Genomic DNA, 71,471 nt, shown 5'->3' on the forward strand with positions numbered 1-71,471 from the left:
CACTACCCCATACTTGGACTAATACATACTTGTGATTATACCTCTTGCAAGCATCCACAACTACAAGAAAGTAATTAAGATAAATCTAACCACAACCTTAAACTTTGAGATTCTACACTCCCTCGTGCACCGGTTTCCTAATGGGGGTTTGGGTTTCTGTCGATCCCGCAACCCCACAATTAGTAGCCAAATACACAATGCATTCCCCTAGGCCCATAAAGGTGAAGTATCATGTAGTCGACGTTCACATGATACCTTTAGAAGAATAGCACCACAACTTAAATATCAAATTATTGCATATTACTCAACACAGTTCCACTACTAACAGCATGACTTCTCCCATGTCCTCAAGAACTAAACGAACTACTCACGAGACATCATATGGATCTTGATCAGAGGTGATATGATGATGAATAACAATCTGGACATAAACTTAATTCAATGGTTTCACTCAATAGCATCAACTACAAAGAGTAATCAACACCAGGAAAGTTTCCCCTATGAACTAGACAAGTATCAAACCCAAGATGTTACAGCGGGACGGCGTGGAGGCGGTGGTGATGATGGTACTGGTGGTGGAGATGATGGTGATGATGATCCCGATGAAGTCTAGCTAGATGGCAGTGATGATAGCGACGATCTCCCCTCTTCGGGAAGGAATTTCCCCGGCAGATTTCAGCCTGCCGGAGAGCTTCTCTCCCTCTCTGGTTCTCCGCCCCGTAGCAGCGGTGGAATATTTCTCTCGTCGTACCCCCGATCTTAGGTTTCCCGAGGGATTGATATACGCGAGGGGGCGTTGTCAGAGGTGGGCCAGGGCGGTCGCACCATGCCTAGGTGCGCCCTGAGGTGGGCCTGCGCCTAGGGGTGGTTTGGAGCCCCCTAGCCCATCTCGGCCTCCCCTTCTAGCTTCCTCCGTCATCTGGAAAATATGATTTTCTGTATCTTTGTTGGAATTATTGGTCTTCAGAAATATGGTGCCTTGACGGTCCTTTTTTCTAGCAGATTCCTAGCTCCGGTGGTTAATTCTCCAATAATCACCAAACATGCAAAAAATAGATGGAATGACATAAGTATCACCTCTAAATATGAAATATATCAATGAATAACAATAAATTATGATATAAAATAGTGATGCAAATTGAACGTATCAAGGATCCCTCTCTAAAATCATCCAAAAACATTATGTGATGATTCTCAATATTTTGTTGGAGTTCTATTCGTTGTTATCTTTGCAACAAAATTAATTTCATGAGAAGAGTTTTTAGTTCTCAAAGAAAAATGGTCATTTGAGCCAAGTCGAGCAACCCGGCATAGTGCTTGTCGGGACCAACCCAGACGCTAGGCAGATCGGCACCCAGCCCGGCCTGCCTGCTGCCACGTAGGCCAGCCTCTGGCCCGGCCCACCGGGTGCTGCTGCTGGGTGGCCCGACCCGGCCCTGCCGAGATGGCTGCCGGGTTGCCCGACTCTACCCTCAAACGACTAGTTTTTCCTTGGACTATTTTTATCCCTTCTTCCTCCTTGAGGAAGTAAGGTCAACCATTCTATTTTCTCTCTCTCCTACTCCATTGTTGAACCTCAAAAGCTTGCTACCTCTCCATCCCTCCCATGATTCTTGCATATTCGTGAGAGATTTGAAAGACGAGATCTAGATCTACAACTCCACCAATCAATTCCTCCTTTTTGTCAGGGAAACTCTCGGGATCTAGATCTTGGAGTCATATATATGTTGATTTCCTTATTTGTTCTTCCTCTCTAATTCCTCCCTAGCACTTGTTGCTTGGGTGGGATTTGACTGTGGGGGATTCGAACACCTTTGGTGTTCTTGCTTTTACATTGTTGCATAAGTGTTGAGCTCTCCATTACGATTAGTTCAAGTGAGAGACTGTGAGATTGTTACTCTTGGAGGGGTTACTTCATAGTTGGCTTGGAGGTTGGTGCTCCGGTGACCTCTTCGTGGAAGATTTTGAAGAGGCCCGGGTTTCTCCTTCGTGGAGATTTCCATCTTCGGAGTGGAGAAAAATCTAGCCATAAGGAAAGGCCTATGTCTTTCGTGATATTGACTTGGAGAAGAAGGTTCAGGAGACCTTCGCAGTAGCCCGCATCTCTCCAACGTGACGTACCTCACCTTGTGTGGGGGAACACGGGATTGCATCTTCGTCTCTGTGTATCTCGGTTATCTCTATACTCGAGTTTACTTTCCTTGTTATAGCCATCTTTCTTAAAGTACTTATATCTTGCTATCACTTGTGTCCTGTATATCTTGTGCCTATCTTGCTTATCTAAGTTGTTGTTGTTGCACTTAATTGAGCCTAGCATATTTAGATTTTGTGCTTGCAAAATAAACGTTAGTTTAATTTCGCATTCTTACAACCCAAATCCATAATAGTTTTTAATACGCATATTCACCCCCCTCTAGGTGACATCTCGTCCTTTCACGAGGCTAAGACGCTCGTGATAACATCACGCAAAAAAGGTCGATAGGGCTCATGTAGAGCGTGCGACCCTTGAATCGAGCGATTTTGGCGACGACTAGGAGGTGTGTGGTGCGAGATGTTTTAACCGCCGTATTCGTTGAAAATCGATGCCCAGAGGATTCAAGCTACCTTCCGACCATCGCAAATATTATGGATATGAAGATCCAAAGTCCTGGTTGAAGGATCATCTGACGTTAGTTCGGTGTAGTGGAGGCACGAAGACTACTACCATGTAGTCCTTGCAGCTACACCTTGGGGGTTCCGCACATGCTTGGCTCGAAAGCCTTCTTGCGGGATCAATCCACGATTGGGACAAGCTAAAACACATCTTCATTCGCAACTTTCAGGTGACGTACAAACGCCGATCATCCAACGAGGAGCCAAAGGCATAACAAGCCTATACGATCATACATCCAACGATGGTCCAACCTGAAGAACTTCGCAGAGGATATCTTGGAGGAGAGCAATCGACGCCTTCAACAACGAGGTGCGTGGGAAATAACTCAGGGAAGAACTAGGTCGCAAAAAACCTAAATCCATTGCTCAGTTGATGGGCCTCTCAAACCAATGGGATTATGGCTAATATGTCGTGCACAACCGAGGATGCTCAGACGATGACATGGGCGGAAGAAGGTTCGACCGCAATGGCGACCACATGAGGAAACACAAGATTCGCAACTACAACATAATCGATGACCCCGAGTTGGTCGCGCCGGGTTTTGCCAAAAGACGAGATGATGATAACCGAGCTAGTATTACTCGAAGAGTACGAGGAACCATAAATCTTAATGCTTTGATCAGGTCTCACGACCTTAATTGTTGCGTTGACCATGGCTTGTGGTAACAGATGACAATATTGATAGAGTTAGATGAAATCCACAGGAGGAGTCAGTCTCAACTAACAATGGGTTACTCTTAATACAAAGAACTATAATCAGTTATTCACTTTTATTTCATTTTGCACATTCACTATCACTATGAATTAAATCTTTCCGCACGTAAATTTTCATTGATAGAAACTCCAAGCAACCTTTGTATTATTTTCTTTTATGTTATTTACTTTAAAGTATTGTTCAAACTCCCGCTAGTGCAAACTAGCTAGTTAGAAAGTGCCAATCAACCCGGTTTACCGTGAAAATGAAATAAAACGACTTTGCCCAAAAACCTGAGACGACCATGTACAAAAGCATGCATGCGCCTGCTTAGCGTTTCATGGCCGGCTACAAGTGAGCGGTAGTTCCTTATTTTCCGTGCTACAGCCGCGTGCTTAGTTTGTCTCCCGTTTTCTATTCTCTTTTTCTTTCGGCTAACAATTTGGTGACGTGGATATGCTTATAGTCTCATGAGTAGGATTTATTGTAGTACTCCCTCCGATTCATATTAATTGACTTCAATATGGATGTATCTAGAACTAAAATGTGTCTAGATACATCCATATTAGAATCAATTAATATGAACCGAAGGGAGTACTTGTTTTTATTCTAATTCATTTGTTGGCTAAAGTTGATCGAATTCGACTTCCCAATGCTCAAGATCTCTATTCCCCATGAAAACCCTACCACGCCTATCGCCATCCGCACATGCTTTATCGAACGGCTCATATATTTGCCACCATTAAATCCAAAGAAGCCTCGGGAACAGGCGCGCACCCATTATCCACATTCCCCACTGACGCCCGGCCCCATCGACGACTATACCCAAAGCCGTCTCGCCGTCGACAGCCGAAACCGAGCCGTCTCCCAACCACCCGCTAGATATAGCGCCTCTTTCCATCTGCGCTCGTGCCTCTGCATCAGTTGCTCGCTTCCCCCGGTTGGACTCCTCCTCCCCGTTGCGGCGTCGACCCCTCCGCCCCCCAGATCCGGTCCCCATGGCGAGGAACCCGGGCTGCGCCGTCTACATAGGTCAGATCCCCGCCCGCTCCCCACCGCTTCCACGTCCGAATCGCGCGGCACGGCTGGTCCGTTCATGCGGATTGGATTTCCCCCCATTTTTCCTGGGGTTGGGGTCCGGATTGAGGGGAAATTCGTGATCATTTGCTCTGTTTAGTTCCTATAGTTGTCTCGCTTGTGTTTCCCCTTTGATTTATTGGTGGCCTGTGTTGCTACCCCGGCCAGGGGATTGGGATTTTTCCTGCCTGCTGTACTGTTGTTGGCGTTGCCCCGCATGAAGGTTCAACCTAATTGAGCGCCTTAGATGTTTTGAAACAGGATTTTATCCTCCTTTTCGAATTGGTTGGCGTAGATTTACTAATTACCCTAGTTTAACTAGTAGGTTAATTGCTCAAGCTTGGTACGGTCGGTGATTGACTCATGCGCTGTTGCATTTCCTAGCTCCTAAATTTGTAGTAGGAATTCTTCGTTGCACTAGGTTTACTTGTATATTAGCTGATTAATCCACCTCAATCATGCCAATTTACTTGTACAAAAAAAAACGTTTCTTGGTCTTCTGCGATTTGTTTGTTGTTTGCAATTGGAAAGCTGCAGGTGTGCAAGTAGTGAAAAATCAACATAAGCATGTGTTTACAAAGCCCAAAACATTAAACAAATTGAAAGTGAGAAATACCAGAGTTGTGAGAGCCCCCTTTTTAGTAGCTGTCAACTTTGTGGCTTCAGATTCACTAACAATGTTAAATAAGCATGCTCTCGGGTCAGGACATTCAGGGTTTTTATTGACGTTCAAGTGCATGGAACAACATATTGATGATATTAAGCTTAGCTAAGCAAACTAATACGGCTCGGCAGCTAAGGTACTGAAGGGCTTATGGGGTTATAAGGACGCTTTTCATCCTCGCATAGTTTTGAACTTACGATTCCATGAAAGGTGTTAGACGACAACTGGCAAGCAAATTACATTTCACTGTTATATTATTTGTTGAATAGTAATGTTCTAAGCTTGCCAGTTGCATAATTTGATGCTCTACCTTAAGTATGTGAAATTTGACACATGCTGTCGGCTCCTGTTTTGAAAGGCCGACTCGGTAAGTGGATGTTTGCATTGTCAGAATTTGATCTCCGGTATCAGCCTGCGAAAGTAGTCAAGGGACAAGCGTTGACCGATCTTATTGCTGAACGAATCAACACTGACATAACAGCATTATTTGTACGTGCATGGGCCATGTTCTTTGATGGATCGGCTTGCGATGATGGTTGCGGCATCGGCATTCTACTCGTGTCGCCTCGGGGGGCAACATATTCCTTTTCCATCAGGCTATCTACCCCTTGCACCAACAATGTCGCTGAGTATGAAGCAATACGTAAGGGAGTGGAGTTGCTTATAGAAGCCGGTGCAGAAGCAGTGGAGCTTTTTGCAGACTCTAGATTGGTGATTTCCCAACTCACGAAGGACTACAAGTGTGAGAGCGAGTCGCTCTTCCCATTATGGATGCAATGCCGTGAGTTGATGACACAATTTAGGTACATAAACTTTAACTGGATTCCAAGGTCACAAAATACCGAGGCCAACGATCTCGCACAGATGGCATCAGGCTACAAGGACGTAACAGATGGAGCCGATGTTCAGGTGCAGTTCCTGGAACAGGATGACTGGAGAGCCGATATCTTCAATCACTTGAATGATTCGGCTCGGGGGGCACCTAAACGGATAAGGTACAAGGCCATGAAATATGTCCTTATAGGAGATGACATGTTCTACAAGACTTTGGAGGGATTGCTTCTCAAGTGCCTGGGACCAGCCGAGTCGAATCGGCTCTTACATGAGGTACACGAAGGCGCCTGTGGGACTCACCAATCGGCTCATAAGATGAAATGGCTGATCAGGCGATCGGGGTTTTACTGGCCCACCATGCTTGAGGATTGCTTTAGGTACTATAAAGGATGTCAAGCGTGTCAGATGTTTGGGAAAATTCAGACGGTACCCGCATCAGCAATGAACCCCATCATCAAGCCTTGGCCATTTCGAGGTTGGGGCATGAATATGATCGGCAAAATCCATCCTGCATCGAGCAAAGGCCACGAGTGGATTTTGGCCATTACAGATTATTTCACTAAATGGGTGGAAGCCGTCCCTATGAAGTCAGTAAAATCAGAAGATGTTATCAATTTTGTGAAAGAACATGTCATTCATAGATTCGGGATTCCCCAGACTATCACGACCGATGGAGGTTCGGTCTTCATTTCTAAAGAGTTTAGAAAGTTCTGCGACGACATGGGAATTAAGCTGATCCGTCCCCATACTATGCTCAAGCAAATGGGCAAGCTGAAGCGTCTAACCAGAGCCTCATCAAGCTAATTAAGAGAAAAGTTGACGAACACCCTAGACGTTGGCATGAGGTATTGTCAGAAGCTTTGTGGGCTTATCGCATGTCATGTCATGGGGCTATAAAAACCTCGCCATACCAGCTGGTCTATGGACAAGAAGCCGTACTGCCTTGGGAAATTATGGCTGGATCGAGACGTGTTACGTTTCAGAATGATCTAACAACTGAAGAATATGCAGCCCTGATGAGTGATAGTATTGAGGATCTAACGGAACTCAGACTTTGGTCGTTGGAGAAGATTAAGGAGAACAAAGTCAAGGTAGCTCGTACATACAATAAGAAGGTGAGACCAAAGGAGTTTCAGGTTGGTGATCTAGTATGGGAAACTGTGTTGCCATTAGGAACAAAGGATAAAGCATATGGTAAATGGTCTCCTAATTGGCACGGACCGTACAAAGTCGACCAGGTTCTGAAGGGTAATGCATACATGCTCGAGCAGCTGGACGGGGTTAAATTCCCAGTAGCTGTCAATGGTCAACATCTCAAGAAATATTTCCCAAGCATGTGGGATGACGGACAGTGAAATATGGGGGCCGATGCATAAAATCGGCCAGTAAATTTTTTTTTACATACAAGTCACAGCCGATGCACGGACATCGACTTTAGAAAAATATGAAAAACAACAAGGTACAAGTACAGCCGATGCACAGACATCGACTTTAGACTAAAAGCCGATGCACAGCCATCGACTCTAGAGGTACAAGCTCAATTGAGCAGTTATCATATTACATATAGAAGCTCTACAGTGGCGCGAGGTGATTCTGCCATTGGATTCACTGTGGAGTTAAATCTGCGTGATTGAGATCTAAGATTCGCGTGGCCGTGAGTTGGATTTGTTCGAGCGGCGATTTGGGGATTTGAGTTTATTCTTTCAGACAAGGGTTGCAGGTTACCTTTTGAGTAGGCAACTGATTGGGCCTTATTCGCATTTTATGGCAAAGGCCGATGCGCTGCCATCGGCTCTTTTAAGCGTTGACTTATTTTGACTATCGGCAAAATCGACATGGAAACATTTTCTTCATTGATAAAAGGGGATTTTTTACAGTGAAGAGCCGATTGCTCGAGAAAGGAAGAACAAAAGAGAGGTCTATTGACCAATCTACTACTACTACTAGCCCTATACTAGTAGATGCTACTCTATGGGCCGTCGCTGCCCTCATCGTCGCCGTTGTAGCTGCCGTCGGCGCTGCTGCCGGCGACGTCCTCGTCACTACTCCCGTAGCCCTCGGCAGGGGCCTCTTCCTCGTCGTCGTCGTCATCCGACCCGGCGCGGAAGCGCTTAGCCGGCGGGTATTCCTCAGAGGAATCGTCGTCCTCCTCTTCCTCCTCCTCGTCGGAGGAGGTGAAGTCGTCCCAGGAGAAGAGGTCATCTTCGCTCTCCTCCTCCAGCTCCCCATCGGCGAGGAACTGGAAGTCGTCGTCTCCGTTGGTCAAGGACTTGTCATCCTCGGACCAGACGAAGGAATCATGATCCTCCTTGTCCCACTTCTCTGGGGCGCGGAGGTCGTACGCCGCCAGCGAGTCCCACTCCGGCGTGGGCTCACGGGAGGAAGAAGATGAAGAGGAGAAGCCCGATGAGGCAGAGGAGGAAGAAGAAGACATGGCTGCAGAGGAGAGGGTTTTTTGCCGATGGCTAGTACGGATCAAGAGGATGAAGAGGCGAATTGCTCGGCGCGGTTAAATAAAAGGGGATATAGTGGAGATTTAATGCTACAGCGGTTTCCGAGGAAGTGGTGCCAAAAAACTATCAAATCGCGCAGAGAAGTTGAGAAGGCAAGGCATCATGATGAAGGATACTGTGACGGTTCTGCTCTGCCACGACATGACCCGACGAAGAAAAAACAGAGTGGTTTTGGAATTATCATTGCCAAAACCAGGGGGGCATGTGTTATCACCAGATTTTAACCAAGTCAGAGGTGGGCCGTGATTGAGATGGGCTTAAGAGAATATGCACGGAAAATATTTCTGAACCGGCCTTGTATAAGAGTTTGGGCTAGATTGCCCGTGTATCTGTAAATTATAGTAAGATACGTGTCGGTTAGAATTAAGAGATAGAGTTTAGCTCGTACACGGTTAGGATTATTCCCAAGTTAGAAAGTCTACGGACTATAAATATGTATCCAGGGTTATTGAGAAAAGGAGGACGATCACGTTCACAACAAACCAATCTAGGCGCATCGCCACCCCTTGTTTCGAGGGTTTCTTCCGGGTAAGCGCCATGCTGCCTAGATCGCATCTTGTGATCTAGGCAGTATCAAGTTTATTCGTTGTCCATGCGTTGCTCGTACTGAAGCCTTGTTGATGGCGAGCAACGTAGTTATCATAAGATATGTTAGGGTTAGCATCGATATTATCTTGATGTATTCGCTTAGCTATGCTATCCCTAGATATCTAGCTGCCTTTACACCTATTTTAGGTGTAAGGGCAGCACCTTGCTTAGTCTTTATTTAGTAGATTCGATCTGTTATGGTTGCTCCTTGTTCTTCAAGGATTAGTTTAATATCCATATGGTTAGGCCTTGCAAACGGGTTGAATGATCCAGTAGTACGTAAGGTGTAGTTTGCTGATCCTAGAGGGGATGTTCCGGGAATCAACTCTAAGTTGGTTTTTAGGCCTTGTCTAGGGCTGGTTTTCTATTATCTTTCGCATCTGCCAGGCTCAACTACGTGTAGGACGTTCCGGTTATGTGGTGAAAACCCTAAATCGTCGTAGATCGTTTTAACTTAGTATTGATCAAGCAGGACCACCATGCTATCGTAGATCCAATACGAATCATGGGTGGATCGGCTCCTTGAGCCGATTCACGGGATAACCTGAGAGCCGATCGATGCTCGTATTTAATGTTTACGTGTATGCCATGCAGGAAACTAGTCGAAGCAATCCATCACCTTCCTGACCAGGTATAGGTCAGGTGGCACGCCCTTGCACCAGCTTGGACGTGTGCCGGAGCATTGCGGGCCGTCGCCCGAGGGACCAGGACCCACCAGCAGTCCTGGGAGCCTCCCGGCTCTACGTGTTGCCCGTCGCTGCTCGCCGGTGGGTTTTGGTGGTCAACAGAAGGTTCGACCGCAATGGCGACCACAGGAGGAAACACAAGATTCACAACTACAACCGAATCGATGACCCCGAGGTGGTCATGGCGGGTTTTGCCAAAAGATGAGATGATGATAACCGAGCTAGTATTACTTGAAGAGTACGAGGAACCATAAATCTTAATGCTCTGATCAGGTCTCACGACCTTAATTGTTGCGTTGACCATGGCTTGTGGTAACAGATGACAATATCGATAGAGTTAGATGAAATCCACCAGGAGGAGTCTCAACTAACAATGGGTTATTCTTAATACAAAGAACTATAATCAGTTATTCACTTTTATTTCATTTTGCACATTCACTATCGCTATGAATTAAATCTTTCCGCACGTAAATTTTCATCTATAGGAACTCCAAGCAAACTTTGTGTTATTTTCTTTTATGTTATTTACTTTAAAGTTTTGTTCAAACTCCCGCTAGTGCAAACTAGCTACTTAGAAAGTGCCAATCAAGCCGGTTTACCGTGAAAATGAAATAAAACGACTCTGCCCAAAAACCTGAGACAACCATGTACAAAAGCATGCATGCGCCTGCTTAGCGTTTCATGGCCAGCTACAAGTGAGCGGTAGTTCCTTATTTTCCGTGCTACAGCCGCGTGCTTAGTTTGTCGCCCGTTTTCTATTCTCTTTTTCTTTCGGCTAACAATTTGGTGACGTGGATATGCTTATAGTCTCATGAGTAGGATTTATTGTAGTACTCCATTCATATTAATTGACTTCAATATGGATGTATCTAGAACTAAAATGTGTCTAGATACATCCATATTAGAATCAATTAATATGAACCGAAGGGAGTACTTGTTTTTATTCTAATTCATTTGTTGGCTAAAGTTGATCGAATTCGACTTCCCAATGCTCAAGATCCCTATTCCCCATAAAAACCCTACCACGCCTATCACCATCCGCATATGCTTTATCGAACGGCTCATATATACGCCACCATTAAATCCAAAGAAGCATCGGGAACAGGGCGCCCACCCATCATCCCCACTGACGCCCGGGCCCATCGACGACTATACCCAAAGCCGTCTCGCCGTCGGCTGCCGAAACCGAGCCGTCTCCCAACCACCCGCTAGATATAGCGCCTCTTTCCATCTGCGCTCGTGCCTCTGCATCAGTTGCTCGCTTCCCCCGGTTGGACTCCTCCTCCCCGTTGCGGCGTCGACCCCTCCGCCCCCCAGATCCCGTCCCCATGGCCAGGAACCCGGGCTGCGCCGTCTACATAGGTCAGATCCCAACCCGCTCGAGGTCCGAATCGCGCGGTACGGCTGGTCCGTTCGTGCGGATTGGATTTCCCCCCATTTTTCCCGGGGTTCGGCTCCGGATTGAGGGGAAATTCGTGGTGATTTGCTCTGTTTAGTTCCTAAAGTTGTCTCCCTTGTGTTTCCCCTTCGATTGATTGGTGGTCTGTGTTGTTACTACCCCGGCCCCAAAATTGGGGGATTTTCCTGCCTGCTGTACTGTTGTTGCCCCGCATGAAGGTTCAACCTAATTGAGCGCCTTAGATGTTTTGAAACAGGATTTTATCCTCCTTTTCGAATTGGTTGGCGTAGATTTACTAATTACCCTAGTTTAACTAGTAGGTTAATTGCTCAAGCTTGTACAGTCAGGCGATTGACTCATCTGCTGTTGCATTTCTCAGCTCCTAAATCTGCGTGTGGCTCGCAGTTGGAAAGTTGTAGGTGTGCAAGTAGTGAAAAATCAACATACGCACATATTTGCAAAGCCCAAACCATTAACAAATTGAACGTGCTTAATACCAGAGTTGTGAGAGCCCCCTTTTTAGTAGCTGTCAACTTTGTGCTATCGAGGGTGATTCTCTTCAGATTCGCTAACTACACTAATATAAACATGCTCTCCAGACAGGGTATTCAGGGATTTTATCTACGTTCAAGTGCATGGAACAACATATTGATAATTTAAGCCTAGCTAAGCAAATTAATGCAGCTCGGGTGCTTAAGGATTTTATCCTCCTTTTTTGAATTGGTTGGCGCAGATTCACTAATTGCCCTAGTTTATCTAGTAGGTTAGCTGCTCAAGCTTGTACAGTCAGGTGATTGACTCATGTGCTCTTGCATCTCCTAGCTCCTCAATTTGTAATAGGAATTGTTCGTTGCTCTAGGTTTTACTTCATTACTTGTATGCTAGCTGACTAGCTCACCTCAATCATGCTAATTTCCTTGTGGTAGTAACACTTCTTGTCGTTCTGTGATATGTGCTTTGCTTGCAATTGGGAAATTGTAGGTGTGCAAGTAGTGAAAAATCAACATGACCATATGTATACAAAGCCAAAAACGATAAACAAATTGAACGTGCTTTGTTTCATCGAGAGTAATTCGCTTCGGATTCACTAACTATGTTAAATAAACATGCTCTCGGGTAGACGTGGTGACTGGTGAGCAACTAAACAATTGTTATACAAACATGCTCTCGGGTCTGGGTATTCAGGGATTTTATCTACGTTCAAGTGCACGGAACAGCATATTGATGATATTAAGCTTAGCTAAGCAAATTAATAGGGCTTGACAGCTCGGCTGCTGAAGGGCTTATAATGACGCATTTGATCCTCGCATGGTTTTTAACTTACTATTCCATGAAAGACTTTAGACGACAACTTGTACGCAAGTTAGGTTTCACTGTTATATTATTTGTTGCCTAGTAATGTTCTCACCTTGTCAGTTGCGTAATTTGGTGCTCTACCTTAAGTATGTGAAATTTGACAGGACCAATAATCAGCTGGAGTAAAAACCAGAGAGTATTTTTGTAGTGCGTTAGAAACTTAGAATGCGTTTGATCCCTAGGACAGTTCTCACGGCCTCACACAAATCCTAGCGAATATGAGACTGTTAGAGCCATTGTTTTGGGGTGAATGTCAGTGCCAACCACCACCATTTTGTAATTTTACGTTTAATAATATGCGGAGCCACTAGTGAACTGGTTGTAGAATACCGATGTTGCAACCGGTTTTGAAAACCACAAGCCTAGCTCTTTCTGGACTTCCTTATCATTACCGATACGCTTCAAATCCATGCTCTTTCCATGGTTGACTGTTGCAGTGTGCTAATTATGGTATTCTTTAATGTCTGTTCTTGTCTCACTTTGCCTCTTGCTTTTGGATGCCTAAGTAGAACAAAGTAATCACATGTACTGTATTAATTCTTCAACTGTATCTTTCTTAAATAGGTAACTTGGATGAAAAGGTCTCGGAGAGGGTTTTGTATGATATTCTTATTCAGGTAGGTCGTGTAGTAGACTTGCACATACCTCGTGACAAGGAAACTAGTCGACCCAAAGGTTTTGCTTTTGCTGAGTACGAATCAGAGGAGATTGCCCAGTATGCTGTTAGGCTGTTTTCTGGCCTTGTTCGGCTTCACAATAGAACACTTAAATTTGCGGTGCGTTTCTTTTTGCTCCCTAGTTATCCAATTTGTTTTAGTTTAGATTTAAGTATTTTTTCTTATGGTGTCATCAGTTACATTTTGTGTGAGTAGTTCATTCTGGGGCCAACCCAATGTAGTTGACTACCTGAGGTTCTTGTCAACACTTAGATCTGTATTATTTTTGTTGAAGCAGCAGCGAAAGACTGAACACTAAAATTATGCCCTTCTTTGACAGATCTCTGGGCAGGACAAGCTCTCTTCAAATGGCAATGTTCCTGTAACACCTAAAATGAACCCTATACCACTACCAAATCCACATCAACCAATGAGATCTAGTGATACTCCTGTGTCACAGAATAGAGTGGTGAACGGTAGGATTGCAGGCTATGGTGTTTCTCCAAATCAGTCTTATGATTTCAACTCTCAAGGTGAGGAAGTATTTATTTGTCCCTTTGAAATATGAGATATTTAATGTGAATCTGTATGAAATCTTACAGTTATTTTTTTCTCCAGCATCAAGTGGGGTAGCAGGTAGAGGATTAAGTGATGGTACATATGAGTATAGTAGACGTGTATTTGGTTCTGTTCTCAGTGATGTTAGCCGTCGAGCTGACAGACAACCAGTTCCATACCCGTCCTACTAGCACACTGAGCTCCAGTGAATGTAACATCGGCCAGTGAAGCCATTGTTGTCTCAGCCCTTCCGTTATCTCATCTGGGTACTTGCCATTACATGCATGTAAATATGGCTTATGTTAGTGCATGTGAGTGGTTTTCTGGTAGCTCCTTTGTTTTCTACATTGTAGCCATGCCTGTCCCTGATGGTTAGGTTCCATGTGTTGTTGTCCGATAGGATCTTGCCTCCACTAATGTCGCTGTAGTACTTACCCTAGTTACAGGGATTGGGTGGCAATATCCTTAGTTCAAAATGTTCAAGCTATTATGTTATTTGTGTTTCTCATGTCATTTGGATCTGTATTGTGTTGGGACATAAATATGGGTAGAGAAACCCAGGAAATCTGCCCTGTATCGTTAAACCTATTTATAATGATGTATGGTTGATATGACTTGTTTGCTTGAGCAGTATTTGTATAGAAGCCACATTATTGCTTTTGATTACTTGCTGCTCAGGTGCAACTGCTGTGATTTCTTGGTATGGCTTACAGTTCTTGTTAGGTGTACCAAGGAAAGTTGATGCTGCTGTTTCTTTTTTTCTTAAATGGTAATATTTGTATTCTCCATTGTGGTTGCATCTGCTGAGTTACATGTTGGTGACCCTTTTTTATTTGGAATTCCAAGATGGACCAGTTGCTGCCTGTTATGGCATCATGCTCACAAGGACGACTTGTTGCTTGTGACTGCTTGAAAAAACAGAAACATCCACACTCATCATTCAGAATGACAAGAATTGTACATAGGAATTTGATAGTCTTGAATCACCCTTACCGAAGATGTTAACTGGTTCCTGTTGTCTTTGACTTGGTTAGATTGCTTACGGAGGAATCCTATGGTTCATGTAGAATTTACCAGGGTGTGAATCTGTCAAGTCCCTGATTTTGAAAGGCAGATGATTTAAACCATTGTGGCATCTTCAAGCAGTAGGTCTAGTCTGGGGCGATGTCATTGCTGTAGGGAGAATTTTACCATTATTTGGATTAGTAGGTCTAGAGCTGGTTAGTGGTTACTGGTTACAAATGATGCCTACCTGGTGCCTTGAAGTCAGGAAATCGAGGTACGAGAAATTGCAGTATGCATCATCTTAATAGTTGTGTTTGATGTGGCTGATACTACACCTCTCTGTTCCTATTCGTATGCAGTGTCTACCTTTCCAGGTACCTGCAGAAAGTAGAGAACAGACGCCATTATAATGGACCTTGCTGGTGATTGTTTCAACCAAGAAGTGGTGACGAATTTGTTGTTTGTAATGAGTTGAACTGGTTTTTTTTCTCCCTTTGTGAGCTCTTTACGCTGAATCTGTGGAGCTTCAACTCTTCAAGCTTGCAGTCATTCTAGACGTGTCTGCAAAACGTACAAGGGGCATCACTACGGTGGCATGGCTGCTTGCTTGTGTTCTGTTCACCTTCGGTGAGGTGGTGATGCACCTGCTGTTGGAAGTGAGGTGGAACTCCCTTGAGGCTTTGTTAGCGGCGGCGTAACTGGATTCCACTGTTCAATGGACTCCGAACTGCTGCTTGTAAGCCTCTTCCATTTTCTAGGGGAAGAGTTATGTCAGTTTAGGCGACTTCTGATTTTCATTCTTACGAAGAATTATTTTCTGTTTTGGCTGGAAACCCATGGGCCATGGAACGATTATCTATAATCGTCAATCATGAGGCAAGCGAGAACTGTTCTCGGCATATCATATGCTGTTTGCGGCGTCATCAGCACACACAATTTTCTCGCCATATCAAAACAGAGCAGCACACCGTTAACCAAGTACTACTAGAAGAGTCGCAGGCACAACGGTGTACGCTGTAGTGATCTTTCCTTCGGGGTATGAACCATCGCCATGGCCAGTTATTGTGAGCTCGATCACACTGCCAGCATGTGCTCCTCACACAAAGGGCCTTGCCAACTGAACCGTTTCGCCTGCGGTGCTGGATCTGGGATAGATAGTCGGCGTTTTCGGCGTCGATTCTGAGAGCGCCCAGCATCTCCCTCCCCCTGCTTCTTCACTCCTGCAGCGGCAGCAACCGCCTCCAATCAGAGCGGGCCTGCCGATCGATGATGGTTCGTGTCGTGCAGCCAATGCAGCATGCAGAACCAGTGCAGTCATACATTATTAGTACTCTTCTTGCGGTGAAGCAGAAATGGACTGCTCATGCGTGTGTGTTTCTGTCTGAATTTTTCAGGCGCTGACACAGCCGCAGTCGGAGAAGAAGGCCGCGCGGGCGAGGCCGATGTCGGGGAAGGCTGTGCTCGTGCTCTGCGCCGCCAGCTTCTTCGTGGGGCTGCTCCTCAGCGGACGGATGACGATCCTGACGTCGCCGCCGTCGGCCACCCGCGGCGCCTCGTCTTCCTCCGGCCACGGCTCCAGGATTGCTCTCTTCCCCGACGACGACTGCGAGCACAGGCGTGTAAGTGTTATTGCCTTATTGGCGCTCGCGTGACTATGTTTTTGCTTCGCTAGAGCCTGACGGCATCAGGGCGCGGCATGCATTGTAACTTAACAAGCTTGTTGATCATTCGCTTCTCCTTGTCTTTCAGAAGCTAGAAGAAGGGAGCAACCCGAACGATGTCATGAAAGAGGTGTCAAGAACGCACCAAGCTATCCGGTAAGAAATTCTTTTGTACCGATACGATACTCAAGTGCCAATATTGTACTGATCATGGATTTTACCTCTCGGGCTGTTTATGCATGTGTAGGTCGCTGGACAAGTCGGTGTCGTCGCTGGAGATGGAGCTGGCGGTGGAGCGCGCCAAGCGGAACGGCGGGCTGGGCGCGTCGGTTCCGTCAAAGGGCCTCCCCAAGGCGTTCGTGGTCGTCGGCATCAACACGGCCTTCAGCAGCAAGAAGCGGCGCGACTCGCTCCGCGACACCTGGGTGCCCCGAGGCGAGAAGCTCCGGCGGCTGGAGAAGGAGAAGGGGATCGTGGTGCGGTTCGTGATCGGCCACAGCGCGACGCCCGGCGGCGCGCTGGACCGGGCCATCGACGTGGAGGAGGCGGAGACGCGGGACTTCATGCGGCTGGACCACGTGGAGGGGTACCACGAGCTGTCGTCCAAGACCAGGATCTACTTCGCCGCCGCCGTCGCCACCTGGGACGCCGCCTTCTACGTCAAGGTCGACGACGACGTCCACGTCAACCTGGGCATGCTCACCAACAGGCTCGCCCGGTACAGGACGACGCCCAGGGTCTACGTCGGGTGCATGAAGTCCGGCCCCGTGCTGTCGCAGAAGTAAGTGAGCGCGCGCAAGAAATTATTCAATCTGCGTTTGCCAATGCCATTTTGGTGATCCATTGCTTGGCTGCAGGGGCGTGAAGTACCACGAGCCGGAGTCGTGGAAGTTCGGAGACGAGGGGAACAAGTACTTCCGCCACGCCACGGGGCAGATCTACGCCATCTCCAGGGACCTCGCCTCCTACATCTCCATTAACCAGTAAGCTAGCACCTGCAAATTTCCCCTCTGAGGCAAGTTGACGTCTTCTGCTGATCGATCTCTGTGACGAAACCGCAGGCCGATACTGCACCGGTTCGCAAACGAGGACGTGTCGTTGGGCGCGTGGCTCATCGGGCTCGAGGTGGAGCACGTCGACGACCGGAGCCTCTGCTGCGCCACGCCGCCAGGTACGGCAAGGCGCCACAGTAGCTCAGATCAATCTCGGCCGCGGAGAGAATGATACTGGCGATCTAAGGAACTGATCTGCTTCTGTTTCCCCTTCCATCTTTCTGCTGTGCAGACTGCGAGTGGAAGAAGCAGGCCGGGAACGTGTGCGCGGCGTCCTTCGACTGGTCCTGCAGCGGCATCTGCAAGTCCGTGGACAGGATGAGGGCCATCCACAGCGCCTGCGGCGAGGGCGACGGAGCCGTCTGGAACTTCGCCGCCGCCGCCTGACCAAGATACGGCAGCAACGTACGTGTAGACCAGCTCACCAGCCATAGATGCTGCAGGGTCGGCAGCATGTGCTTTTGGCGATCGGTTCATGCTTTTTTTGTGGCGCTTTGGAAGTTGCAACCTCTAAGGTTTTGTACGCTCCCACCAACAATGGCTAATGGTTTGTGTCGTCCTTGAATACTTGTTAGGATCCCAAGTATCAGAGCTTGCCAAATTAGTTCTAGTCCATAAGCGAACTACGGTGAACAAATCCACAGTTGATTTTCAGTGGCGCTTTACTTGTGACTGCATCCTCACGAATTCGTTAAGGACCTCAATTATCAATATCGATTGTCTTAATCCAAGTTATAAAATTGAATGAATCGAGATGCACATTTCTAAACGTGCAACCTGCGTAGAGAAAAAGTGAATCTGCAGAGAAAAATGAAAGAATCTTCCGAATATAAATCAATTTTACAAGCAAAAGAGTCAAATGAAAACAAACAAAAAATAATATTAAAATTGCAAATTTTAGAAATGTAAAACTGTTGCTAGATTAAATAGGTAACTGCAAAGCATATTAAATTATTTACTGGTTTCACACAATATTTCTGAGTGTGCAAAAACTATTTCACACCGAGTAAGTTGAAGCAAAACCCATTTTTAGGGGGTGGGGGTGTCTCTATGGATCAGAAAATGAATTTCAACATAACAAAGTTGAGAAACCACAAACCTACCCTTAAATAGTGAGATCAAAGATCTCACATCCCTCATGCAATGCATTGACATGCCCTAAATATATTGGTGTTTTAGTCGGGCAATATTTGTTATATGGATAGTTTGCTGGCTCATGTTTTTGGCCTATAGAACCGATATATGTATGCATGCGCTAGGGTTTATATATGATGGTGCGAGAAAAAGGTAGATGGATGTACCAGTCAGGGGTAGGGTTACAGATCCCACGTCTAGATAGGATGGAGATCAGTTATAAGATATGAGCGCATCTACATATCAGTTATTAGATCTCAGAAGCGTGACTTAAGCCCCTAATCTTGTAAAAGAAAGAAGGTAGATAAATCTCACTTGCTATCCATAAGCAAGTCAAAAAACTCTCGGTTGCAATCTATGTGTAACTAAAAAACACTCAGTTACAACGCATGCATAGCTAGAAAAAATTCAGTTACAACCGATGTGCAACTAGCCACGTGCATTTGAAAAGTTTCTTAGTTGCAACAAAATGGAAAGTGAAAAAAATTCGAATGCATCCCATATGCAACCAGCAACATTTTTAGTTACAATCTATATGTAACTGAAAATATCTTAGTTGTAACCCATGTGTAAATGGCAACATTTCAATTACAACCGACGTACAAGTAAAACTAATTTCAGTTGCGGGCTGCGTGTAACTAGTAAAATTTCAGTTGCAATCCATGTGTAACTAAAAAACTTAGTTACAACAAAATTGTAACTGAAAAGATCACAGTTACAACCCACATGCAACTAGCAAAATTTTGGTTGGAACCCACTTGTAACTGAAAAAATCTTAGTTGTAACACATGTAAACCAAAAAAATCTCAATTGCAATACAACACATATTAAGTGACACTTGTCCGAGAAGCTGAAAAATGAACAAACAAAAAAAGGCACGTATTGAATGATGGCATCAGCATTGCCAAAGCTGCGGCCAGCAGCGCACGTGCAAGCGCGCACGGAGTGAAAAAAAGAAGGAAGCCGCTCTGTGCGTACATCGATACGGAAGAGAGAAAAGCTACCGAAAAGTTGCTCGAATGCTGGCACACTAAATCTTGTGGCTAATGAGGTGACTGAGATTTATTAAATATCAAGCGCCTTAGAAATAGCAAAACCGATAAGATATACCCCAGGTATCCTGAGTTTAACCTAGCTGGCATTTTTTTATCAAGAGGCCTCCATCCCATTCCATTTCCGAAGATGAAATGACGTTGACACAATGGTTTAGAACTATATTTTACGATACTTAGATAAATCCAACACTCTATGGATCATATTGGCACTGCTTAGACATTCTTATTCATTTTTGGAGACTTAATTACTGCTGCTAAATGGAAGCACGTCAAGGAAAGGTTGCAGAAACACCTTAGTAGCTGGAAATAAATTACTATCTCTGGGTGAAAGATTGGTACTCACTAACTCAATATTAACGAATATGATACTATATATGATCTCATTCGTCCAGTTACCCAAAGAAATCTTGCATCGGTTGAATTACTTCCGATCAAGATTCTTTTGGTAAGAAGATAGGAAAAGAAGAGATACCAGCTTACAAAATGGAGTGTTGTCTGTCGCCCAAAGATCAAGGAGGGCTAGGGGTTCATGACATTAAGGTCAAGAACAGATCTTTGCTTGGAAAATTGTTGGCTAAGTTGCTAACTGAAGATGGGCTTTTGTAGACAATACTGAGGTCAAAGTATGTTGGTTCAAGTGCGTTCTCTCATGTTTTGTGAAAACCTGGAGATTCACACTTCTGGGTCGGCTTATGGTAACGAAAAAAAATACTTCTTTCCATTTGGTTATTTCTCCATTAAGGATGGAGCTAAGATTAGGTTCTGGGAGGACAAAGCTAGGTAATGTCACTCTCCAAGAACAATATCTATCGTTATAGAGTATTGTGCGTCACAACGGGATACCGTCTTACAGCTTGGAACACATTGCTACAACATTTAGCGTTAGTACAATTGTCACACGAGGCAAGCGAGTTCCGTTGGAACCTTACAAAGAATGGTAAATTCACCGTGGGTTCGATGTATAGAGCGTTGATTCAACCTTTAGAGCCGGTAGTTAATATTAAAAAATCTGGAAGATGAAGATACCGATGAAGAAGAAGGACTTCGCTTGGTATCTTCGTCGCGGAGTGGTTCTTACTAAAGATAACCTTGCAAACCGGAACTTGCAGGGAAGTAAAAAAGCGTGTCTTTTGTCATCATGATGAGACAATAAAACACTTATTCTTCCAATGCCACCTTGCAAGATCTATATGCCCAATCAGCCAAATAGGTTCTACCTTATACCTTCCAGGTAGTGTTGCCAATATTTTTGGTAATTGACTTAATCGGGTGGATCATAGGTTTAAAATACTTATTCGGGTGGGAGAGCACGCTGTTATTTGGTCGCTATGGCTATGTATAAATGATAAAGTGTTTGATGACAATTTTTTTCTCTTATACAGGTTATCTACCGGTGCAGTACTTTGCTTCATACATGGCCGTCTCTTCAGCGTATGAAGAATTGTAACCTCTTTACAGAGGTGTCTACACGATTGAAGGATACAGCGAGGGATTTTATTTTCCAACATGGGTGGCAGCATAATCTCCAGATTGATCCTTCACTATCTTAGGAGTTGATGCAGCATCGTCATGTTTTATGTATCGTACGTTTAATTTGTTGGATTTATACTGTGCATGGTGTGCGGCTGTGTACATCTTTGTGCAGATGTGAGAGTAATAGAACACTATTTATCGAAAATTGTCCATCTTGGCCACATGGCATAGGTTATTAAACGTGAGAGAACACTCTTACCTCTCGACCAGAGCATCTTGCCACACATGTCATTTATTTCAACCACATCTACCGAACAATTAGGAGGGTTGGCGAGCAAACCACTAGAGCCTGCGGGTGCATCCGGTGATCTGGACCGTCCATCACTAGCGTCCTGCACTTCTTCAATTGCTTGTCAGCGCCGGGGTTCTACCATTTTTCTCTCCAATTGCTTCACTCATTCTTCCACGAATCGCGAAAATACCTAGTGGATCCTAGGTACTCACTTACATTAGCGACAGTATCGGAAAAGTGACTCAAACTACAATTCCCGCCACAAGTAAACTCAACACTTTTTTCGGCCTCCCAAAACATTTGCCGGCAATTTTTTTTTGTTATTGTTAGTGACATTATTATGGGGTGCCTTCAACGAAGGCACCTTCCAGTCCTGCTACCAACCAACAACCTTTAGTGTTGCCAACACATTCAAAGGGAACAAGGCGGACGGTGCAATAGCTCTAGCCATGCGAAGAACGTCCCGACGATTGTAAACGCCATAGAGGGTAACTCTAAGGATCAATGGAATTTGGTTGTCTCCAATATCTCATGGTGAACAGATTCAAGTAAGATAGGTGAATGGTGTAACTTCAAGCACATCAGGATCAGGTGGTTCACATAATGTCATGGTATATATACTACCTCAACAAGTGGCTATAGTTTGGCATGCCATTTCCATGTATAGAACGCTTTGAGTGTGAGTTTAGGAGTGAATTGGTCACTTTATTAGGATGTACTGGTACATTCACATGTATTTGTTGTGTTCAAATAGTGTTTTGCTCGTTGTCATGCCTATCGTATGCCTTGTGAAAAAAAAAGGAGATGGATCGTGTGGACCAGCAACAGCCCATTTCAAGCACCATGCAAACTTAACGACATATATATGTCAGAGAACTCCACTAAAAAAAAAGATATATGTGATGTGTCCCAGGTGGGCCCAGCAAGGCGAACACTGGGTCGCTCGGTACCGTGGAGGACCGAAGAGCAAAGGCTCGGATCTCAGGTGGGGGCCTGAGCCCTGACCACCTTGGAGTACAAACCTAAGAAGATTTCCAATCGCTAATTCGTCAGGATTCTCATGTAACCCACAGTCTGACACAGATTGGATCTATAATCCTGTTAGGCTACTGCGCCGCGACTTGAAAGACCCTTCGGCACCTTGTAACTCTAATTCCCACTGTATTTTTTTTTGGGGGGGGGGGGGGGGGGGGGGGTGCCGAGCGACTAAGCACACATTCGCTCAGAACATATCCACCTACCATCATCTTCTACCTCCATCCACCATAGGCGAGATCCAGCCATATCGTCCGAGCATACTACAAATAATCAAACCACACCACACATAGGAATCAAGGTTTCTACCATATATTCTGCGTTCAGTGCTTGAACCTGTATAAATCTTTGTCTGCAATGTGTTACCAGTCCGATCTGTGAGCGTGACCCATCCAGGCAAAAAATACTGTTGTAAAATATGTAGACAATTGGCACGCTAGGCAGGGATTGCGCGTTTCAGATCTCGGATCGGAATGGTTGGCATTGTCACCAACGATGATGATAATCATCCATGTGAAGGCCACATAACCTTTGCCCTTGACACATCATGTAGCATGATCGTTGCAACGGACCTCCTCGATCCCCTGCCAATTCAGCTGAGGGACGGACAACCGAGCTTTCCGCCGCCAACATGCATAGAACCAGATCTTGTCATCAACCTCGATCAGGTCCCATCTAACTATGAGTGGTGCCTAGTCGCCACCTTGGACAACACCTTCAGCCTTCGCCATCACGACTCCGACGATGAGGGAAGCACCGACAGCTCTCTACCACGTCGGGAGGTGATCTTCGTCCGCAATGGCCCTCCCGACGGATCCAGGCCGTCCAAAGGAAACTATGCCATTAAGGGGAACCCTCCTTCATTGGATGATGATGCCATCGCCCGGGAAAGCGCCGATCTTGTTAATGACGCAAACAAAATGGACTTCGCCAAACTCACCGAGGAGCAAGTCAAAATCATCACTGCACATATCTTATCAGGGTTGAGGCAGTTCAACTCTCTCAGTTTGTGTTGGAGAGGATTAGGCTGAGCTCGACGAGATGAGGCGGGGAATCATGGAGCGAGTGCAATTCATCACCCCGACTCCATGGTCAAAAGTCAAAGGTGTTCCCCACAACATGTGAAAACCTCGCGGCCGCCCAAGCGCATCTCAGCGGTGTGACTCCAGATCCTTCCGAGCCCGGATACGACGCCCGAGTCAAGTTCTAGGTGTACCTGGACCACATAGGATTTCAGGATGTGAAGAACGCGGCTTCCTTCCACGCACCGAGACGCTTGGTGGCCAGCAAGATCTCAACCGGACCGGTGTAGTCGGCCAGCAAGGGCGCACCACTAGCCAGCCACATCAACTCTCGGCCTCGGGCGGTCCTAGTCGCTCCATCTCTGGATCGACATCCACCTTAGGCCTGGCCTAGGGTCGAGCACGACACCTGGACCATCCTCGACGCGTGGCGCTAGGAGAGGGCTATAATTTTCATATTTAAAAGAAATTTTCAATGGTATAACTCTTCGTATTTAAAAGAAATTTTCAATGAGTATATCTCATATATTGTTGACTAAATTGATGTGCAAAGTTTTTTCTCGAAGGGCGTATTTCCCAAATAAACCTGTATGGAGGAGTAAGCAAAAGCTTCTTACTAAGGAGCCACATAAAAAAACTTTATCTTTTCCATAGGTATGTAGGCAAATATCTAGTATGACCATTCATGTAATCTTGTACTTTTAACTTCTGTAACTCAATATATATTGACATTCTAGAAAACCAAAACTGGGTGGTGGCATATCTCAAAAGTGGGAACTTTGTAGTGGCATATACCAAAATGGCAGCATCCCTGAGTAAACATCCAATCTCTCAACATTAGAAGCTGAAGTTGGATTTATTTGCCCTGTTATCCGCATAAAAACACAGGTGCAGTCTCCAGGACACGAGATCATTTCATTTTCAGTAAACTTGCTGAGCCGGAGTGCTGATCCCCGTCGTCCCTTATCTGATCCACATTGTTTGTTAGTACTACTGCCGTCGATGGTGCGTTGCTTGTCGTGTGTACTTTAGTGCAAGGGGTGGCTGTAGCTTTCTGTTCTCTACATAGCGTTTGACAACTACATATGACATGAGAGTTGCAGGCTTGACATGTTTTCAGGTGAGCCACGTCGTTTCCCTCCTGGAGTTACATCCCTCTCAATGGCATCTGAATCGCCATCAGCCATTACAAAAATTTCAGTGTCACCATGAGTGGGAACTGTGGCCTGTCAACCTCGTGTAGCGGAGGAAGACGAAGGCTAGACGAGCTAGCAGCAATTCTTCAGTTGGTAGGTGTATCTTTCTGGCCGACATGAAAGCAGAACAATTCAGGCGTTCCAACCAGAGAGCACTGATTCATGAAGAACATATGTAAAATCTCAGCCTGGATAACATTTCAACAACAAAGCGGCCTACTAACAAAGGCCGCGTGGATGCATCCATGTACATTTACATCTCAAGCAAAGTTTACAGCCTCCAAATCCCTCTCCTCAACGACCGCTGCAAAATCACAACATCAGGCTCCTCCGGCCGTCAGTCAGTCCCATATCGTCGCCACCTTCTTGGGCGTCCGCATCTCGCTGCTGCCCCTCGAGACCGGCCGACCTGACCGGAGCGTGGGCACCATCGGCGCAGCCATGTAGCTGCCGCTCGGGCGCGCGTAGCAGCCGCGCATGTCGTGCCTCCCTGCGGCGCCGGCGTGGTGCGGCACGGGCACGGGAGCTGGAGAGTACTGCGGTGGTGGGTTGCGGTACTGGCTGTAACCGTTGCCCTGCAAGAAGAGGTGGCCGGCGCTGGGGTGCCCCGGCGAGCTGCTCATGTATCCCGAAAGGCCTCCGCCGTCTCCGGCGTGTTGGTTGAGGGCCGCGTTCAGGCCGCCGAGATTGGGTGAGCTCCGGACACGCTGCATCCCGCCGCGGAACACGGCCTGGTCCGCACGAGGGGAGTTGCCCGCCGAGGCGATGCCGCTCGGCTGGTCTGGGTACGGCGGGCTCCCTTCGGGCGTGGCGGGCACGGACGCCACGTAGCGGTCCGGCTGGAAGTGGTGCTGGTGGTGGTTGTAGAGCTGCTGCTGCGGCTGGCTGCGCACGTAGGCCGGGGCGTGGCGGGACGATGGGAGGGCGGTGGCAATGGCGGGAACAGACGAGACGGAGCTCGTCTGCTGTGGCCCGAAGACGTAGACGCGGAAGCGCGGCGACGCGGAGGGGGAGCGCTTGGACTCGAAGCGGTCATACTCGTCGAGCATGTGGAGCAGGTCCTCGTCGCAGGTGACGGAGACGAGGATGTCGAGGTCGTCGGAGGCGAGGAGCTGGTACTTGATGGCCGCCACGTCCGTCTTGAACATCTCCTCCACCTTCTTCTTCAAATCTGCACGCACGCGGGAAGGGGATAAAAGAGTTGAGCATGACCTTAAAGAACCAACAAAAACCATTCAAAGAAAAAAAGAAGCGAGAAAGAACAGCATGAAGAAGGTACCACGGAAGCGGATGGAGCGGGGCACAGCGAGGACGCGGGTCTCGCCGCCGATGTACTTGAGGGCACCGTCGGTGGGGCGGGGCATGATGCGGCCGCCAAAGCTGCAGAGTATCTTGAAGCGGGCACTGCTTCCGCCACCGCCGCCGCCTCCAGCGCTGCTGGCGCTGCTCGGGGAAAGGTGCACGTCGTCGTCGGACTCAGCTGTCATCGTCGGCATCGCGTGCTCCATCTCGCACGAGCCGGCTGCCTATGTATATATTCTTGCCGAAGGCAACCAGATGCTGAAGAATTGCTGCTGGGTATATACTGTATGGACCTGCGCGAGAAACATTGCAGCGCGTTATACATGCCGCGTTTGACCAATGCGCAAAATACAAGTTATCATCTCCTATCACGAATCATCCAAGGACGATGCTCGCCGCTTTCCCATCTCTTGCCCATTTCTCAGGAGTACGCAAAGCCCCCGATTAGAATCGATCACTGAAATGGGTCAAAGCGGCGATCTTTCGGGAGAAAGAAGATTCTGAAAGGAACAGGCACTTCCCCATCAAACATGACATGATACCGTCCCATGAATGAATTGAACGGTGGTGATTAGGCTGGCAAAGCGCAATCAATCGCGGTCATTAGTAAGGGACAAAACTATGGCATATGCCGCCAGCGTAGCAAGTTATGGGCTTCCGTGTATGTGTCCAACCGCTACGCCCGTTATCCTCAGCAAGGCCACGAAATAAAGAACTAATTTTTGCAGTTTTTTTTCTCAAGAAGCAAGGAAGTTTCTGTAGAGCATCAAAGGACGAGAGGGCGTCGTGGATCGAACCTAGTGTGTAATCGAATGGGGCTCCAGGAACCGCCGGGCCGCCGATGAACTAACGATCCCAAATCGAAACTGCCACCACCGCCGGAGGAAAGAAGCAACCAATTAATCGTCAGATGGGGCGGAGAAGCGAGAATAAAAAGAAACGAATCGAAGGAAGGGAATGGTACTCACCGGAAGGAACGGAAGGGGAAACTGATTTTCTAATCCAACCAACCGGTGGTGGAAGCGACGACGGCGGAGACGAAACGTCTGCCGGCGAGGGAAGCAGAATTATTGGGGTGGGATCGAATCAAGCCAACGACCAACGAGGGGGGCACCCACCCGCCCACCCGTCCACCCGCCGGGCGGAGCGCCTGCTGCTTATCGGCGGCGGATCGACCAATCTCCCATTCGGGGAGAGAGGTTTGATCAGCTTCTTCTTCTTCTTCTTCTCCTTCCCTCTGCGAGGAGAGGAAGAGGGAGAGGGAGAGGGAGAGGATGGGGAAGCAAGCAGGCAGGCAAGCGAGCGAGCCTGCGGCGGATAGGCCGGCGGGGGATTTCAGGGCGGAGGGGAGGAACCGGCGCCCTGGATCTGGGGAGGGTGGCTGGCTATTCTTGGACGCGGGCGGGCCGCTCGCCGCTAAATCTTCCTCCTCGTGCGCCTGTCGGTTACGCTGCAGAGCCGTCGGGCCGACTAACTCCCCGTTTCGGCTCGATTTCGAGAAAACTGACCTAATATATAATTTCACCAAATAACCTGTTTTTTAAAAGATTTTATGGAATAATATTTTTAGTTCGATCCACACTAGATTGAACCATGCTCCATAGCACAAGGTCGTCTAAGACAGCTCTATGGTCGCACAACGCTGTGGTCAATGGTGCTACGAAGTGTTTGACATGTCGGTCGACGCCATAAGCGAGGCTCGCTTTGCGTAAGCTTGGCTTCGTTAATTGTGGCGTCGTGCTATTTAGCTTGACTTTAACCACGATGAAATCAAGGTCTTTAGCCATTTTTAAACATTGACGAACACTTCAAAAATGTGTATACAAATGCCGCCATGTGGCGATAGACGATAACATCCTAAGAAAAGCTAAGAGCTAGAGATCGAGAAGAGAGGCATCCCTATTGAGGCGGGAAGCTAGAGATCCACACTAGATTGAACCATGGCAAATGACCTACATATCTCAACGCCACGATCAACGGATCTAAGCACACACGAAGCAGATCCAGCTTCTAGCGATCCCTCCACGTCTAATAGCGCATAACGTCATTGGCCACGACGCTTGAGGGCCGTCCTAGGCAGCTTTGTGCTTCGTGAAATCTTTTCATGAACAAGTTATTTTATGGGAGCTTTCTAGCTACTCCATGTGTTTCAAAATATAAGACGCCTAATGATTACTTGAAAGTTAATGTTTTTGAAGTTTGATCGAGTTTATACATAAAAATATGAACACAGTTACAATACTGAATTAATATTGATAGATTTAAAGTATATTTTCTTGGTGCGAATATTCGGGTCCGTGTCGACGTGGTTGCGTGGCGTGCTGGCATCTGCGAGCCCGACGTCGCCGTCGATCGCCGGACTGGACGGTACCCACGGCAGCAAGGACGCGACCTCGTGTCGGCGCAGCGGAACGTGATGGGTGCGTACGTGTGTTCCGCACGCACGGGACTCCACCGGAGCGACGGGCACGTATCGGCCAGTCGGCCTTGCAATGTGTGCCACCTCTTGGCCCGATCGAGGACAACGTTGATTTGTTGCTGGGTTGGGATTCTCCGGCCGCGCGTGTTCTGGCCGTAGAGCGCGTGGTCGGCCGTGGACTGCTCAGGTTGCCAACAGCCTCTCGATCGTTGCCCCGGTCATTTCTCATTGTCACGGTCAACTCTATTCTCGTGTATGACTCCTTCGTGCTAGGATGGCAGGTGCAGTTTTGCGAATGAAATTCCGCGGAAACTTTTTTACATCTGACAAAACCTCTGCTGTATTTTTTTGAATGGGATGGGAGGAAGGTGTCAATTCACGTGTCTCAAATGGAGTAGAATACATGGTTAGTCTTACAACTTGTCCGTAGTTTTCACGTTTTGTTTTGAACAACGGCGCTAATTGTCGAGGGTACTACTCGGCAATGCCCTCCGATTGGGGCTTGGGTTGATGGAATTCTGTAGGTTGACACGAGACATCGGTTAACAAACAAGCGGGGAGAACGATTTACCCAGGTTCGGAGCCCACGATGAGGTAAAACCCTTACGTTCTGCCTGTCTGATCTTGATTATGAAAATATCAGGTTATAATGGGGTGCCGAAAGTTTCGGCTGTGATCTCATCCAGAGGCTAAGTGTTACGGCGACCTAGCTCTAGTGGCTAAAGTTGCTAAGATTGATTGTGTCTCTCGGTAGCCCCTCTCCTGGCCCTTATATAGGAGGCCAGGTCTCAAGAGATCTGTCTGGATACAACTAGGTTTACAAAAGACCTAGCTCTAAACTTTCCTTGTTCGGCTTCTCTCCGTCTTGTTCTTCAAAGAATCCTCTGCAGCGTCGTCCTAGTGGCCCACCTTGCCATCGGGTATCTTCATGGGCCTCCAGTTGGGCCGTACAGGATAGGGCAATGTCGGTTACCCGAAGGGTAATGCCCACGTCAGTAGTCCCCGAGTGTCTAGCCGAAGATATTTCGGGTAGAGACTAAAGCATGCCTCCACTGAACTCTCTTGCCCATCTTGTAACAATATCATCTTTTTCTATCGGGTGCGCGTCCAGCGCTCCCGATGGGAGTAGCCCCCGAGTCTAGGTGCGGATGCTTGCGATCCGTGCGTAGACTCAAGTTGTGTTACTCGAACGTCTTCTTCTGCCGAAGTTTTCTGCAGGTCTTCATAGGTCACCCGATACATTTGTATCAGGGCTTGTATTTTTCAATAAGGTTTTAACGCGTAAAGGATATTGAGTAACGTGCCCAGCTTTTGCTGGTTAACTGCCGATGGCAAAACAACGTTACCCTACACAGAATCAAGTTTCCGGGCATGATGCTGGAGTGCAAAAAGGTTTTATCGGGTGCGCGTCCAGCGCTCCCGATGGGAGTAGCCCCCGAGTCTGCGCACGGGCACTTGTGACCGGGTGCAGACTCGAGCTGAGCATTCCGTCTTTTTCTTCAAATATTTCTTCAGGCCCTTCTTCGCAGGAATATCTTCGAGTTCACATTTATCGGGTGCGCGTCCGGCGCTCCCGATGGGAGTAGCCCCCGAGTCTAGGTGCGGATGTTTGCGATCCGTGCGTAGACTCAAGTTGACCACCCGATGCTTTTTATTTTTCTTCGGATGCTTTCGGCAAGCTTCATGTCGTCATTGATGGCGCAATCACTGCTGCAATCCTGACTTGACAGGACATGACCCGTTGGGCCCATCCTACTTATGTGTGGTTCTGTTTTAAGAAATGACCGCTACTCGCGTACAGTTATCAATGCGTCTCCTCGATTTCTGCGACCAATGATGAAAAGAGGGTCCCCTTAATAAATTGGGAACAACGACACGTGCCCGCTCATTCCTCAGGTTTCCTTGTACTTTATAATCTTTCGGAGCAAGCTCTCCCTTTTCCATACTCCATCCTTGCGTCTTCTTCTCCTTCTTCCATCTTCTTCACCCATAACCGCTGCGCCGCCGCCGTTTCCAGATCTTCCTCAGATCCAATAATGGTGAAGAAGAAGAACTCCACCTTCGCCACCAGCGCTGCGAGCAGCGGCGCCGCCGCCAAGGCTTCTCCAAATCCGCCGAAGAGAGGCGCCCCAGATGCTCCTCCTCTAGCTTCGGCGGTGCCAGCGCCGTCAAGCTCCACGGCTAGGCCCAACCCCGGCGATTGGCCGACGTCTACCACCACAAAGCGTGATGAAAAGAAGGCTCGGTGCCTTGGATTAATTTCTTCCGACGAGGGGAATGTCATTCTCCCAGGTGCGATTTCACGGCCCAATCCTCCCGCTGGTTTTACCGTGATGTTCTTGTATTTCTTGTACCGAGGTCTCTCGCTCCCTGCTCACAAATTCCTTCATCACCTTCTTCGAGTTTACGAGATCCAACTATGGCAGCTGACCCCCAACTCAATCCTTCACCTTGCTATTTTTATCACCCTTTGCGAAGCGTTTTTGGGCATTGAGCCTCACTTTGGGTGGTGGAAGAAAATTTTCTTCGTCAAAAGGTACAACAGTAGCGGCGGATCCTTTGTCATTGGGGGAGTTGGGTTTGTCGCTCGCAAAGAAGTTAATTACTTCAACTTTCCGATGAGAGAATCTGTGCAAGGGTGGAGACTGAAGTGGTTCTACATTAGGGACTCTTCAATAATTGAATCCCAGCTTCCTCGCTTCTCCGATGTTCTCGAAGCCAAGCCTAAGCAATCTTGGAAGAATACCCTTTCTCCCGATGAAAAGCCAGCAGTCGACAAGTTATTTGATAGATTTCTTCGGATCAAAGAAGCCGATGGCCAGACCATGATAGGCACGGAGGTAGCCGCTGTGTTCTTGAAGCGTCGAGTTCAGCCGATCATGATTAGGGCTCATCCGATGTGGTTATATTCGGGTCCCAAGGACGAGACTAGGATAAATATCGCTGAATTATCAGAAAAGGAACTGCTTGATGAAGTTCGGCGCCTCACTCTCTTCAGCCAGGAAGATTCAATCCCGCTGATATCTTCCCATCCACCATTTGACGCTGATCATCCGCCAATGGAGGTAAATTTTCCTCTCCATACTCTTATTGCGTTGTTTCCCTTGATCAATGTGATTGTCATTGTTCTTACTTATTTTACTTCGATAGATCCCCATAGCTCCTGAAGACTTGCGAGACCTGCCGAACGATCATTCTGAGGGAAGAGATTCCTCAGCCCCTGTAGGATTTCATACTGAAGAAAACGCAAGCCCAAAAGACGAACGCGATGATCCGACGAAATCTGAGGCTGACTTTATCAATCCTCCACCTTCAGCCGATGATATTAGCGACACAGCGGGGTCAATGCATGATGACGAAGCTGATTGTGCTGCCTTTATTGATGCAGCTGTGGAGGAGGCTGAAGCGTCGCATTTGAAGAGACCGTCTGGCGGCTTTGCCGACGAAGATGATCTTTTCTACCTGTAAGTTCTTGCTTCCTTTCCCAGCATTTGTGTTCTGTCCTTGCCATTCACATTCTCTTCTTGACTTTGCCAATTTTCTTTTTCATAGTGACGAAGGTCTCATCGAGCCCCCGCCCAAGAAGGTCAAATCTAGCACTGTTCCGCCGAATCCTGCCCCCGCGGCCCAGATATCGACTGCTTCTTCCCTTTCCAAGGGGAAGGATATTCCTTCGGCAGCCGCAACTCCTTCTTCAGGGAAACCTGTAAGTCTTTTCCTGTTCCAACGCAAGTTCTCCTGAATGGACCTTGGTCGATAGTTCTTCATCTGATACCTGTTTTTCCTTATTTCCTAAGGATTTGCGAGCTGTCATATCGTCTTTAGAAACTTTCGCCTCCCAATACACTTCCCTGGAAGCTGACAAGGCCCAACTGCAAAAGGAGGTCCAGTCTTCTTCCTCGAAGTTGGAGGGCGCAATAAAAATTGCTGCCGAAGCTCGCCAGGAAGTCGACTCCCTGAAGGAGGAGCTCGAGGGGCTGAAGAAGAGGCTGAAGGACGAAGAAGCATCCAGGCTGGCCGCTGAAGCTCGGGTGATTGAAAAGGATGATCTTCTTCGCCAATCTTCCTTAGCCTTGCTTAGTAATTCCCTTTCCGCTTTCTTGTTGATTATTGCCTTGCGGATTCAATCCTTTGTTAATGAACTCCTCTTACTTCGCTCTTCACAGAGGCTGCTGATATCCCTGTTGAGGCTCTGGACAGGCTTCCGAACAGTTCTCCGGCGAATGCTCTGTCGATGACTCTTGCTTCTCACCAGCTCACGCAGGACCTCCTCCAGAAGGGCAAGGGAGCCATGGCACGGATGCACTCGATGATCTTCCCCAAGATTAATCAAGACAAGACTTTGGGGCAGCTGATCGATGCTTTCGCCGTCAACACCAAGGAAGTTATCGAGGTATTCAAACGTACTTCGTGTACCTATGGCGCCCTCCTGGCCTTCCAACTCATGATGGGTCATGGCTTCAAAGCTGATATTGAAGAAATGTCCAAAGAGCTGCCGAAAGAGCAAGATGGGCAATTCGTCGACCTGGGTGTCTTTAAAACCTCGACTCTTAAGTGTGCTCGCCAACTCCTTGAGCTGGTTTCAGCAAAGAAATCATCAGTTGGTCCAAGTTTATCAAACCAGACCCAGGCCCTCTGATTATTGTAATTTAGCTTGATTAAAACAATGTCCTGCCATGAGACTTGCGTGGTTGTAATGAATTCCATGCTGGCAACGTTGCCAGTGTACTTCTTGTTATGACATTTTTACTTGCGCTCTCCCGATGGGAGTAACTTCCAGTGCTGAATCCATACAATCCATCATGCCCTTTGACAATGTTTTGCAGGTTTTCCCTGTGCCTGCATTTGTCGATGATTCTTTGGGTGCTATCGCTGAGAGTGATCGACTCCAGCGTATGAAGGATCGAATCGCGCAGATGGAAAAGGATATGCGCAGTACTTATGCCTTGGCTGCTATTATTAAAAAGAAGAGCGAGCTTGCAGCTGACGTAGAGCGCTATGCTCTTACTGAATTACATAGGGCCACTGAAAGTTTGAACTGTAAGCCCCCTTGTCCTCTTGCTCCTTGTTTTTCGACGAAATGCATCGTCTTAACTTCCCTTGTTTCTTTTGCTAGTCATAGCTCTGAACCCTGCTGAGGAGAACAAGCGGATCCACGAGCGTGTAAACGCATTGACTGAGCTATCATCATCAGATGAAGTTTTCTGGAAAGAGCAGTCGAAGCCTCCCGCTGTCGCGAAGTTCCAAGATCGGGTCCAGCAGGTCCATCGCTTCTTCGACAAGTGCTACAAAGGGCTGAGAGTAATATGGAAGACGATGTTCCCCTTGAACGCGGTCCCTCCCACGCTGTTGACTTTAATGTCAGAATTTAGTAACACCAAGAAGATCCGAAGCTTGGTTCGATCTCAACTTTTTGCAGGAGCTAGAATCACACTTGCCCTTGTCCTTGTGCGTTATCCTTCGGCAAACCTGCTAGCAATTGCCAATGCGGTGGGTGATATAGAGCTGCTGTACCTGAAGGTGGGACTCCCTGCCACTATAATTGTCGACATGCTTGAAGAAACCTCGAAGGCATCTGAAGAAAAAGAAACTCCACAACAATGATTTAGAGTCGTGTTCCTATTGTAAATAGAAGACTTGGTTACTTACTACATCCGAATGTTTGGATTATTAGGCTTAAACTATTTTTATCGGTAGGTGCATATATATGCACTTTTACTCGTTGGCAAATTTTGGAGGAGCAAATCTTAATTACTCGTTTACGCGTTATGTGTGTTCGTTGGTCAGCAAATTATTTGAGTGATCAACTCGTGTTGCGGGTCTTGCTAAACCCGTTGTATATGCAACTTTGCTTTCAACCGATGTATGACTTGGCAGCAGCTCCCGAATATATCGGTAACACTAGCTCTGCCGATGACTCCGTCGTTCTTTGATACTTCCATAAGTAAAGTACCGAACGTGGGTCGTTGATATACGTGTTTCTTGATCCTTGCTATTTGCGGCACTCTTTGAGGCATCTATAGCAAAGGAAAAGAGCAGGGTCCCTGTTGATTTTGCATCTTTTTAGCACTCGTAATTTCAGAGGCTTTTTTGGATTGCAATCTTCGGACGTGTTCTTCATTGCACCAGTGTTTGCCCAAATATGCAAACAAGGTTCACGATGATGTGGTTCGGGTGTTCCGAATTACTGCAATGCTTTTAAGGAAACAAAACTTAAGTTCTCATTAATAAAGTAAGCAAGAAACTAAGGGGCGAAAAAGAGCCCTGTTGAAATGGAAAAAACTAAATGCTATCTGTCCGCTTAAGCAAGAGGAGGGTTCTTCTTATCTTCTAGCTTGTCCATCGCGTCAACGATTTTGGAAGCGTCATTGATTTCACCGGGAGTCCCGGCGGTGATTGCCAGTGTTTTGTTTTCTTCTATGACCGCCGCGCCATCGGCTGCCGAAGTTTTCACTGTCTAAGCTTCTAAAGCAAGATCGACTGGCTTCTTCTTCATCTTCCTGACGCGTTCATCTTCCTTACTATCGTGTGCCGACGATTTTGAGGGGAGATCAACAGCTTCCTGCATGAGCCCAAACTTTGCAGCGATCCTCTGAAAATCGTGATCACAATTATCCGAGCGTGAGAAACTTCCATAGACTGTGATGTTTGCCCCATTGTTCCCAGGCATTTGCAGCTTGAGGTATCCGTAGTGCGGCACAGCCATGAACTTGGCATAAGCTGATCTTCCGAGTATAGCGTGGTACTGTGATTCCCAATTTACCACCTCGAACTCGATCTTTTCCTTCCTGAAGTTGTCGGGTTTACCAAAGACAACGTTCAGATAAACTTTGCCAATAGAGTACGCCGGTGAGGTGGGGAGGATCTCATGAAAACAGGTATCTGTCTCTTCTAGCGTCCTCATTGTAATTCCCATACTTTTGATCGTGTCGAGGAATATCAGGTTTAGTCCGCTTCCACCATCTATGAAAACTTTGCTCATCTTAAATCCTCCAATTTGCGCCTCAACTACTAACACAGCATGTCCTGGCTTTGGAATTGTCATCGGGTGATCTGCTCTACTGAATGTAATGCTCTGAGATGACCAGTCGATGTATTCAGGGATATTAGCCATGATACTTTCCGCCAGGTTGATTTCTTGGGTGAGCTTCTTCATCTCCCTTCTCGAAATACCAGTTCTGTGAATCATGCTCATCTGCCCACGTGGTGGCTGACAAGGTATTAACTTGTCAATGCCTACGGATTGTAGACTAGGGTTTAGTTAGATGTAGAGGGCAAGTAGATCTCGAAGGTTTCAGCCGAAAAGTACTCGACGAATATAAAACTAGGGTTGTGTTGACAGTAGATTCGATCCTTTCTTTGTCCCTCGACTCCCCCTTATATAGGAGGTGGAGCCGAGGGATTCGTATTGTACAAGTTACAGAGTCCGGGAAGGTTTCTAACTCATCCCGCAAGATTACAAACATCCTCTCCTAATACAACTCTAGCTTTCCTTAATAACAACTTGGACTTCCGATTCTTCTTATTCTTCGAGTCATGGGTCTTCAGTAAACCCCGGGTACTATCTTCGGCAGGCCCATTGGGGATGCCTATGTCAGTAGCCCCCGAGATTTTGCTTGAATCGCAGAATCAAGGAAAATCTTCACTGTTTAGTTTTACTCTATAGCTTTAAACTTCTCTATATTTCTTCATACGAACTTCTATATTTACAGGGATAATGGTGATTGAGGCTAGTTCATCTGACGGATCAGGTACTAGTTAACTGCTCTAGTGGCAATCCGCAAAAACCTACTTCAAGATCACGTCCCCGGACATGATCTCGGGATACTGGTGTAAACTTCGACAGGTGCCGCTTAAGGTCTTACCATTATGTCGAGTCCCAGTCATATTTTATCGGGTACCTAACGCGTCCGTTAGGATTTTTCTTCGTATCTGTTGATACGGATAGAAGTAGCAAACCAACGTCAGAGACGGCACCACGCCACTCAGAACGGATCTGGGGTCTTACCTTCGCAAAGTTTTGCGGCATTCAGAAACTGTTCGCAACTTTGGCGTTCTGAGAATATATTGTCGAGTGCTTATTCGGCTGTTGGAATGGCACATTTTATTGAGTCAACTAATGACTTATATTGCTTTCCCGATGGGAGTATATGTAGAGTTACTTTAACTCGAAATATACTCTCTTGTTCTTCTATCTTTCTTCTTCTTTCTTTTTTTTATAATTTCATCGGGCACGCGAACAGCGTTCCCGATGGGAGTAGCCCCCGAGGCTACAGCCAAGGACTTGTGCTTGGGTGTAGGCTCCACATTTTATGCCGCTATATTTTCTTTCTCTTCCGAAATTTTCATATCTCTCGGGTGCGCGAACAGCGCTCCCGATGGGAGTAGCCCCCGAGGCTATGAACAAATAATTTGTATTTGATCATAGGCTCACACCATATCTATTTTGTCTTTCTCAAAATTTTCATTTGTTTCAAAGTAGCCCCCGAGCATTTGGGCAAAAACTTGTATTTGATCAAAGGCTCTCGAAATAATTAATAATCTTTTGCTGTCGAATTTTTTTGTCATGCGTCGTTGTCGAAAATTTCTCTTGTCAAGGTGACATCATTGCTTACGATAGCCACGATTACTGTATCGGAAATATGCGAGAACCGCTTCTCTCTCTGCCTTGTGGGTCCAATTTTCCTATCCAATTGACACGTCATGCAAGTGGGGGACACACGTCCTCCGCTTTTTCTGGCACTCATACTGTATCGCCTGTCCATTCACTTCTCAGTAAAAATCCATTTTTACCCCTTGTCCACGTGTTTGCCATCTGCATCATAATTTTTCCATCCAACGGTTGCGTCGACTCACCGCACCACTACATAAAGCCATCGTCTTCCTCCTTCAGCACTTTCGCTCGCGCCGCATCTCTACTCCTACTCTGCAAATCCTCCATTGCTTCCCTTGCTTCAAGTGCTCAACCACTCTCACACCCTTCGCCGCCAAGTCCATTGATGCCGCCACACATTCGTTTGACTAGGCATAACACGCCAGAGTCGAAGATGACGACAACAGATCTGGGAAGCGCCGAGTGGGAGAGATCCAAGATTTCTGCCCAAGACATCAACTTGCTGAGGAAGATGGGATTCAACAAGAAGGAGGACTCGCTCCAATTCCCCAAGGAGGAGAGCTACCCGAAACCTCCAATCGACTATCGGGTTAGTTTCGTTGACCACCTCATCCGAGGTCTTTCTCCTCCAATCCACGAGTTTCTCCGTGGTCTACTTTTTGTCTATGGGCTTCAGTTACATCATCTGACGCCCAATTCCATCCTCCACATCTCGATTTTTATCACACTATGTGAGTGCTTTCTCGGGGTCCAACCCAATTGGGCTCTGTGGAAGCGCATCTTCTGCATCCGCCGTAATGGCTCTCACAACGTCGCCTATAACATTGGCGGCGTTGTTATCTGTGTTCGTTCTGATGTCAAATATTTCGACGTCAAATTTCCCGACTCCGTCCAAGGTTGGCGGAAGAAGTGGCTGTACATCCATGAAGAAAGCTCTAATCCAGTGGAGGAAAACATCGCCCCTTTTGACGGAGAAGCCAAAATCCTTCGCCGCCATTCTTGGGATGCTGAAGCTACTGATGCTGAGAAGTTGGCGACAGAGGCGTTGATGACTCGCATCCACGAGCTACAAAACACCCGTGGCAAGGAACTTTCGGGTATTGAGATTACCGCTTATTTCCTTAGGACTAGGGTGCAGCCTCTTCAAGCTCGCAAAAACCCCTTCTGGAAGTACGCTGGTGAAAAAGATGTCGATAGGCTCTCAAAAGATCTTCCTTTGAAGGATTTTGAAAAGCTTATCCGCAAAATCTCATCGCTCAACAAGAAGGATTCAGTTCCAAGTTCTTGCCGTATTGCGCCATATAGTAGCGCCAATCCCCTTCCCGAGGTAATTTTCCTCTTTTAATTGCTATATTACCTCCTCGAGTTTATTATTTGTCAACTACTATCTTGTTAACACCTTTTTGTCGACGTTCTTTTTTTTTTCTCAGGACCACCCTGTCCTTGTTTCTCTTCCTCCTCTTCCTGAAGGTGGAGAAGTTGAGGATCGTACCGTTGTCGACGATGACAACCAAGGCACCTCGCGCCACCTTGCGAAGTCGCGGGTTCCCACAAATCCGCGGCTTCCGCTGAGTCAGAAGCCACTGCCTCGACACACTCTCTTCCTCACGCTTCTCCAAGGATGAAGAGGAAAAGAGATGAAGTCAAAGATTCCGGCACCTCCAAAGCCGAAGAAGCTGAGCCTTCAGATGGGAAGGCAGCTTTCAATCCATAAACTGATGCCCTCGTCAGCTCGTAAGTTACTTCTTACTCTTTACTTTCTTGTTTTGACGTTTCTTGTCTATCTTGCTTCTTATACTGCCGCCATTTTTATTGTAGTGATGACGAGGAAGAGGAACAACCTACTGACGCGGCTGCTCGAACGAGCACGTCACGTACTTTAGTTGTATCCGAAACTCAGCGTGATGGGGAGGAAACTTCGCCTCCTCAACAAAACATCGAGCATTCGACTCCACCTGCGAGCCCCCGTGCCTCTTCGCCAAAGAGGGCAAGGGTCGAGCCATCCAAGGAAACCAGCATATTCCCTGGTGACTCTTCGACACCTTCATTAGATGATGTAAGTGTTTCAATCTTCTCTTTTTTACTCACGTGCCGAGCCTTTCAGTGTTTTTATCTCTGCTTTGTTTCTTACGATATGCTGTCGACTCCAGACTAGCTATATTGACTTATTTTTCTTTTGATCCTCCTTTCAGCCTTTAATGAAGGAATTTATCCGTCTTGGTACCCAATTCGTCGGGTATCGTGATCATAGCACGAAACTGGAAGGTACTATCTTCATCCATCTCCTTTGTTGCATTCACTCCACTATTTTTGCCATAACATTTAATTGTCGCGTATTTTGTTAGGACAACTTGCGGAAGCCAATAAGCGTGCTAATGCTCTTGCTGCTAAGTTAGAGCAGAGCGAAAAAGCTCGCAAAAAGGCTGAAATAGATGCTGCCGCCGTCGAAGATCTTCGTAAGAGACTTCATGACGCGGAAACTTCTTTGAGTGAAAATATATCCGGGCAATCTTCTCGAGAGACAGAGATCCTCAGTCGCCTGGAATCGCAGTGTCGACGTTTTGTTAGTAAGTATTTTGATCCCTTCTGTTTCTCTCGAGTTACTTCACATTTTCCAAGCATTTTATTTACGAGCTATCCTTTGTTTTGTCTTCAGGGAGAACTCATCAAGACTATGAGGTGGATGGTCCTGTAGGCGACGAGCTGCTCGACGCGCTGACTCTTCTTGAAATTCATGGGGATGAAGCACGCGAAGGCCTTGCTGACGCTGAAGCAGGTCTGTCGAAGCTTTTTCCCTATTTCTTTCCGAAGAAAGAGGAGCCCAATACCTTCGTCGCTCTTGCCAAGTTATTCAATGTGCCAGAAGATCTTGGGCTGAAACTTCGCCAAGAGGGCCTGAAGATTGGCGTTGAAGGCACCATTGCGCTTATTGCGGATAGCCAACAAAACGTCGACTGGACCAGAGTTGGCGACATAAGGGAGATGGAGACGAAAAAGTGGCAATCTCTGATTAAAGCTGCCAAGCCTCCCTCCAAACCAATTCTTTCCTTCCTTGGTGTGAAACCAACACCTGCTCCAAGTGCATCCAAGCCGGAGGTCAAGTAGACCATCCTGTCCTCTTGTTTTTTAGTTCTATCTTTTGATGCTGTCGCCTTAGTAGTTTCGGCGACAACTGCTTCAGTAGTCCAGTAGTGACCTTTCTTTTGTAATAGCAATGTACATACTTTGAGATTTAATGGAAATCTATGCTTGCTGGATGATTGATGTCGAAAAATCTTTATTTTCAGTTGATTTTTGACAACTATTCTGCCACACCTCGTCCTTCCGATGTTTTCCCTGCCTCTTCTCACTCGAAGAAAGTGCGTGTTGATACTGAACTTGGTGAAGATTCTGTTGTCGTCAGAAACCCACCGGCGGGCAGCGACGGGCAACACCGTAGAGCCGGGAACAACCTAGAGCTGCGGCTGGCTGAGGTCCCTCCGAGCGACGGCCCGCAAAGCCTTCTGGTCACACGTCCGATGCTGATGCAAGGGCGTGCTACCTGACCTATACCTGGTCAGGAAGGTGATGGAGATGCCTCGCTTAGTATCCTGCATGGCATACACGTAAACATTAAATACGAGCCTCGATCGGCTCTCAGGTTATCCTGTGAATCGGCTCAGGGAGCCGATCCACCCATGATTCGTACGAGGTGCACGAATATATGGTGGTCCTGCTTGATCAAGATAAAGCTAATGAGATCTACGACGATTTAGGGTTTTCACCGCATAATCGGATCATCCTACTCACGGTTGGGCCTCGCGGCCACGCACGGTGATCGTAAGCCGATCCTAAACAAGGCCTAAAAACCAACACAAGGTTGATCCCCGGAACATCCTGTTTAGGGCCAGCGAACGACACCCTACGTGCCGCTGGATCCTCCACCCCTTTGTAAGGCCTAACTATTGCAGATATTAAACTAATCCTTGTAGAACAAGGAGCAATAAATAACGGATCAGATCTACTAAACAATGATCAAGCGGGTGCCGCCCCACACCTAAGATAGGTGTGAGGGCGGCTAGACATGCAAGGGTTGCACTACGATAGCATGTTACGCGAAGAACTATGCTAACCCTAACACATCTATGATAACTACGCTGCTCGCCATCAACAAGGTTTCAGTACGAGCAACGCATGAACAACGTGGAGCTTGTGCTGCCTAGATCGCAAGATGCGATCTAGGCAGCATGTTGCTTACCGATAGAAACCCTCGAGACGAAGGAGTTGGCGATGCGCCGAGATTGATTTGTTGGTTGAACGTTGGTTGTTGTTTATTCCATAAACCCTAGATACATATTTATAGTCCAGGGGACTTTCTAACGTAGACGTGCACCTAACCGTGCACGAGTAAAATTCCAACTAACCGACACGTATCCTAATATGTTACAGATACAAAGGCAGACTAGCCCAAACTCAGCATAATAGGCCAATTCACGTAATTCTTCCATGTATATTCTTCAATTTCATCCTGATCGCGGCCCACCTCTGGCTCGGTCAAATTCTGGTGATAACACATGCCCCCCTGGTTTTGGAATTGGTAATTCCAAAATCACTCTGCTTTTCCTTCGTCGGGTCATGTCGTGGCAGAACCGTTGCAGTATCCGTCATCATGATGCCTTGCCCTCTCAACTTCTCCGCGTGACTTGGCGGTTTTTTTTTTTTTTAGGCACCACTTCCTCGGAAACTACTGTGGCATTGAATTTCCACTATATCCCCTTTTATTTAACCGCTCCGCACAGTTTATTTCCGCATCTTCTTCGCATTAGCACTCCAAAAGCCCTCCTGTGCCACCATGTCTTCTTCCTCCTCTGCCTCATCGGATCTTTCCACCCAGTCCTCTTCCTCCCGCGAGCCGACGACCCCTTCTGTCAACACGGCTGAACTAGCACCAAAGATTGGAAATCCTCGACAAGAAGGTTCAGGAACCCGGATCGGCTCGAAGCAGCTGAAGAAATTTCCATTGTTTTACTCCTGCGAAGAAGCAGAAGGCACCACAGTTGGCCTGGATTTGGTGGAGATTCGGTAAACCTCGCATAATTCCACTAGAGTCGATGGCCCTTGCATCGGCTGTCTTTTTTGTTTTTTTTTACTGGCCGATTTTCTCCTATCGGCCCCAATATTTCGCTGCACACATGTCCTCCTGCACCTGTTCCCATGTTCATCGTGTTTAGGTGCCCCCCGAGCCGAATCTGTCAGGGAATGGCAGATATCGGCTCTGTAATTCGCACGTCGGTTCCTGATAGGATCAAGGACGAACACAAGCAGAACATGTGGTGAGGATAATTTTGGCCGATCGCTGGAATCGGCCTCCATATCTATTGAAGTGTTGACTGAAGGTTCTGTAATGCTCCTTCATAAAATTTGGGGCCGATCACAAGGATCAGCCTCGCCCCGTTTGCTCATTGCTTTGCCTCAGCTACATGGTCAGGCCAGTGGATAAAACCAGCTTAACCCTTCCCTTCGTCACGTCGATGCGCTCGCAGTCGTCCAAATTGATACCTGAGAGGGGTTCTGGGCCTGCTGCTTCCCATGCGTTCATGCTAGCCATTGAAATTTCGGCTGAATCATCGGCCTGGACGACTTCTACCTCATCTCCATCCCACTGTATTATGCATTGGTGCATCGTGGAGGGAATGCAGCAGTTGGCGTGGATCCAATCTCTTCCTAGCGAAACGACATAAGTGCTCGTGCTATCGACGATGAAGAACGTTGTAGGGATAGTTTTCCTTCCTACGGTCAGATCCACGTTCAGAACACCTTGTGCGTCAGACGCTTGGCCGTTGAAATCGCTCAATGTCACGTTGGTCTTGATTAGATCTGAGCTAGAGCGTCCCAGCCGACGTAGCATAGAGTATGGCATGATGTTGACTGCCGCTCCGGTGTCCACCAGCATCTTATTTACAGGCCTCCCATCGATATAACCTCGCAAATACAAGGCCTTCAGATGTCTGTAGCTTCTTTCTCGTGGCTTCTCAAAGATAACCGGCCTCGGGCCGCAGTCGAGTTGTGCAACAGGTGCCTCGTCTAATCCTGGAGCACTGAACTCCGAAGGGAGGATGAACACCATGTTTGTGCCAGCCGATGTTTCATCATCGACTTTCCTTTGTTTGGGGCGCCACTCCATTTTCCGTGGACGACCCTCTTCGTCCAGGGTTCGCTGAACTTTCGCAGCCAGATCAGGTCGTGCCTTCCTTAACGTATGCAAGTATAACCTTTCGGCTTCCTCCAGGCCGCGCAATCGCTGAACCCTGCGCTTTTGTGAACGGCTGAGTCCATCAGGGCACCACCTTGGCCGGTGGTACCTGTCTTCTTCTTCTTCTTGTCCGTCGTCTTCGGACTCCTCGAGATCTGCCCACCGAGGGGACTCAGCACGTTTGCTTCGTGGCGGGAGAGGCCCTAGGCGCTTGAACACAGACACGTTGGCTGCCTCCTTCTTTTTCTGGTTGCATTCTGGGCAATTGCCGATTGTGGGCAATCGGCTCATTCCTGAATCCCAGCAGTGTCTGAAGAAGGGGCAGTCCCAGTGCCTGTCATTGTCATCTTGCTCCCTTGATTTTTCCGTGGCACGGCGCTCGTGCTCCTCCTCATCGCGATCGTGCCGACGATGTCTTCTGGCTTCTCTGGCCAGACGATCTCTCTCATCATCATCGCTGGATTGTCGGCGTTGATCATACTGACTCACATACTTGTTGAGGAGGTGATCAGAGAGGGGTCTTTGATATCTCATGTTCTTCACTTCTCCCTCTGTGACGTAGCGCTTGCCATCATGACGGAGCCGATCGCATGGAGCGGCCTCCTCTGTGTCTTTGCTACGAGAGCAGCTGCCCTCGTCTCCATCTTTGCCAGAGTGGTGCCCAGGTCCTACCATGTTGATGCTGAACAAGGATCCTGGCTGGCAACCTTTAGGGTAAGTGCATTCTACCATGTTAACGGCGGGGAAGGGCTGGGTGTCGACCTTCATAGCGTACTGATTGAAAATTAGACGCCCTTTTTCTATCGCCGCTTGGATGTGCTGACGCCATACCCTGCAGTCGTTGGTGGCATGGGAGAGCGAGTTATGCCATTTGCAGTATGGCTTTCCGTTCAGCTCTTGCACCGTGGGGAATTTGAGACCTTCAGGAATCGTCAACTGCTTCTCCTTGAGCAGGAGGTCGAAGATTTGCTTAGTTTTGGTCACGTCAAAATCAAATCCCCTGGGCGGGCCTGGTGGCTTTACCCATTTGCAGGATACGGGGGTTCCTCCCCGAGTCCATTCAGCCAATGCTACCTCTTGGTCTCCCGCATGAACTTCGTCTTCCTCTGCATCGACCAGGACTACTGCACGCTTGAACTTGTCTTGGTACAGGTCCGGGTGGCGCTGTTCATACGCCGATAGTTTCTGAACCATGTGCGCCAGTGAGGGATAATCTGCTTGGGAGGCCATGTCCTTGAGCTGTGTTGCAAGGCCTGCTACTGCCAACTCGACTGCTTCTTTTTCAGTTATACGAACCGAATAACATCGGTTCCTAAGATTCCTGAAGCGCTGGATGTATTCTGTCACAGTTCTCCGCGCTTCTGACGTAGTTGTGCTAGATCGGCAATGCCAGACTCGGAAGCCTCTGAATGGTACTGCATATGGAACTGCTCTTCCAACTGCTTCCAAGTCCGGATGGAGTCTGGTGGCAAAGAGGTGTACCATCCGAAAGCCGATCCCGTGAGGGACTGTGAGAAGAGCCTCACGCGTAGTTGATCCGACACTGAAGCCGGTCCTAGTTGCGCCAAATATCGGCCCACGTGCTCGATGGAACTGGAACCATCTGATCCACTGAATTTGGAGAAGTCAGGGAGCCGATATTTAGGTGGTAGCGGGATCATCTCGTAGTCATCGGGGTACGGCTTGGAATAGCCGATGGCCCTTCTTTTCGGCACCATGCCGAACTGGTCTCTCGATATGGTGCGATCTGATCCATTGTCTTGTTGCAGGAGTTGAATTTCGAAGATTCGCCGGGGTGGCGTACTTAGCCAGCCATGTTTGCTTTTCCAGCTCTGAGTCAACTGCAGGAGCTGAGCTCTGGAGGTTCGTCGGGGTGGCGTACTTAGTTAGCCACGTCTGCTTCTCAAGCTCTGTCGCTGACGTCCCTCCTGTTTTCCCAGAAGTCCCTGATGTTGTGGCCTGGTTTGTGAGTGCCCAGTTGCCACAATCTGGCACGTACGTGCACGTGTACCCGTGAGGGATCTCCTTAGGCGCCTCGGGCAAGAACTGGTAGTCACTAGGGTCACCACCGATCTTGTAGACGACGAATGCCGGTGTAGCCGGCACTTCTGGTGCTGCCAACGCATATGGCAGCGGTGGACGGGACTGGAGTGGCAACTCTCCTTGATGCGTCCCGAGAGCTGGTCCTGACGGCGAGTACTGGTGCCTCATGATCTCCTGGATCACGCGAAGAGCGACACGCTCCAACGTGTTGACCAGGTTCTCAGAGTGGCGGTGTAGCGAGTGAGCCACCAAGTAGTTGATCTCCTGCCGCAGGGACCTGGTGCGTTCTTCAGATGGGGCAGAGAGGTCTATCCCATCTAGTGCACCATTAGGCGAGAACCCCTTCCACCTGATGCCATGTGAACGGGTTCTGTGGAAAGAGCCGATGAGGTCGGCTTCGAGGATGACTTTGATCTCGTCATACTTCTTCTTGAGTTCATCCGTCAGATCCTCGTACGTGACTGGCGTGCCGTCCGCCATCTGAGATGTAGATGGCGATGTGGTTGATGTAGAAGCTTGTCCCACCGGGCGTGCCAGAATGTGTTGTCGTCAGAAACCCACCGGCGGGCAGCGACGGGCAACACCGTAGAGCCGGGAACAACCTAGAGCTGCGGCTGGCTGAGGTCCCTCCGAGCGACGGCCCGCAAAGCCTTCTGGTCACACGTCCGATGCTGATGCAAGGGCGTGCCACCTGACCTATACCTGGTCAGGAAGGTGATGGAGATGCCTCGCTTAGTATCCTGCATGGCATACACGTAAACATTAAATACGAGCCTCGATCGGCTCACAGGTTATCCTGTGAATCGGCTCAGGGAGCCGATCCACCCATGATTCGTACGAGGTGCACGAATATATGGTGGTCCTGCTTGATCAAGATAAAGCTAATGAGATCTACGACGATTTAGGGTTTTCACCGCATAATCGGATCATCCTACTCACGGTTGGGCCTCGCGGCCACGCACGGTGATCGTAAGCCGATCCTAAACAAGGCCTAAAAACCAACACAAGGTTGATCCCCGGAACATCCTGTTTAGGGCCAGCGAACGACACCCTACGTGCCGCTGGATCCTCCACCCCTTTGTAAGGCCTAACTATTGCAGATATTAAACTAATCCTTGTAGAACAAGGAGCAATCGTAACGGATCAGATCTACTAAACAATGATCAAGCGGGGTGCCGCCCCCACACCTAAGATAGGTGTGAAGGGCGGCTAGACATGCAAGGGTTGCACTACGATAGCATGTTACGCGAAGAACTATGCTAACCCTAACACATCTATGATAACTACGCTGCTCGCCATCAACAAGGTTTCAGTACGAGCAACGCATGAACAACGTGGAGCTTGTGCTGCCTAGATCGCAAGATGCGATCTAGGCAGCATGTTGCTTACCGATAGAAACCCTCGAGACGAAGGAGTTGGCGATGCGCCGAGATTGATTTGTTGGTTGAACGTTGGTTGTTGTTTATTCCATAAACCCTAGATACATATTTATAGTCCAGGGGACTTTCTAACGTAGACGTGCACCTAACCGTGCACGAGTAAAATTCCAACTAACCGACACGTATCCTAATATGTTACAGATACAAAGGCAGACTAGCCCAAACTCAGCATAACAGGCCGATTCACGTAATTCTTCCATGTATATTCTTCAATTTCATCCTGATCGCGGCCCACCTCTGGCTCGGTCAAATTCTGGTGATAACAGATTCCTCGAGTAAAAATTTAGCTCAAGAATTGGAAGAACTTCGTCGACAACTTCAATATGCGAAGAAGCAAACACTTGTGATGATGGAACAAGCTCGTAAGGAATCCGAAAAAGAGGAATTTGCACTCCAGCAAGCTCAAGAAGCCATAGCTGCTAAGGAAGCCGCCGTTTCTGAGGCTGAAAAGGCAGTCGCTCGAGAAAATTTAATGCTAGATTTGATGAATGAAGCCAGTACAGATATGTCAGGTATGCTTTCTCAACTCAACAATTCCTCTGCTTTCTTGTTTGTTCTTTTCTCTGAAATTCCTATACCATCGCCAAATAGGTTCTTTCCTTGATACTGCTGCTGAAGACGAGAGGGTGAACACAAGGACCAATCTCCTCGTTAACCTTTCTCTTGACCATGGGTCTCTTTTCTGGGCCACTCCAGAACGTACCCGACAGATTGTTAGGTTTCAGGACCGCGCCTGTCAAGTTCGCGAATTCCTTGACTTCTGCACTAGGACCTTGTCCCTGGTGTACAAGGCAATGTTTCCTCGGAACGAGGCACCCGATACTCTTCTTGGTCTCATAGAAAAATTTCGGGATGCTCCTCGTATTCATAACTTTGTGCGAGCTCAACTGTCTGCTGGAGCAAGATTCGCCATGATTATGATACAGATCTGCTACCAAAAATTAGACCTGACGACGATTGTCTCCAAGTGCCTGGCTAAGCAGTCGAAGAGAAAGAGGAACATTGACAAGATCAATGATATTGTAACTCCTGTAGCCAAGGAAATGATGGACGAGCTTCTTCGGATGGACTCTGAATTCTTTGTCAAAGGAAGTTATGCCGAACATACGATGACTGCTGCAAATAACAAAGGGTTGTCCATAGATAGTATATTGGGTAGGGATTGATATTTTTCCTTGTAACTTGTCGAACTTTCTCAGGAATTGCATCTTGTGTGTTGTAAACATATTCTATATTGTGAAGCCAAAGAATATATTTATTTTTCTTCATCCAGCCCCCGAGTATTTCAGAGGTGTATTTTTATCGTGTATGCGAGGTTGTTAAACCAAGGCAACCGATCTTTTATTGACTATATTTTCGGGTACTAGCCCCCGAGTGTTTTGCTCTGTTTTGATTGCTATTTTGTATCTTCGCTTTATTTGGCGAGGTATTTGGTGCCAAGGCGAAATAACTTTGTCAGCTAAACTCATCTATATCGTATATATATTGTAACTTCAAGGCGTAAACTCTTGAGCATGTCGAAGAAGAAGATATATGTCTCCACTATCTTTATTATATTGCAGCACCGCGAGCCCGCCTCATTAAAAACCTTTCCCGGCCCCACTCGGTGCCCCGAAAAAGGAAAAGAGTGCGTCTGAAAACTCGCGGGCGTTTCAGTACATTCTATTTTTACAAGGAGGACTATATTTTGACACTAAGCGTAAAAACGCCTTAACTGTGCCACGTTCCAGGGGTTTTTCTCGGGATTCCCTGTCTTCTTGTCCTTGATCCTGTACGCTCCTCCTTCGATGACTTCTGTGACGACGTAAGGGCCAAGCCATGGCGACTCAAGTTTTTCAGTACGCTCTTGATTGAGTCGCAAAACTAGGTCTCCAACCTGAAAGGATCTTGGTCGCAATCGTCGGCTGTGGTAATTTTTGAGGTCTTGCTGATATTTAGTGACCCTTGACAGTACTTCGTCTCGAGCTTCGTCGAGTGCGTCAACGTCATCTTCCAATGCTCTTCTGGAAGTTTCTTCATTGTACTCTGTGACTCTGGGGGAGTCGTGCTCTATTTCTATCGGCAGTACTGCCTCTGCGCCATGAACCAGGAAGAACGGAGTCTCCTGTGTCGCTGTATTTGGTGTTGTTCGGATGCTCCATAACACACTTGGTAATTCTTCTGGCCAGGTATGTCGAGCTTTTTCTAGTGGCCCTAACAAGCGTTTCTTGATGCCGTTGCAGATGATACCATTGGCTTTCTCGACTTGACCATTGGTTTGAGGATGTGTGATGCTGTCCAGGACTGGCGCGTGGTTGACGAGGGAGGAAATTCCTGTTGTGTAGCTTTCTGGTCCCCGGCAACGGCGCCAGAAAATAGCTTGATGTCTACGTTCCCCCTCCTTTCCTGTAGACAGTGTTGGGCCTCCAAGGGCAGAGGTTTGTAGAACAGCAGCAAGTTTTCCCTTAAGTGGATACCCAAGGTTTATCGAACTCAGGGAGGAAGAGGTCAAAGATATCCCTCTCATGCAACCCTGCAACCACAAAGCAAGAAGTCTCTTGTGTCCCCAACACACCTAATAGGTGCACTAGTTCGGCGAAGAGATAGTGAAATACAGGTGGTATGAATATATATGAGCAGTAGCAACGGTGCCAGAAAATAGCTTGCTGGCGTGTAGTTGATGGTGGTAGTATTGCAGCAGTAGTAACACAGTAAAACGATGAAACAAGCAGTAGTAACGCAGTATTTAGGAACAAGGCCTAGGGATTACACTTTCACTAGTGGACACTCTCAACATTGATCACATAACAGAATAGATAAATGCATACTCTACACTTTTGTTGGATGATGAACGCATTGCGTAGGATTACACGAACCCTCAATGCCGGAGTTAACAAGCTCCACAATTTGTTCATATTTAAGTAACCTTATAGTGTAAGATAGATCAATACAACTAAACCAAGTACTAACATAGCATGCACACTGTCACCTTCATGCATATGTAGGAGGCATAGATCACATCAATACTATCATAGCAATAGTTAACTTCGCAATCTACAAGAGATCATGATCATAGCATAAACCAAGTACTAACACGGTGCACACACTGTCACCTTTACACACGTGCAGGAGGAATAGAACTACTTTAATAACATTGCTAGAGTAGCACATAGATGAATAGTGATACAAAACTCATATGAATCTCAATCATGTAAAGCAGCTCATGAGATTATTGTATTGAGGTACATGGGAGAGATGAACCACATAGCTACCGGTACAGCCCCGAGCCTCGATGGAGAACTACTCCCTCCTCATGGGAGCAGCAGCGGTGATGAAGATGGCGGTGGAGATGGCAGCGGTGTCGATGGAGAAGCCTTCCGGGGGCACTTCCCCGCTCCGGCAGGGTGCCGGAACAGAGACTCCTGTCCCCCAGATCTTGGCCTCGCGATGGCGGCGGCTCTGGAAGGTTTCTGTGGTTTTCGTCGAACGCATCAGGGTTTTCGATCCAGGGGCTTTAAATAGGCGAAGAGGCGGCGCAGGAGGGTCGAAGGGGCGACGACACCATAGGGCGGCGCGGCCAGGGCCTGGGCCGCGCCGGCCTATGGTCTGGGGGCCTAGTGCCCCCCCTCTGGTCCTTCCCGGGTGTTCTGGATGCTTCCGGTGAAAATAGGAACTTGGGCGTTGATTTCGTCCGATTCCGAGAATATTTCGTTACTAGGATTTCTGAAACCAAAAACAGCAGAAAACAGGAACTGGCACTTCGGCATCTTGTTAATAGGTTAGTTCCAGAAAATGCACGAATATGACATAAAGTGTGCATAAAACATGTAGATAACATCAATAATGTGGCATGGAACATAAGAAATTATCGATACATCGGAGACGTATCAGCATCCCCAAGCTTAGTTCTGCTCGTCCCGAGCAGGTAAAACGATAACACAAGTAATTTCTGGAGTGACATGCCATCATAACCTTGATCATACTATTTGTAAAGCATATGTAGTGAATGCAGCGATCAAAACAATGTATATGACATGAGTAAACAAGTGAATCATAAAGCAAAGACTTTTCATGAATAGTACTTCAAGACAAGCATAAATAAGTCTTGCATAAGAGTTAACTCATAAAGCAATAATTCAAAGTAAAGGCATTGAAGCAACACAAAAGAAGATTAAGTTTCAGCGGTTGCTTTCAACTCATAACATGTATATCTCATGGATATTGTCAACATAGAGTAATATAACAAGTGCAATATGCAAATATGTAGGAATCAATGCACAGTTCACACAAGTGTTTGCTTCTTGGGATGGAGAGAAATAGGTGAACTGACTCAACAATAAAAGTAAAAGAATGGTCCTTCAAAGAGGAAAGCATCGATTGCTATATTTGTGCTAGAGCTTCTATTTTGAAAACATAAAGAGAGCATAAAAATAAAGTTTTGAGAGGTGTATGTTGTTGTCAACGAATGGTAGCGGGTACTCTAACCCCCTTGCCAGACAAACCTTCAAAGAGCGGCTCCCATTTTATTTAATTTTGGGTGGCACTCCTTCCAACCTTTCTTTCACAAACCATGGCTAACCGAATCCTCCGGTGCCTGCCAACAATCTCATACCATGAAGGAGTGCCTTTTTATTTTAGTTTTATTATGATGACACTCCTCCCAACCTTTGCTTACACAAGCCATGGCTAGCCGAATCCTTCGGGTGCCGTCCAACAATCACATACCATGGAGGAGTGTCTATTTTTGTTAATTAATTTGGGACTGGGAATCCCATTGCCAGCTCTTTTTGCAAAATTATTGGATAAGCGGATGAAGCCACTAGTCCATTGGTGAAAGTTGCCCAACAAGATTGAAAGATAAACACCACATACTTCCTCATGAGCTATAAAACATTGACACAAATCAGAGGTGATAAATTTTGAATTGTTTAAAGGTAGCACTCAAGCAATTTACTTTGGAATGGCAGGAAATACCATGTAGTAGGTAGGTATGGTGGACACAAATGGCATAGTGTTGTTTGGCTCAAGGATTTGGATGCATGAGAAGTATTCCCTCTCGATACAAGGTTTAGGTTAGCAAGGCTTATTTGAAACAAACACAAGGATGAACCGGTGCAGCAAAACTCACATAAAAGACATATTGAAAACATTATAAGACTCTACACCGTCTTCCTTGTTGTTCAAACTCAATACTAGAAATTATCTAGACCTTAAAGAAACCAAATATGCAAACCAAATTTTAGCATGCTCTATGTATTTCTTCATTAATGGGTGCAAAGCATATGATGCAAGAGCTTAATCATGAGCACAACAATTGCCAAGTATCACACTACCCAAGACATTAATAGCAATTACTACATGTATCATTTTCCAATTCCAACCATATAACAATTTAACGAAGGAGAAACTTCGCCATGAATACTATGAGTAGAAACCAAGGACATACTTGTCCATATGCTACAGCGGAGCGTGTCTCTCTCCCATAAAGTGAATGCTAGGATCCATTTTATTCAAACAAAACAAAAAAACAAAAACAAACCGACGCTCCAAGAAAAAGCACATAAGATGTGATGGAATAAAAATATAGTTTCAGGGGAGGAACCTGATAATGTTGTCGATGAAGAAGGGGATGCCTTGGTCATCCCCAAGCTTAGACGCTTGAGTCTTCTTATAATATGCAGGGGTGAACCACCGGGGCATCCCCAAGCTTAGAGCTTTCACTCTCCTTGATCATGTTGCATCATACTCCTCTCTTGATCCTTGAAAACTTCCTCCACACCAAACTCGAAACAACTCATTAGAGGGTTAGTGCACAATATAAATTGATATATTCAGAGGTGACACAATCATTCTTAACACTTCTGGACATTGCATAATGCTACTGGACATTAGTGGATCAAAGAAATTCATCCAACATAGCAAAAGAGGCAATGCGAAATAAAAAGCAGAATCTGTCAAAACAGAACAGTTCGTATTGACGAATTTTAAAATGGCACCAGACTTGCTCAAATGAAAATGCTCAAATTGAATGAAAGTTGCGTACATATCTGAGAATCATGCACGTAAATTGGCTTAATTTTCTGAGCCACCTACAGGGAGGTGGACCCAGATTCGTGACAGCAAAGAAATCTGGAACTGCGCAGTAATCCAAATCTAGTACTTACTTTACTATCAAAGACTTTACTTGGCACAACAAAACTCAAAACTAAGATAAGGAGAGGTTGCTACAGTAGTAAACAACTTCCAAGACACAAAATAAAATAGAGGTACTGTAGCAAAATAACACATGGGTTATCTCCCAAGAAGTTCTTTTCTTTATAGCCATTAAGATGGGCTCAGCAGTTTTAATGATGCACTCGCAAGAAATAGTATTTGAAGCAAAAGAGAGCATCAAGAAGCAAATACAAAACATATTTAAGCCTAACATGCTTCCTATGCATAGGAATCTTGTAAATAAACAAGTTCATGAAGAGCAAAGTAACAAGCATAGGAAGATAAAACAAGTATAGCTTCAAAAATTTCAGCACATAGAGAGGTGTTTTAGTAACATGAAAATTTCTACAACCATATTTTCCTCTCTCATAATAATATTCAGTAGCATCATGAGCAAACTCAACAATATAACTATCACATAAAGCATTCTTATCATGAGTCTCATGCATAAAATTATTACTCTCCACATAAGCATAATCAATTTTATTAGTTGTAGTGGGAGCAAATTCAACAAAGTAGCTATCATCAAATATAGGAGGCATATTGTAATCATAATCAAATTTACTCTCCATAGTAGGTGGCAACAAAAGACTAGTATCATTATAATCATCATAAATAGGAGGCAAAGTATCATCAAAGAAAATTTTCTCCTCAATGCTTGGAGGACTAAAAAGATCATGAAAACCAGCTTCCCCAAGCTTAGAACTTTCTATATCATTATCAACAATGGTGTTCAAAGCGTTCATACTAATATTACTACCAGCATGCAAATAAGATTCCATAGGTTTTTTAATTTTCGCATCAAACAATCCATGTTTTAAATCAGGAAATAGCAGAAGAAGCTCATTCTTGTCCATTATGCCAACTAGTGTAAACAAGAAACAAAAAGATGCAATTGCAGGATCTAAAGGAAATAGCTTCGAGTACTTACAACAACGGAAAATAGCTTGGTAGCCGAGGTCCGGAGTGTGAGTACCTTTTACCTTTCCTCCCCGGCAACGGCGCCAGAAAATACTTGATGCTGTCCAGGACTGGCGCGTGGTTGACGAGGGAGGAAATTCCTGTTGTGTAGCTTTCTGGTCCCCGGCAACGGCGCCAGAAAATAGCTTGATGTCTGATGGCGTGTAATTCACACGTTCGTTGGGAACCCCAAGAGGAAGGTATGATGCGCACAGCAGCAAGTTTTCCCTCAGAAAGAAACCAAGGTTTATCGAACCAGGAGGAGCCAAGAAGCACGTTGAAGGTTGATGGCGGCGGGATGTAGTGCGGCGCAACACCAGGGATTCCGGCGCCAACGTGGAACCTGCACAACACAACCAAAGTACTTTGCCCCAACGAAACAGTGAGGTTGTCAATCTCACCGGCTTGCTGTAACAAAGGATTAACCGTATTGTGTGGAAGATGATTGTTTGCAGAAAACAAAGAGAACAAAGATGTGCAAAGAGATTGTATTTCAAGAAGAGAATTGGACCGGGGTCCACAGTTCACTAGAGGTGTCTCTCCCATAAGACAAACAGCATGTTGGGTGAACAAATTACAGTTGGGCAATTGACAAATAAAGAGAGCATGACCATGCACATACATATCATGATGAGTATAGTGAGATTTAATTGGGCATTACGACAAAGTACATAGACCGTCATCCAACTGCATCTATGCCTAAAAATTCCACCTTCAGGTTATCATCCGAACCCCTTCCAGTATTAAGTTGCAAAGCAACAGACAATTGCATTAAGTATGGTGCGTAATGTAATCAACAACTACATCCTTAGACATAGCATCAATGTTTTATCCCTAGTGGCAACAGCACAACACAACCTTAGAACTTTCATCGTCCCGGTGTCAATGCAGGCATGAACCCACTATCGAGCATAAGTACTCCCTCTTGGAGTTACAAGCATCTACTTGGCCAGAGCATCTACTAGTAACGGAAAGCATGCAAGATCATAAACAACACGTAGATATAACTTTGATAATCAACATAACAAGTATTCTCTATTCATCGGATCCCAACAAACGCAACATATAGAATTACAGATAGATGATCTTGATCATGTTAGGCAGCTCACAAGATCCGACAATGATAGCACAATGGGGAGAAGACAACCATCTAGCTACTGCTATGGACCCATAGTCCAGGGGTAGACTACTCACACATCACTCCGGAGGCGACCATGGCGGTGTAGAGTCCTCCGGGAGATGAATCCCCTCTCCGGCAGGGTGCCGGAGGCGATCTCCTGGATCCCCCGAGATGGGATCGGCGGCGGCGGCGTCTCAGTAAGGTTTTCCGTATCGTGGCTCTCGGTACTGGGGGTTTCGTCACGGAGGCTATTTGTAGGCGGAAGGGCAGGTCAAGAGGCGGCACGGGGGGCCCCACACCACAGGGCCGCGCGGCCAAGGGGGGGGGCCGCGCCGCCCTAGGGTGTGGCCCCTCCGTGGCCCCTCTTCGTCTCTCCTTCGGACTTCTGGAAGCTTCGTGAGAAAATAGGCCCCTGGGCTTTGATTTCGTCCAATTCCGAGAATATTTCGTTACTAGGATTTCTGAAACCAAAAACAGCAGAAACAAAGAATCGGCACTTCGGCATCTTGTTAATAGGTTAGTTCCAGAAAATGCACGAATATGACATAAAGTGTGCATAAAACATGTAGATAACATCAATAATGTGGCATGGAACATAAGAAATTATCGATACGTCGGAGACGTATCAGCATCCCCAAGCTTAGTTCTGCTCGTCCCGAGCAGGTAAAACGATAACACAGATAATTTCTGGAGTGACATGCCATCATAATCTTGATCATACTATTTGTAAAGCATATGTAGTGAATGCAGCGATCAAAACAATGTATATGACATGAGTAAACAAGTGAATCATAAAGCAAAGACTTTTCATGAATAGCACTTCAAGACAAGCATTAATAAGTCTTGCATAGGAGTTAACTCATAAAGCAATAATTCAAAGTAAAGGCATTGAAGCAACACAAAAGAAGATTAAGTTTCAGCGGTTGCTTTCAACTTGTAACATGTATATCTCATGGATATTGTCAACATAGAGTAATATAATAAGTGCAATAAGCAAGTATGTAGGAATCAATGCATAGTTCACACAAGTGTTTGCTTCTTGAGGTGGAGAGAAATAGGTGAACTGACTCAACATTGAAAGTAAAAGAATGGTCCTCCATAGAGGAAAAGCATCGATTGCTATATTTGTGCTAGAGCTTTGATTTTGAAAACATGAAACAATTTTGTCAACGGTAGTAATAAAGCATATGCATCATGTAAATTATATCTTATAAGTTGCAAGCCTCATGCATAGTATACTAATAGTGCCCGCACCTTGTCCTAATTAGCTTGGACTACCGGATCATCACAATGCATTGTTTTTACCAAGTGTCACAAAGGGGTACCTCTATGTCGCCTGTACAAAGGTCTAAGGAGAAAGCTCGCATTGGATTTCTCGCTATTGATTATTCTTCAACTTAGACATCCATACCGGGACAACATAGACAACAGATAATGGACTCCTCTTTTATGCATAAGCATATAACAACAATTAATAATTTTCTCATTTGAGATTTGAGGATTGTTGTCCAAAACTGAAACTTCCACCATGGATCATGGCTTTAGTTAGCGGCCCAATGTTCTTCTCTAACATATGCATGCTTAACCATAAGGTGGTAGATCTCTCTTACTTCAGACAAGACGGACATGCATAGCAACTCACATGAAATTCAACAATGAATAATTGATGGCGTCCCCAGTGAACATGGTTATCGCGCAACAAGCAACTTAATAAGAGATAAAGTGCATAATTACATATTCAATACCACAATAGTTTTTAAGCTATTTGTCCCATGAGCTATATATTGCAAAGGTGAATGATGGAATTTTAAAGGTAGCACTCAAGCAATTTACTTTGGAATGGCGGAAAATACCATGTAGTAGGTAGGTATGGTGGACACAAATGGCATAGTGGTTGGCTCAAGTATTTTGGATGCATGAGAAGTATTCCCTCTCGATACAAGGTTTAGGCTAGCAAGGCTTATTTGAAACAAACACAAGGATGAACCGGTGCAGCAAAACTCACATAAAAGTCATATTGAAAACATTATAAGACTCTACACCGTCTTCCTTGTTGTTCAAACTCAATACTAGAAATTATCTAGACCTTAGAGAAACCAAATATGCAAACCAAATTTTAGCATGCTCTATGTATTTCTTCATTAATGGGTGCAAAGCATATGATGCAAGAGCTTAAACATGAGCACAACAATTGCCAAGTATCACATTACCCAAGACATTTATAGCAATTACTACATGTATCATTTTCCAATTCCAACCATATAACAATTTAACGAAGGAGAAACTTCGCCATGAATACTATGAGTAGAAACCAAGGACATACTTGTCCATATGCTACAGCGGAGCGTGTCTCTCTCCCATAAAGTGAATGCTAGGATCCATTTTATTCAAACAAAACAAAAAACAAAAACAAACCGACGCTCCAAGAAAAAGCACATAAGATGTGATGGAATAAAAATATAGTTTCAGGGGAGGAACCTGATAATGTTGTCGATGAAGAAGGGGATGCCTTGGGCATCCCCAAGCTTAGACGCTTGAGTCTTCTTAGAATATGTAGGGGTGAACCACCGGGGCATCCCCAAGCTTAGAGCTTTCACTCTCCTTGATCATGTTGCATCATACTCCTCTCTTGATCCTTGAAAACTTCCTCCACACCAAACTCGAAACAACTCATTAGAGGGTTAGTGCACAATATAAATTGACATATTCAGAGGTGACACAATCATTCTTAACACTTCTGGACATTGCATAATGCTACTGGACATTAATGGATCAAAGAAATTCATCCAACATAGCAAAAGAGGCAATGCGAAATAAAAGGCAGAATCTGTCAAAACAGAACAGTTCGTATTGATGAATTTTAAAATGGCAACAGACTTGCTCAAATGAAAATGCTCAAATTGAATGAAAGTTGCGTACATATCTGAGGATCATGCACGTAAATTGGCTTAATTTTCTGAGCTACCTACAGGGAGGTGGACCCAGATTCGTGACAGCAAAGAAATCTGGAACTGTGCAGTAATCCAAATCTAGTACTTACTTTTCTATCAACGGCTTAACTTGGCACAACAAAACACAAAACTAAGATAAGGAGAGGTTGCTACAGTAGTAAACAACTTCCAAGACACAAAATAAAAAACAAAGTACTGTAGGTAAAAACATGGGTTGTCTCCCATAAGCGCTTTTCTTTAACGCCTTTCAGCTAGGCGCAGAAAGTGTGTATCAAGTATTATCAAGAGACGAAGTGTCAACATCATAATTTGTTCTCATAATAGAATCAAAAGGTACCTTCATTCTTTTTCTAGGGAAGTGTTCCATACCTTTCTTGAGAGGAAATTGATATTTTATATTACCTTCCTTCATATCAATAATAGCACCAACAGTTCGAAGAAAAGGTCTTCCCAATATAATGGGACAAGATGCATTGCATTCAATATCCAAGACAACAAAATCAACGGGGACAAGGTTATTGTTAACGGTAATGCGAACATTATCAACTTTACCCAAAGGTTTCTTTGTAGAATGATCAGCAAGATTAACATCCAAATAACAATTTTTCAGTGGTGGCAAGTCAAGCATATTATAAATTTTCTTAGGCATAACAGAAATACTTGCACCAAGATCACATAAAGCATTACAATCAAAATCTTTAACCTTCATCTTAATGATGGGCTCCCAACCATCCTCTAGCTTTTTAGGAATAGAGGCTTCGCGCTCTAGTTTCTCTTCTCTAGCTTTTATGAGAGCATTTGTAATATGATGTGTAAAGGCCAAATTTATAGCACTAGCATTAGGACTTTTAGCAAGTTTTTGCAAGAACTTTATAACTTCAGAGATGTGGCAATCATCAAAATTCAAACCATTATAATCTAAAGCAATGGGATCATCATCCCCAATGTTGGAAAAAATTTCAGCAGCTTTATCATGCAGTTTCAAATAGCTTTTAGCGATTTCAGAGCGGTTTCTCGCTTTGCATTAGAAGTGGAAACATTGCTAACACCAATTCTTTTATTAGTATTAGTAGGAGGTGCAGCAACATGTGTAGCATTAACATTACAAGTGGTGGTAATAGTCCAAACTTTAGCTACATTCTTCTCTTTAGCTAGTTTTTCATTTTCTTCTCTATCCCACCTAGCACGCAGTTCAGCCATTAATCTTATATTCTCATTAATTCTAACTTGAATGGCATTTGCTGTAGTAACAATTTTATTATGATGATTCTCATTAGGCAAAACTTTTGATTTCAAAAGATCAACATCAATGACAAGACTATCAACTTTAGAAGCAAGTATATCAATTTTCCCAAGCTTTTCTTCAACAGATTTGTTAAAAGCAGTTTGTGTACTAATAAATTCCTTAAGCATGGCTTCAAGTCCAGGGGGTGAATTCCTATTATTGTTGTAAGAATTCCCATAAGAATTAGCATAGCCGTTGCCATTATTATAAGGATATGGCCTATAGTTGTTACTAGAATTGTTAGGTAAGCATTGTTGTTGAAATTATTATTTTTAATGAAGTTTACATCAACATGTTCTTCTTGTGCAACCAATGAAGCTAATGGAACATTATTAGGATCAATATTAGTCCTATCATTCACAAGCATAGACATAATAGCATCGATCTTATCACTCAAGGAAGAGGTTTCTTCGACAGAATTTACCTTCTTACCTTGTGGAGCTCTTTCCGTGTGCCATTCAGAGTAGTTGATCATCATATTATCAAGAATCTTTGTTGCTTCACCAAGAGTGATGGACATAAAGGTACCTCCAGCAGCTGAATCCAATAAATTCCGTGAAGAAAAATTTAGTCCTGCATAGAAGGTTTGGATGATCATCCAAGTAGTCAGTCCATGAGTTGGGCAATTTTTAACAAGAGATTTCATTCTTTCCCAAGCTTGAGCAACATGTTCAGTATCTAATTGTTTAAAATTCATTATGCTACTCCTCAAAGATATAATTTTAGCAGGGGGATAATATCTACCAATAAAAGCATCCTTGCATTTAGTCCATGAATCAATACTATTCTTAGGCAGAGATAGCAACCAATCTTTAGCTCTTCCTCTTAATGAGAAAGGGAACAATTTTAGTTTAATAATATCACCATCTACATCTTTATATTTTTGCATTTCACATAGTTCAACAAAATTATTAAGATGGGCAGCAAAGATCATCGTAACTAACACCAGAAAATTGCTCTCGCATAACAAGATTGAAAGCAGGTTTAATTTCAAAGAATTCTGCTGTAGTAGCAGGTGGAGCAATAGGTGTGCATTAGAAATCATTATTATTTGTGGTTGTGAAGTCACACAACTTAGTGTTTTCAGCGTTGGCCATTTTAGCAACAGTAAATAAAGCAAACTAGATAAAGTAAATGCAAGTAAACTAATTTTTTTGTGTTTTTGATATAGCAAACAAGATAGCAAATAAAGTAAAACTAGCAACTAATTTTTTTGTATTTTGATTTAGTGCAGCAAACAAAGTAGTAAATAAAACTAAGCAAGACAAAAACAAAGTAAAGAGATTGAGAAGTGGAGACTCCCCTTGCTGCGTGTCTTGATCTCCCAAGAACGCGCCGAGAAAATATGCTTGATGGCATGTAATTCACACGTTCGTTGGGAACCCCAAGAGGAAGGTATGATGCGCACAGCAGCAAGTTTTCCCTCAGAAAGAAACCAAGGTTTATCGAACCAGGAGGAGCCAAGAAGCACGTTGAAGGTTGATGGCGGCGGGATGTAGTGCGGCGCAACACCAGAGATTCCGGCGCCAACGTGGAACCTGCACAACACAACCAAAGTACTTTGCCCCCACGAAACAGTGAGGTTGTCAATCTCACCGGCTTGCTGTAACAAAGGATTAACCGTATTGTGTGGAAGATGATTGTTTGCAGAAAACAGTAGAACAATATTGCGATGGGATTGTATTTCAAGAAAGAGAATTGGACCGGGGTCCACAGTTCACTAGAGGTGTCTCTCCCATAAGACAAACAGCATGTTGGGTGAACAAATTACAGTTGGGCAATTGACAAATAAAGAGAGCATGACCATGCACATACATATCATGATGAGTATAGTGAGATTTAATTGGGCATTACTGACAAGGGATTAATTTGTCAATGCCTATGGATTGTAGGCTAGGGTTTAGTTAGAAGTAGAGGGTAAGTAGATCTCGAAGGTTTCAGCCGAAAAGTACTCGACGATTGTGAAAACTAGGGTCTGCAGACAATGATTCAGTTGATTCTTTTGTCCCTCGACTCCCCCTTATATATGAGGTGAAGCCGAGGGATTCGTGCTATACAAGTTTACAGAGTCCGGGACGGTTTCTAACTCGTCCCGCCAGATTACAAACAACAATTTCTATTACAACTCTATCTTTCCTTAGTAAATCTTGGGCTCCCGAATCTTCTTATTCTTCGGGTATTGGGCCTCCAGTAAACCCCGGGTACCATCTTCGGCAGACCCATTTGGGATGCCTATGTCAAGAGCCCGAGATTTTGCTTGAATCGTAGAGTCAGGGAAAATCTCCATTGTTTATTTTTACTCGAAAGCTTTAACCTTTTATATTTCTTCACATAAAATTCTATATTGTACAGGGATACTGGTAATTGGGGCTAGTTCATCTGACGGATCAGGTACTAGTTAACTGCTCTAGTGGCAATCCGCAAAAACCTACTTCAAAATCACGTCCCCGGACATGATCTCGGGATACTGGTGTAAACGTCGACAGGTGCCGCTTAAGGTCTTACCATTCTGTCGAGTCCCAGTCAAATTTATCGGGTACCTAACGCGTCCGTTAGGATTTTTCTTCGTATCTGTTGATACGGATAAAAGTAGCAGAGCGCAGTCTTTGGCGATGCCACGCCCGGTGAAACGGATCTGGGGTCTTACCTTCGCAAATTTGCGGCATTCAGAAATTGATCGCAACTTCGGCGTTCTGAGAATATATTGTCGAGTGCTTTTCCGGCTGTTGGAATGGCACATTTTATCGAGTCATATATGACTTATATTGTTCTCCCGATGGGAGTATATGTAGAGTTAATTATAACTCGAAATATACTCTCTTGTTTTTCTATTTTTGTTAATTTCATCGGGCACGCGAACAGCGTTCCGATGGGAGTAACTTCGAGGCTACAACCAAGAACTTGTGCTTGGTTGTAGGCTCAACATTTTAGTCCACCTTGTCGCTATATTTTCATTACTTCCCAATATGATCTCTTTCTTCTTCTCTCTTTTTTATCTCTCGGGTGCGCGAACAGCGTTCTCGATGGGAGTAGCCCCGAGGCTACAGCCAAGGACTTGTGCTTGGTTGTAGGCTCCCATAATTTCTATATTTATCATACTCGAAAATTTACTTTTTCTGAAGTAGCCCCGAGCATTTGGGCAAAAACTTGTATTTGACCAAAGGTTCCCGAGGTATTGAATAATTCTTTCTGTCGCCGTTTTCTTGTCGACATACTTCCCTTAATCAAATTTACTTCATCCTCCTCGAATAGTCGTGACTTTTCTGCCCTTGTGGGTCCATTGCTTCGACTATGTTGACACGTCGTGCAAGTAGTGGACACACGTCCTCCGCTTTCTGGCGCACGTACGGTAACGCCTATTTCAGTAAAAATACTCTTTTGCCCTTGTGTCTAGAAGATCCATCCTCACCACACGATTTCTTCATCCAACGGCACACCGCTTCACCCGAATCTTATATAAACCCTTCTTCAACCTTCGTTCATCCCTCGCTTGCGCCGCTCACTGTTCCTCTTCGCATAACTTCCCTAGCCCAACTCTCTTCAATCTTCCGTACGCACATACATTGCTCTGCTTGCCGTTGATGCCACCGCGCACGCGTTCCGACTCGCCACGGCACGCCGGAATCCAAGATGGCTGCCGAGGATCTTGAGTGGGAGAGATCCAAAAATCTCCAACCAGGACACCAATATGTGAAGAGGCTTGGCCTCATGAAGAAGGAGGACGCCATCCGCTTCCCCCGAAGAAAGCTACCCCAAGCCTCCAATGGAGTATCGGGTTAGTTTTGTTGATCACGATCCGCGGCCTTTCAACCCCAATCCACGATTTCCTCCGCGGCCTTCTTTTTGTTTACGGGATTCAAGCGCACCGGTTGACTCCTAACTCCATCCTTCACATTTCTATTTTTATCACACTTTGCGAATGCTTCCTCGGAATCACTCCCAATTGGGCTCTGTGGAAGCGCATTTTCTGCCTCCGCCGTAATGGCTCCCACAACGTCACTTATAACATAGGTGGCGTTGTTATCTGTGTTCGGACTGATGTCGATTATTTCGACGTCAAGTTTCCTGATTCTGTCCAAGGATGGCGCAAAAAGTGGCTCTACATCCACGAAGAAAGCGCCAATTACGTGGAGCACAACATAGTTCCTTTCGACGGAAGTGCCAGGATTCAGCGTCGCCGTTCTGGGATGCCGAAGCTTCGAAGAAGAGAAAAAGCGACGAGGCGCTCATGGCTCGTATCCGTCATCTTCAAAACACTCGAGGCAAAGAGCTATCTGGTGTTCAAATTACTGCCTACTTCCTTAGGATTAGGGTGCAGCCTCTTCGAGCTCGCAAAAATCCCCTACGGACGTATTCTGGTGAAAACGACGCCAATAGAATCTCCGACGATCTTTCTGCAAAGGACTTGGAGAAGTTGATCCGAAGAGTTTCCCGCTTGGCAAAAAAGGATCCTATTCCTTCCGCTTGTCGCGTGGAACCATACAGCTCCGCCAATCCTCTCCCCGAGGTATTTTGCCTTCTCGAGTTTCTATCTTGTTCCGAATTTGCCCTGTATCTCATTGTATTTGTGTCACTCTAATTTTTCTTTTGTCGCTGTTTTCTTGCAGAACCATCCTACTATGACTTCCCTTCCTCCTCTTCTGAGGATGGAGAAGTCGAAGAACAGACATCGTTGCCGAAGATACCCTGTGTTCTTCTATTCTGAAAGTGAAGTCGCGGGTTCCCACAAATCTGCGGCTTCCCATGAAAAGGAAGTTGAATGCGAGGCCGATGAATCGACGCAATCCCTTCCTCCTGCAGTTTCCCCAAAGAACAAAAGGAAAAGGCATGATGCCGAGGATTCTGGCACTTCTAAGGCTGAAGAAGCTGGTCCTTCTAATCCGAAGGCAGCTTACGATCCTTATGTTGAATCCCTCATCAGCTCGTAAGTCACCTATCTCGCTATATTTTTGTACTCGAAATATTTATCTTGTCGTGCTTTTTATACTGCCGATTTTTTGATCAATCAGTGATGAGGAGGAAGAAGTACCAGTTACTGACGTGGCTCCTCGAACAAGCACGTCACGTACTGTACTTGCCTCAGACACACTAGTTGAAGGAGAAGAAACGTCGCCTCCTCAACAAGACGTCGTCACCACTACTCCGCCATCAAGCCCCCGAGTCCCTTCACCAAAAAGGGCAAGGGTTGAAAAGATTGTTGATCCTGCCCCTCAGTTGGGCAGATCGTCGACTCTGCTCTTAGATGATGTAAGTCTGTCGACATCTATATTTTCCTTATTTTATTTTTTTCACCTTTTCTCTTTTTCATGCCGATATTTCTTTTACTGTGTTCACGCTGAACAGCCTATGATCAAGGATCTTCTCCGCATCGGGTCCCAATTTATTGGGTACCGTGAATATGCCGCCAGAGCCGAAGGTAACGATTTTTATACTCGCTATTTTGCACTGACTTTCTATTCCTGTTGCTTGTCGCTATTTTTTGATCTTTCTTTTCTTTCTTTTTCATATCTCGACAGAAAAACTCTCAGAGGCCAACGAACGTGTCGACGCACTTGCTCAAAAACTCGAGCAAAGTGAGGCGGCTCGCAAGAAAGCTGAACTTGCTGCTAGCAAAGCCAAGGCCGAGGTTGATGAAGCCAAGGTGAAAGCTGCTAGTGTCGAGGAACTGCAGAGAAGGCTCAAAGATGCCGAATCTGCCTTAGATGAGCAGAAAACTGCACAACCGTGCGTGAACAAGAGATCATCAAGCGTACGAAGTCGCAAAGTCGACGTACACTGAGTAATATCATCAACCCCTTCTATTGTACTTCCTGTTTCTTGGTTTTTGACTAATGGTTTGTCTTGTGTGGCAGCCCAAACAAACCAAGATTTTGATCTGGAGAATCCCGTCAATGACCCTCTCCTTGATGCACTTTCTCTTCTGGAGTTCCATGGGCGCGAAATTCGTGAAGGCGTGGCCAATGCCAATGCGAGTTTGTCGGCGTTGTTCCCCTTCTTCTTTCCCAAGAAAGAGGTACCTTCAACTTTCCTTGCCCTTGCCAAGCTTTTCAATTCGTCGGAAGACCAGGGATTGAAGATGCGTCAGGAGAATATGAAGGTTTTTGTCGAGAATCGTTGCCCTGGTTGCCGACAGCCACCGTACGCTTGATTGGATGAAGGTTGGCGACACCAGCCGGATAGAGCATTCGAGATGGAGGTCGCTGATCAAGGCAGCCAAGCCCAACACGAAGAAGATCTTGGCGTATCTGGGGATCAAGCCAGCTTCGACTCCTAGCTCCTCGAGGCCGGAGGTCTAGTTGCATGCCTCCTTGTTTCCTTTTCTATTTCTTTTGCTTTTGTTGCCAAAGTAGTTGTTTTGGCGACATTCATTTCCTTAGCTCCACTGTAGTGCCCTTGTAATTATTCCAAGAAATTAATGAAAAACTCTTATCTGTCATTTGATGTTGTCTTGTCTAAATTTCAGTTGATATTTGATAACTATACTCCAACTTCCGCTCCTTCCAATGTATCGCCTTCTTCTCGTGCGAGGAGAGCTTTACGACATCGCACTTTGTCGACGATACCTTGTCGCAAGAACTGGATGAACTTCGGCAAAGAACTTGATATGCGAAGAAGCAAACACTTGTGATGATGGAGCAATCTCGTAAGTCATCTGAAGCCGAAAAAATTGCTCTTCAACAAGCTCGCGAGGCCGTAGCTGCTAAGGAAATTGCTGCTTCCGATGCTGAAAAGGCGACTATTCGAGAAAATTTCATGCTCGAATTAATGAATGAAGCCAGTGCAGATATGTCGGTATGTCTATTTCATCCTCTGATATCTTCCATCTTCATGCTACTGTCTTTTAAAGGTTTCCACTTCTTTGTTTTGATAGGTGCCTTTACTGATGCTGCTGCCGAGGAAGAGAGGGTGAATGCTAGGACAACCCTCCTTGTTAATCTCTCCTTGGACCATGGTTCTTTGTTTTGGGCTACCCCGGAAAGGACCCGCCAAATTGTCGATTTCAAGATCGCGCCTCCCAAACTCGCGATTTCCTCGACTTCGTACCAAGACCTTGTCCATGGTTTACAACTCCATGTTTCCTCGCAACGTCCAACCAAAAACTCTTCCTGAATTGATGGAAAGGTTCAAGGATGCTCGCAGATCCATGATTTTGTCAAAGCTCAACTAGTAGCTGGTGCAGATTTGCTCTTATCATGCTCCAAATCTGCCACTCGAAGCTTGACCTTACCCAGGTTGTCGAGAAGGTTCACCAAAAAGTAAAACGGCGGAGAGTTGGTGTTGACAGGATTAACACGAAGGTTACGCCTATAGCCGAAGAAATGATTGAGGACCTACTTCGGATGGATGCCGACTTTTTGCCGATGGCCATTATGCCGATTTTCTTGGTGCTGCTCCCGAGGAAAAGCAGGGTTACTCTTGATGACATCTTGAATCAAGACTAGTTAGTTTCTTCTTGTAGATATTTCTTCTTTGTAATCCATGACTATATTGTAAAGCAATCATTATGTTTCTCTGTTTGTTTAGCCCCCGAGTGTTTCGGTGACTCTTTACTATATTTGTATACTTGCGAGGTTTTGAACCAAGGCATTTATATATTTAAGGCGAATATGAGCCCCCAAGCTTTTTATTGAGCACTATTTTGTATTTTTGTTGACTCACGAGGTATTTGAATACCAAGGCAAGTTTTTCCTTTTGTCGATGAACTATATTGAAATTCGTCGGGGCGAAGACTTTGGTCATGTCGATAAGGAAGAAAAGTTATATTGTCACTATCTTTATTATATTGCAGCACCGCGAGCCCGCCTCATTAAAAACCTTCTCCGGCCCCACTCGGTGCCCCGAAAAAGGAAAAGAGTGCGTCTGAAAACTCGCGGGCGTTTCAGTACATTGAAGCTTTACAAAGACTATATTTTGACTCTAGGCGTAAAACGCCTAAGTTGCGCCACGTTCCAGGGGTTTGGCTCCTCCACCCCTGTCTTCTTGTCCTTTATTCTGTATGCTCCTCCTCCAATTACTTCCGTGACAATGTAAGGGCCAAGCCATGGTGACTCGAGTTTTTCATGACTTTTTTGTGTGAGCCGAAGAACTAGGTCTCCCACCTGAAAAGATCTTGGCCGCAAACGTCGACTGTGGTAATTCTTCAAGTCCTGTTGATATTTGGTTACCCGAGATAATATTTCATCTCGAGCTTCATCAAGTGCGTCGACGTCGTCTTCTAGCACTCTTCTCGACGTTTCTTCATCATATTCAGCGACACGTGGAGAGTTGTGCTCTATCTCGATTGGTAGTACTGCCTCTGCTCCATGAACCAGGAAAAACGGAGTTTCCTGCGTTCTTGTGTTTGGTGTTGTTCGGATGCTCCACAACACGCTTGGTAGTTCTTCCGGCCAGGTATGTCGAGCTTTTTCCAGGTGGTCCTAACAAGCGTTTCTTAATACCATTGCAGATGATGCCATTGGCTTTCTCGACTTGCCCATTGGTTTGAGGATGTGCGGCGACGCAAAGTTCAGCTTAATACCCACCTCTTCGCAATAATCTTTGAATTCATGGGATGTGAAGTTGCTGCCGTTGTCTGTGACGATGCTGTGGGGCACTCCAAATCTGAAGACGAGGCCTTTTACAAATTTTACTGCGGATGCTCCATCTCGGTGAATTTATCGGCTTCGCTTCTATCCACTTTGTAAACTTATCGACAGCTACTAGCATGTACTCCTTTCCTCCTGGCCAGGATTTGTGTAACTTACCCACCATATCAAGTCCCCATTGAGCAAAGGGCCAAGACAATGGTATTGGTGCTAGCTCTGCTCTTTGGAGAGTGAGGTTTTGCGGCGAACCTTTGACATGCGTCGCAAGTTCTTACTATGTCCTTGGCGTCCTCGATTGCTGTCAACCGGTAGAATCCTGCCCGAAAAACCTTGGCTGCGATAGCTCGACTACTTGCGTGGTGGCCACATATTCCTTCGTGTACATCCTTCGGGATTATTCTTCCTTCGTCGGGTGGACCGCACCATTGCCAAACTCCTGCCATACTACGCTTATACAATTCTCCCTTGACCACCGTAAAAGCTTTGGAGCGTCGAATTACTCGCCTTGCTTCAACTGGATCATCGGGTATTTCTTTCCTCATGATGTATGATATGTACGGCTGCATCCATGGTATCTGTATCACCATGACCAAGTCCCGATCTTCTTCTTCGTCCTCTTGCTTTTCCTTGGCAGCCCCCGAGGGTTTCTTCTCCTTCTTTTTTGACTTTGTTGGCTTAGTGGATCTCTCTGTTATCTCTTCCCGTAATACACACGGCGGGATTGGAAGGCACCGTGACCCGATGTTTGCAAGAACGTCGGCTTCGTCATTGCTCAACCTGCTAATATGATTTACTTCGCATCCATCGAATAACTTCTCAAGCTCGTTGTACACCTCCTTGTATGCCATCATGCTATCATTGATTGCATCACATTGGTTCATAACTTGCCGAGCCACCAACCGTGAGTCGCCAAAGATTTTTAATCGAGTTGCTCCGCAGGCTTTTGCCATCTTCATCCCGTGTATGAGAGCCTCATATTCTCGCTTCATTGTTAGATGCGTTAAGGAACGTCATCCGGAGGATGTACTTTAATTTGTCGCCTTCAGGTGATATGAGTACTACTCCTGTGACTCCTTCTAGTCTCTTGGACCCATCAAAGTTCATGGTCCAAGTTCTCGATAAATCTGGAGGTCCTGTATTTTGCAACTCCATCCATTCTGCGATGAAGTCGCAGTATTTGCGACTTTATTGCTTTTCTTTTTCATACGTGATGTCCCGAGGGAAAGTTCTATTCCCCAAAGGGAGACACGACCCGTAGCTTCGGGTTATTCAAGTATATTTGATAAGGGAGCTTCATTGACCACTATGATCGGGTGTGCCGAAAAATAGTGGCGCAATTTTCGTGCTTTGTCGTGAACACTCCATATGCTAGTTTTTGGTACCGAGGGTACCTTTGTTTTGAAGGTGACAAGACTTCGCTCACGAAGTATACCGGCCGCTGCACTCCATGGATTTTCCCTTCTTCTTCTCTTTCGACAACTAATACCGTGCTAACCACTTGGGGCGTGGCTGCAATATATAGCAGGAGAGGTTCCTTTTCCTTTGGAGCCACCAGGATTGGTGGTGTCGAGATTTTTCGCTTTAGATCCTCGAAAGCTCGTCGGCCTCTTCGTTCCACCGGAATTTATCTCCTTGTTTTATCAGGCGCATAAAATGGTAACGCTTTTTCTCCTAACCTGGCGACGAACCTGCTCAAAGCTGCGACTCGCCTTGATTAGCTGTCGTATTTCTTTCAACTTTGTTGGCTTTCTCATTGTTACTATGGCTTGTATTTTGTCGGGATTTGCTTCAATCCCTCTTGCCGAAACTAGAAACCCCGAAGTTCTCCTGTTTGGGACGCCAAAAGAACACTTCGTCGGGTTCGCTTTGAGGCAGAATTTGTCGAGGTTGTCAAAAGTTTCTTTGAGATCCTCGATCAATGTTGTCCCCTTTTTTGATGTTATGACGACATCATCGATGTATACTTGCACGTTTTTCCCGATCTGTGTTGCTAAACACTTCGCATCATCCTTCGATATGTTGCTCCCGCATTTTTTAGACCAAAGGGCATTGTTTTGTAGCAAAACACGCCGTAAGGTGTAATAAACGCTGTCTTGGCTTCATCATCTTCTTTTAATCTGATCTGGTTATAACCAGAGTATGCATCCAAGAAGGAAAGACGTTCGCAACCCGCCGTGGAGTCGATAATTTGATAGATCCTTGGGAGGGGAAAGTGATCCTTAGGACAATGTTTATTGAGACACGTAAAGTCGACGCACATGCGAAGGACTCGTCGTGTTTTTCTTCGGCACCATCACCGGGTTAGCTACCCATGTGGCTTCGTAGATATTTCTACGATAAAACCAGCTTCTTCGAGTCGATTTATTTCTGAAAGCATGGCTTTGCGGTTTGGTTCCGAAAAACGCCGCAAAGGTTGTCCGATTGGTTTCTTTGTTGGATCCAAATTTAGGTGGTGCTCGGCAAGTTCCCTGGGTACTCTGGCATGTCACTGGACACCATGCAAAGATTTTCCGGTTCTCACGGAGGAACTTGACGAGCGCGCTTTCCTATGCGATATCCATATCGTTTGCGATAGATGTCGTCTTTTTTGGATACGTCGGGTGAATCTGCACCTCCTTAGAATTTTTCTCTGTGTTGAAAGTTGATTCTTTATTTGCCCTTCCAGCGTACGCGATGCGTCGTAATCAGTCATGCTTTTTGACGCCAAGTACTCGGCTTGCATCCCGAAAGTTTCAGCCAACCTGTCAAAATCCTTGACGCACTAATCGGCAAAGGCAAAGCTTCCCTTGACTGTGATTGGTCCTCTTGGTCCGGGCAACCTCCACAACAGGTATGTATAGTGTGGTACTGCCATAAATCTAGCATATGCTGGTCGTCCCAACAGAGCGTGGTATTGTGATGGAAAATCCACGACTTCAAATTCGAGCTTCTCGATTCTATAATTTTCTCGGGTCCCAAATTGAACATCGAGATTGATTTTTCCCAATGGATAACTTGGTTTCTCTGGTGTGATGCCGTGGAATCTTGTGTCTGTTGGTTTCAAGTTTGCTAAGGATATGTTCATCTTCCTCAATGTATCTGCATACATGAGGTTCAAGCTGCTTGCCGCCGTCTATGAACACTCGAGAGACATCAAATCCTCGCGATAGCTTCTTTGGCGAGAATAAGTGCCGATTACAGGTCGAGGAACTTGCTGCGGATGATCTGCTATTGTGAAGCCGATATCTTGTCCCGACCAATTAAGGTACTCAACTGTTGGTGGAGGCATTTTCTCTGCCATAAACACCTGTCGTGAGATTACTTTTTGAGCTCTATTGGACGGCCTTCCCTTACGAATCATCAACACTGCTCCGTTGGAGTTAGGATCGACATAGGGTGGTGGTGCAGGTGCTGCCGCTATTCTTAGCTGGTGTCGATTGTCCTCTGTAATCGCGGGCGGTGGCGGTAGATGAACCTCGCTCCTAGGCTCCCGAGGGTTTCTCTGTGCTGCTCGAGCGTGAGCATTTTCTCGCGTATCTGAACATTGCACGAAAATTTCGACGGTCTTTCTGCAGTGCCCCGACTGTCTTTTCCCGTTCTTTGTCGAGGAAGAAGTGCATCTGGAACGGTCCGATCAGCATTTCCTAGGGGCACACGAAAGGACTTGTAAACCTCGGCCCACTATTTTGCCTCGTTGCGTGAATCATCCCTATTATCACCTCGCTGTTCCTTGCTTCTCTCGGTAAT

The 71,471-nt window shown here is 46.0% G+C and overlaps 3 protein-coding genes across 5 annotated transcripts; 2 read left to right on the top strand and 1 right to left on the bottom strand.

Annotated features, from left to right (window-relative positions):
- The first annotated feature begins 4,222 nt into the window (after positions 1 to 4,222).
- On the top strand, positions 4,223 to 14,305 carry LOC127321411 (uncharacterized). 3 transcript variants are annotated; one of them, XM_051350448.2, is made up of 4 exons: positions 4,223 to 4,379; positions 13,029 to 13,240; positions 13,461 to 13,653; positions 13,739 to 14,305. In XM_051350448.2, the coding sequence occupies exons 1-4, from the start codon at positions 4,346 to 4,348 to the stop codon at positions 13,867 to 13,869; spliced, it is 570 nt and encodes a 189-aa protein (XP_051206408.1). In that variant the 5' UTR covers positions 4,223 to 4,345; the 3' UTR covers positions 13,870 to 14,305. The 3 variants fall into 3 exon arrangements, with proteins under 3 accessions (XP_051206408.1, XP_051206409.1, XP_051206410.1); XM_051350449.2 differs by lacking the exon at positions 4,223 to 4,379 and adding an exon at positions 10,913 to 11,071; XM_051350450.2 differs by lacking the exon at positions 4,223 to 4,379 and adding an exon at positions 10,913 to 11,071 and having other exon boundaries at positions 13,029 to 13,081.
- A 145-nt stretch (positions 14,306 to 14,450) lies between these two features.
- LOC127321410 (probable beta-1,3-galactosyltransferase 8) lies at positions 14,451 to 17,979 on the top strand. The gene is made up of 8 exons (XM_051350447.2): positions 14,451 to 14,957; positions 15,043 to 15,955; positions 16,078 to 16,302; positions 16,433 to 16,500; positions 16,592 to 17,125; positions 17,202 to 17,327; positions 17,406 to 17,515; positions 17,629 to 17,979. The coding sequence occupies exons 2-8, from the start codon at positions 15,950 to 15,952 to the stop codon at positions 17,781 to 17,783; spliced, it is 1,224 nt and encodes a 407-aa protein (XP_051206407.1). The 5' UTR covers positions 14,451 to 14,957; positions 15,043 to 15,949; the 3' UTR covers positions 17,784 to 17,979.
- A 6,783-nt stretch (positions 17,980 to 24,762) lies between these two features.
- Positions 24,763 to 27,378, bottom strand: LOC127321412 (uncharacterized). Its single transcript, XM_051350451.2, has 4 exons — positions 26,874 to 27,378; positions 26,703 to 26,771; positions 25,883 to 26,198; positions 24,763 to 25,774 (listed from the first exon to the last, which is right to left on the bottom strand). Exons 3-4 carry the CDS (start codon positions 26,109 to 26,111, stop codon positions 24,945 to 24,947), a joined length of 1,059 nt encoding a protein of 352 aa, XP_051206411.1. The 5' UTR covers positions 26,112 to 26,198; positions 26,703 to 26,771; positions 26,874 to 27,378; the 3' UTR covers positions 24,763 to 24,944.
- Between the last annotated feature and the right edge of the window lie 44,093 nt (positions 27,379 to 71,471).

Source organism: Lolium perenne, chromosome 1 (assembly GCF_019359855.2).
Source record: "Lolium perenne isolate Kyuss_39 chromosome 1, Kyuss_2.0, whole genome shotgun sequence".
Classification (NCBI taxonomy): Eukaryota; Viridiplantae; Streptophyta; class Magnoliopsida; order Poales; family Poaceae; genus Lolium; species Lolium perenne.

Bases quoted from the DNA above. Each gene is read 5' to 3' on its own strand.
- LOC127321412 (XM_051350451.2), bottom strand. From the start codon at position 26,111: ATGGAGCACGCGATGCCGACGATGACAGCTGAGTCCGACGACGACGTG. The intron at 25,775-25,882 runs GTACCTTCTTCA...GCGTGCGTGCAG, and splicing joins CCGCTCCATCCGCTTCCGTG to ATTTGAAGAAGAAGGTGGAG.
- LOC127321411 (XM_051350448.2), top strand. From the start codon at position 4,346: ATGGCGAGGAACCCGGGCTGCGCCGTCTACATAG. The intron at 13,241-13,460 runs GTGCGTTTCTTT...CTTCTTTGACAG, and splicing joins ATAGAACACTTAAATTTGCG to ATCTCTGGGCAGGACAAGCT. The intron at 13,654-13,738 runs GTGAGGAAGTAT...TTTTTTCTCCAG, and splicing joins TTATGATTTCAACTCTCAAG to CATCAAGTGGGGTAGCAGGT.
- LOC127321410 (XM_051350447.2), top strand. The intron at 17,328-17,405 runs GTAAGCTAGCAC...ACGAAACCGCAG, and splicing joins TCCTACATCTCCATTAACCA to GCCGATACTGCACCGGTTCG. The intron at 17,516-17,628 runs GTACGGCAAGGC...TCTGCTGTGCAG, and splicing joins CTGCTGCGCCACGCCGCCAG to ACTGCGAGTGGAAGAAGCAG.